Source organism: Verticillium dahliae, genomic scaffold (genome assembly GCF_000150675.1).
Source record: "Verticillium dahliae VdLs.17 supercont1.2 genomic scaffold, whole genome shotgun sequence".
In the NCBI taxonomy this organism is placed as follows: domain Eukaryota; kingdom Fungi; phylum Ascomycota; class Sordariomycetes; order Glomerellales; family Plectosphaerellaceae; genus Verticillium; species Verticillium dahliae.
The window spans coordinates 564,265-629,480 of record NW_009276916.1 but is presented as its reverse complement, the minus strand read 5'-3'; the positions used below and the strand labels follow the sequence as shown (position 1 = coordinate 629,480).

The window sequence follows — 65,216 nt, the reverse complement described above, 5'->3', positions numbered from 1 at the left end:
TTTAATCGTTTCTGTTGGCATTGCAGGATAGGTCAGGCCTTTAAGCCAGCGTACTTAATCAACAAGATCCATGGCGCTCGTGACAACGATCCCAAGTCGAACACCGTCACACAGCAAATGACATTCAAGATAGTTGATGAGTGATTTCGTCTAGCTAATCGTTATCACATGTGAAACAGCGAGAATGCATATGTCGCCGCAACTCCGCCGCTTTTCCCCTGAGACCCAGAGAAAATTGGACAATCCAACTCGTTTCCATCCTCCCCCGCGTTCATGCTGTGCCCAAACTGCCTTGTAGCAGTATGAATCTCTCCTCCTAGTCCTCCTTGAGATCCCCTGATGCAAAATCAAAGTAAACAAACTCCGGAGACGCGATATATAGGTTTGGGGTGTCGTGGGGTATTTCGAATATGCAGCATCAAAGATGTGTCATAATGAGCTTCCGATTCTGTAGTCGAAAGTGAGAGAACATGCCGAGACCAGCGAGGCCACGGTTGTGTGAGAGATGGTAAATGTACAGAAATGGTTCAAGATGAGCAGTTATACTGGTATGCCGGTTCTCGTGCAAGGCCTGTAACACTGCTCACCGCACCACTTCAGTGTTCGGCACAGGCGCTGCACGTGTACCAGCCTCCAGCTGCGACGGGGTCACAGCCTCGCCGGAAGCTGTCACCTCTTCAGCTTGGCTCGGCGCAGCATTATTGCTGTCACCGTTTCTGTTTCTCCTCCAGAACCTCAAGTTGGAGAACCCCTGCCGCGCACCTGAGGCGGCGGGAGCCGCAGCTGGTCGAGTCACCTCAGCGGTGACGGGAGGCTGAGTGGCGGTAGCAACTTCCGCAATCGGCGCAGCTGTAGCCTCCTGGCCCGTTTGGCGACGGTTGCGATTGCCGCGGGCATTGCGGCTTCGCGAATCATTGGGCATGAACCCTCCGATGCGGCCGCCGAAACCTCCCAGACGAGATCCACGCAGGTTATACCACGCAGCTGGGGGTGCGTTGGGCATGTTCATACGTGCGTTGGCATTGGCGTTGTTGGGATCAGCCTCACCAGGCGGAGGGCGCGGCTTTGGCGTGTAGTAGTCGGCCTTGCACAGAGGACAGCATGCACGTCGACTTGTCAACCAGGGATCAACGCAGACGGCATGGAATGCATGACCACACGTCAGGCCTCGGACATCATCGTCATCTTCTAGGCTGTCAATGCAAATGGCGCACGTATCACCGCTCGAGGCAAGCAGTTCAGGTGGCACAGCAGCATTGATATGCTCGTCGTCATCGTCGTCGTCCTCGCTGTGAACTCGTTGCAGTGGGGGTGCAGCGGCTGGTTGAGCAGTGGTGCCAGAAGTCTGACCGGCGTTCCCATCTACATCGTTCGTGACGGTAGCCTTCTTTTCATCGGGAGCGTTCGTGACCGCTGCAGCATTGGTAGCAGGCTGAACATCAGCCGGGTTGCGGTCCCTTGAAGGCTCCTCAGGAGCGACAACGGGAACAATACCCTCAACAGATCGAACACTTCCCGCACGACTTGGAGGAGCCGACACGCCTCCTGCGGTGGGCAAGCCTTCCTTAGCGCGCTCGAGTACCCAGCTCTTGTATTTCATCATGGGGAACTTCTCGTTCACCTCCTCCATCGTCATCAATTTCTTCTCGCGACGGCGGCGGTGCGGGCGAGGCATGTTTTCGAGGGTAATGGGCTCGCCGTCTTCGTTCAGGCGCATCTGTCGATTGCGAGCGTTGTACCGGAAACAATATTTCACACCAACAATGATCCTGAGCACTACCGCGTCAATAGTTGTTTCTCGAGGGAAACATGCATAACTGCGGCGCGACGTAGAGTTCACGCTTGAAGAGCAGATCACAAGGCTTAAACTGACCAGAGGTTGGTGAACACAACGCCAAAGCCCAGCGCCACGAAGAACAGCAGTGGGGAGCTGGCGCCGCCACCTCCACTGCCGCCTCCGTTCCCTTCAGACTGCGAAGGGCCAGCTGGGCCCTGCGAGGTTCGGTCGGGCGTCGGTGATGATGTCGACGAGGCTGAGGTCGCTGTAGATATCACCTCGTTAATGGCAGACGAGGCAGAAGTGGCAGCCTGGCGGGCAACGAGGCCGAGTATGTCGTTGGCAACGGCAGCCATTCTGATTCAACGAGGGGGTCTAAGGGGATCGGCCAGAGGGCGTCCTCGTCATCGACGGGCGGGAGGTTTCAGGCGGAAATGGCTGTCGGAGCCCGTGGAAGGCGTCCCAGCATTCGCACGTCCAGAAACCTTAGCTGTCGTTGCTGTTGAAGGGTAGAGGGCTTCAATCCTGCGCTCCACCACGTAGCCTCAGTCCTCCTCCGCTACAGTATATCGGGTGAAGGGATAATCGGCTTGTTGTCGCTACGTGCCTCGTTCGATTGATGGTATTGGGACGATGAATGAGGGAAAAATGAAGGGAGGGGGGGTTGGCGAGACCGGCAACGGCAATGTGGTGTGGAAATGGGTATAGCCGGTGGAGAGGGCGCTTGTTTCAACGTCCGGGGCGGACTGGCTGGATGTAGTGGGAAGGTCACGAAGGAGTGGAAGGCGATGCAGGGCGTGGCGAGTGTGGGCGAGCAACGGATAAAGAGGGAAAGTCGGGGGAAGACCAGCCCGGGCACGCCTACGTGAGACGTGAGAATGGCGACTCGCTCTTTCCCTGGTCCGGGGGGTCCTGCCGAGTTGCTTGGGCACTGTGCTGCTGGGATTTCTCAGACAGACTAGCTTCTTCTGGGCGGGCTTGGGGGGTGTGGCACCCTGTTCCTTGGCGGGCTTTAAAAGCTGCCCTGTCTTTTGCGCAGCATTACCAGTGGCAGTGGCAGGAGCACCTGTAGCAGCGTAGCTGTCTTGATAGGCGAGGTACTTGGCAGCCAGCAGCGGGTGACTGGCGAGGCTATGAGCAACTGGCGGCTTGGGTTTTGCGATGAAGTGGTGTGCAATTGATTTGAGTTGCTGGAACCAACGGTCTAGCCGCGCCCTCGTCTACACCACATAATGTACATTATGTACCTACATGCTCACATGTGCCTGGCCTTCCACCTAGCATCTTGTTGTCGCCCCAACAAATCACTTCGCCTGTCCTGACCAGCTGGAGATCTGCCATGAAGCGAGATTTAGCGATCAGGTCCTCCTTTCTTGTCTTTGTTGATGATTGACCCTTCAGTGCACCGCCGTAACGAGCAATCAAGGCGAGAGGGGCCGGGTCGTGTCTCTCTGCCCCTGTTTTGAGACACGGCCAGGTCAATCCAGGGGCTATGAGCAATCCACACGGAGACCCAGCTCTCTAACCTTCGTACTGTCAGAAATTCAATGGCTCAACTTTTCCTCATTCATCGCTTATTACGTGCCAACCTGTCGGGGCTTCCGTAATACTGACGAATGTCTAGCACCTGTCGACATTTTGTAGCATCTTTTCATGCATCATAGTACGGCACAGGTCCCCATGGCGCAGGGTCGGGCCCCTTTTAGGCGCTGACGGTCCCAGGTCAGAGCACTGACTTCTGAAGACCGGACCAGCGTTGGCGTGACACAACTCGCCTTGCGAGCCAAAAGACTAAAGGAACTGTTGTTGTCACTAGTCCGATTCTAAGCTCTGACGTCGCGGTTGAAAACAGAGAATATCGGTCTTTGCGATGCATCCACAATTACGGCGTTGCTGCTTTCCAATGGAGGTATGGCACATGCTGGCGGCGGCGCGATTCAGATCGCCCACACGAGTCGTCGGTGCGACCCTGCAGAATGCCGTCGAAGAAGAGATCGAGTTGGCGCCCTCAAGCCAAAGCAGGAACAGAAGGTCGGACAGGCCGGAATATGTACCATGTATCCCCCTCATTCAGGACGGCCCGAAGCTGTTGCTAATATGGCCTCCCCCAGTCCCCTCGTCCCGACACGCACCGAACAGGCAAGCGGCACAGACGCAGTCGCATCGAAACCCCTCACATCCACCTCCACATCGACCCTTTTCTACGCGCCATCCCCGTATTCTGGCTCGGGTCCAGACCTGCGGCTCGCGAGTGGTGTTCAAGCGGCTTCAGCTTCCTATGTGGCACAAGGGCTCGTACGCTGGAATGCTTAGGCGTCGAGGCCCCTAGGCGCCTCGGCTGGAGATCCCTGGATCCCGCAATTGACGCAGGCGTGGCCGGGTAAACTCTCTTTCTTACTGGGAGCGGCACAGAGCGTTTCTTACTTCCGTTCTATCGTTGGGCACGAGTTGGAGAAAGTCAAAAGCCTGCCTCAGCCGTCACCGCCGGGCTGAGGCTTTCCTGCGCACATGGTGTTGATTAAAGATGGTCGGCTTGTAGGGCTCGCTCGTAGCTGTACCGTTCGCAACCAAGTCTGGCCCTCAGCTGGGAGCCAACGTGCCGCCACACCAGGTCGTTCCATGGGTCGGCTGCTGCAGCTGCAGCTGTTTCAGTGCGACAAACAAAGGCGAGGCTCAGCCAATACATGGCGCCGTGCTACAATTTTCTGGTATTTCCTGTTGCGGTCGCCGCTAGCTGTGTCTTGGTGATTGGCAGACGACATTTTCTCCATGGGCGAGGTCAGCAGTGGCCTTACGGCCCCAATGCTAGCTAGGTAGCTAGGCAAGCTAGGTAACCTTGATGCGCGGCCCTCGGTGTCCTTAGCAGCCGTTACTTCCTCAGGGACCGGTTTGGTTGGCCTTGGACCTGCGTGTCAAAGTCATATCGTCCGGTTCTGGCATTTGACCGGCTCAGCCTCATTCCGACTGCGAGTATGAAAAGACTAAATGATGGATACAGTTGAAGCCGACGATTCCGCAAGGATGTGTGAATCAGGATCTGGGGGTGAGGGGGGAGCTCTGGAAGGGAACGGATGGGACAACAAGGGCCCTCCTTCTTCCCAGACGAACAACAGTGTGAAGCGCTAGACATTCCAACGGTGCTGCGGTGCAGTGGGTGCATCTTTCCCCGGAGATCCGCGTGGACTCGTCAGCATCGTGGCTGGCCAATGCCACAGGTCCTGCTTTGGACCACTCAGCGCCCATCGTTGTGCTGTGCTCGCGAGTTGTTGCATCAGCATCTCACAGATGACCTCAAGCCAAGCCTCGACAAGCTCTTTTTTTTCTGGGGCTCTGCTGTCCAAGAACCGGCCTCACTCGAGAGACACCATTTGGTCTTTGGCCAGGAGCTCGAGGAACCTCATGCAAGCCAGAGTATCACAATGTCAAAGAGGCTTGAAGAGACACTGCACCTACAATCAAACAACAGCATGAACGAGCCCCTTCTCGTGGCGATCCTCCACATTTAGACCCTCGTCATTAATGCGACATCCGCCCCTCCGTCCTGAGCGCCGCTCCCCGGTCCTCCCGGGTCAGAGCATGCGTGGATGTCAAGATCGCTCCGGCAATAACACCTTCGAGCTCCCATCTTCGTCTGTAGGGCGTCGCTTGCCGGTTGCTGCCGATGCACTAAGACCACCGCATCACCAGGCTGGTTCCGCACTGACAGCGCTCACATCCGCAGAGATAATCATGGTGTCTGAACGGACGATTCATGACACGAGCTAAAAGCCATGATGCGCTTGCACAGGCCGATCCTTCACCGAAGACTACGGCTCCATCGGCAAACGTCTGACGGCATCACTCTCCCACCCTTCCACTCCACTCCACCACCGATCTCGGCACACCATCAATTCCGCACCGCACCGCACCATCCGGGACGCCGTTACATCGTGGTGTACACCACCCAACATGTGATCTCGAGCATCAGGACATAACCAGTTGATGCTGTACGTATTGGTGGCTGCACGTCCGCCAATAACCTCCCTCGGCCTAGATCCAAGCTCTCTTCCCGCCTGGTGGTTCCTGTGCGGCGAGTCAGGTCCTTTGAGCTCACCCTCATGATGTCAAATTCGGAGTCCTGATCTTCCTCCTGCGAATGCGTGACTTCACTATTTGGAATGGCTTTGCTGTTGATAACTGATCAAGCCTGCAGCATCGACTAGCCGGCGCGAGGATGGGTGCTGGGTTCTGGATACAGTGAGGTGGCAAGCCTGGTTGGGCGAGTATGCGGCGTGAAGTGGCGATCCGTCCGCAGCATGCAAATGCAAATCTGCGTCCCACTGCCGGCCTATCGACTGACGTGATAGCGACCCCGCGATACGGCAGACTTGTCTCGGGGAGTTGGACCCTGGCCGAGAGATTCATATGTCGGACTTAATATCTGGAGATGATCAGCGATCAGTAACCAACCCAAAATTCCAGAGATATGTCCACTGTTCCTATGATCTCATAGAACAAACACACCTGTAACTCGTTTCTTGAGAATAATAAGTAAGGTCCGGGTGCGCGTGAGATTCAACTATCAGGCCCGGCGTAACACTGTACATTGGCGGGGCATCACAGCCTTCCATGCGGTATCATCATGGCTCGTCAAGGCGCAGGATGTAGCTCGGTATGGGCAACTAGCACGTCACCTATTGACCGATAACTACAGGGACATCATGCATTATGGACAGCAGCCCCTCCTGCACAGCAAGCTCTTGAGCCTGTTTGCAGTCGGGCTAATTTAATCTAATTTGCGAGTTGTCCATGGTAACGAAGCCCGAGAGACACCAGGACTCCCTTTCACTTCCAGCGAAAAGGGGCGCGTATGGGAGACTTTGGAGGTTAGATCAGCCGTACTCCCCAGCGGTATATTATTACACAGCCTCAACTTCGAGAAAGTGTGATTTTACAGCGAATCCGGGCTTGCTCTTGAGCTCATCCGAGCAGCAATCTTGAAAGCTACAAGGTCCACCCGAGAGGCCTGTACAGACCAACGCACTCTCACCAAGCATGGAACAGCACTTGCTGCTGTCCTTCTCCCAGGCAGTCATGATGAAATGGTTTCTATCAAGGCACTTTTGCACTGGGAAAGAATTTGGGGTAAAAGAAGTATTCCGCATCAGCCCCATGTCGGTGCAAGCGTACCGTGGTGTTGAGGCATATGCCATGCCTGCAGGCCAATTCGTTGAAAGGCGAGGACACTACCGACAGCTGATTGATTCCAGCATCTCATCCTTCCCAGCCGGCTCATCGTGTCTCTGGGTCTAGTGATCGACAGCCAAGGTAGAGCTGATAAACATGAAGCCACCCATCAGATGCGCAGAAGATGTCGTGCGTGCACGGGCCAACAAGTCACTGCCCCGCAGAACTTGTATTTGGGAAGACCTCAATTGAGATATGGGTCACGGAAGACTTCAAGTCGTCCCCTTCCACACTCACACATGATACCCAATCTCGCACGTCTGACTGTTCCACCTCAGTTCTGGTCATAAATCTCATCGCGACTCCTCCAGTCAGCCAGGACACGTCACCAACCGCGCAACTCCACATCATCCACATCCACCACAATGCCGCCAACTCAGCTCCCCGCCTCTGGAAATCCTCTGTAAGAAGCTATCACGACATCCCCCCCTCCCTGGTCCCCTTTCCCCCAGCAGAACCACCCCGCTTTCCCCTCCTGCCGAGCCTCTGTGGTGGCGGAGCTCCCACACCACGATCCAAGCGACAAGCATCCGCAGCATCTGCTGACTTGTCAGAGCTCCGAGCTAACACCCACTGCGCCGATAGGGTCTTCTTTGATATCACCCTTGGCGGTACGTCTTCCTCTTCCTCGGCTCCAAGATGCGATGGGTGTCCGTAGTCTTATCTCCATCGGCCGGGCATCCGACGATACCGTTCCCCGGCCCTCACCGCTCGCCTCCGGCCTTTCCGGTCCCCCCTCCCCCTGCTCTCCCTCCCGTCATGCGTCTGCAACTGCCTTCCCCAGACTCCACCCCCCCAAAGCTGACATGTACAACCCCTCGGTCCAGGCGAGCCCCTCGGCCGCGTCACGTTCGAGCTCTTCGCCGACACGACGCCCAAGACGGCCGAGAACTTCCGCCAGTTCTGCACGGGCGAGCACCGCCTCCACAACCGACCGCAGGGCTACAAGGGCTCCAAGTTCCACCGCATCATCCCGGGCTTCATGTGCCAGGGCGGCGACTTTCTCAACGGCGACGGCACGGGCTCGACCTGCATCTACGGCACCTCGTCCTTCGCCGACGAGAACTTCGCCATCAAGCACGACGTGCCCGGCCTGCTGAGCATGGCCAACGCCGGCAAGGACACCAACGGCAGCCAGTTCTTCATCACGACGGTGCCGACGCCGTTCCTCGACGGCAAGCACACCGTCTTTGGCAAGGTCGTCGACGGCATGGACGTTGTCAAGAAAATGGAGGCTACGAAGACGGGGTACCGCGGGAAGGACGTGCCGAATATGGATGTCGTTATCGCGCAGTGCGGTGAGATGTAGACCGGGTCGCGTGTGTGGGATCGCCCGAGCCAAATTACGTAGTAGGTGCGGGAGAATTCTCATGACACGGCGTGAGAAGGTTATTTAGGGCTAGCTGTTCGTTTTGGCAAGGGAAGGTATATCTGACGCGCCAAGTAGGACAACGTGTTGCTGAATGCTGTCATCGTGACCCAGAGTAGTCTTGTGACTAGATACCCCAACTAGAACGGTCACGACGGTGACTCCGTGGACGGGGGTGATGTGATTGCAACTAACGCCCAACAAGGAGTGGCAAGGGCGCCTATGCAGCTGGGCCTCGTTCCGCAAAGAACTGCTTGTCTCGTGAATCAAACATGGTCTCCGCTTGTTCATTCATCCACTTCCCTCAACCAAAGCCAACCACATGAATCAAATAAAGCACGACACCTTCACGTGACACCTCATGCATAAGTTCACAGACAAACCAGCAGATTGATGCAATGAATGCCAGCAACAAGTGAAGGGAGAGACTGGCATTGTTGATGGCGAAGAGCCAACACATTGCCCCCAAATATCAATACATCACCAGAAGTATCACGCGGAGAGCATCAAGTGGTTTATGTTCGTCATTCAACCATCTACGAACTGCACAACTTTTCTGTCCCAAATCCGCCTTGCATTGGAACCAGCCTTCGTCGATGCCGACTCAAATCCCTTCTACCGGGGACGCAAACGCAAGACGCAAAACACACCTTGTCGTGCCCTCTTCCGATCCAAGGCCAGAACCAAAAAGGGCCTGCACTTTCCTTCCGTCGAGACCATCTGCCAAAAGAGAGAGCTCTTGACCAAAGACAGGCAAAGCCAATCCTGCCACCAAGCCATTGACCAACCTCGGGCTGACGCCATGCGAACAAAGAAGAAATCGTCAAAAACAAAAGAAAGGCAAACAAAAAAAAGGCAAACCTTCGTCGTATCTCGGAGGAAATGGACCGAAAGACAAGCGAACGTGGGGGTATCTCTCCTCTAAAAGAAACCGGGGGCTCACCGGCCCCGAACGCCTTGACCTTTCTGTCTTGGGTCATACCCTGTCGATCATGCCGGATCGAAATGCTGTTGTACCCCCCTCCCCTCTATTGCATCATGACTGCCATGCTTGGTTCATCGCACTGAATGCCCGCATCCTTTTCCTTGGAGAAATGAAACCTTATAACGCCTGTCAAAGGAGACCCTTGGTATTTTGCACGAGAACGAGTTGACAAGCCAAGACAAGCAAATGAGATGTTGGCCCTTAGTTGTTGGCGCCAAACTCCCACGAGGCTCGGCCACGGAGGTTGCGACGCGGCATGAAGGGCGTGACAGTTGGGGGACCGCCAGCGTTGCCAGCACCAGCCGTGACAGTGGCAGTGGCATAGACTGTGGTCGGCTCCGCGGTGACGGTGACAGTACGAATGCCGCCGACAGGCGTGGTGGTCGGGATGTCAGTGCCAGCGCTGGGTGAAGCAGTAGGGACACCCTGCTCGGGGCCACCACCAATGCCGTCAATGGCGACAATGAAGGGGTTCTCCAGCTGGTCAGCAATAGCGATGCCGTTGTAGTCGGTGGGGTTGGTGATGAAGTCATCATCCTTGACACGGACGCCCTGGCCGAGACCACTGCTTGCAAAAGGGGCAGAACTGTTACTGTCGTATCCAGCCTGCTGGAAGATTGTCTCGCCTTCAATGTTGATTATGGCACACGAGCTGTAAATCTGGGCGACTTTGACATGATCACCTTCCAGATCCTTGCGGCCGGCAGGAGCTCCTCCCTTGGGGTAGACGGCGTGGATATCGCTAACGACGACCTCTTTCTCCTCGGTGTCGAGGCCGGGCCAGTTCCAAACCCAGTAGAGGGTGTACTGAGTACCCTGGGGGAGATCCTTGGCGAGACTGACATCGCTCTGGCACCAGTTGTTGGGACCAGTGAGCTCATTGGTTTGGACAGGGAACTCGTCCTGGCGCCTATCAGAGCGATCGAAGCCGTTGGCCTCGTAACAGCGACCATCGTCATACTTGCGAGTTGCGAGAAGCTTTCCGCGCCCGTCACCGCCCTTGCCGTCAGGGGTCCACTTGAGGTGAATGTCGGCCAGGGTATCATCAGGACGCGGGTCGGTCGTTCCGTAGATGTAAACGACACCGCCATGGTCAAGTCGACCGGGTTCGAGGTTGGTGACGTGGCCATTCTCAAGGTAGCGAATGGCAATCTGATCGCCAGGAGCAGCGGTCAGGACGGGGAAGTTGGGATCCTGAGGGGCAGTGACAGGCTGCTTGCAAAGAGGTAGGCCAGCTCCGGAGACCTCGTTGGTGACAGCGATATCTGAGAATCCAGCGCCACGGCCAGAAAAGCCGGCGGCAAAGCCGGCGGGCTCGACCATGGTGCCATTAGAGGCGATGCGGTTGAGACGCTCAACCCAGGAGTGAGAATTGGCAAGCTGGGGTCCGAAAAGGATGGCAGCCAGCAGAGCGCCAGTCTTTCCAAGAGCTTTGATGGCGACCATGGCAGCGATTCAAGTGTGTCTTGAAGTGCTGTACTTGTTGTCTGATGAGATAAAATTGTTAGCGTATGATTCTTGTTGAAATTGTTTTGCTTGTTCGGCTGGTCAACAGCAAGCGAGATGAGAACGGCGATATAAGTAGGGAAATGCAGGGAGTGAAGAAGTGACAGTGTCCTGGAAAACTGAGGCTGCTTTAAGATCAAGATGTGCAGACAGCATGATTGTCCAGTGTTGAGATGCCTCCCCCGATCACTCGACCAGTCAAGGAAGGAGCAGGGACTTCAAGTGCGTCCAACCCGATGGCACCAGCACAACCAAGCAGAACAGAGTTGTGAGTTGAGGGTGAGAAAGGCATGAATAAAAACAGGATATTGTGAGAACAGTGGCCTTGAATGACTGGCTCTGATGCAGAGACGGTCTGACTGTTGAAACAAGGAATGCGCGCCGAGCCAAAGCGAACAAAATTCACAGCAAGTTGCAAGACAAGAAGGACAAAGAACAAACCTTTTACGGACAGCTTTCGTGCTGTATTCCGTATCGTCTTCCGTGGCGTTTGATGGTTATGATGGGATGGCGATATAGAGTAGGCGTGCGTGTGTGTGTGCGGTCGTCTTGGTAGTTGTGGTGGTGGCGTGGATGGGTGAGAAAGGGTTGAAGATTGTTTAGTTTTGGTGGTTGCCCGCGACGATATGGGGAAAATAAAACTTGTGGGCGGCCGCAGGCGGCAATGAACCGGTCGAGTGGTGATTCAGAGCTGAGAGAGGGCGAGGGTGCGCGTCGGAATCACGGCAGACTAGGCATTCACCGTTGTCGAGGCAAATAACGTTGGTCCAGGGGGAAGGAGCGGACTTTTCGCGCAGTCGTTGAGATGCCAAAGAATCTGAGCAGCTTTTCTCGAGGAGAACCAGTCCCAGACAATGCTTGGAAGGCCAAAGGAAAGAGGCCTGACCAGCAGAAACCCTGGTATAGAAAGGAATGTAGCACAAAGCTGGAGTCTGCAGATGAGGACGAAAGGGAAGCAGGCAGATGGACCAAGTTGGCATCGGGCCATGTAGGTCTTATTAGCTGCATCGGATGGGCTACAGAACGGCTACATTCATGGCCTTTCGGATGGGCCATGGATGGGCCATGGAGTCGAGTTCACGTCATGTCGCCCAAGGCAAGGGGGTGACTGGCCACGGGATGTCGAGGAGCATAGAGACGAGACGACGCAAGACGGAGAAACGAAACGCCCAGAATCACCACCTCCTCTCCACGTCTCTCGCACCTCGAGGCGGCCATCTCCTACCAAGCGCAGGTCGGGTAGGCCACCCTGTTCGACCCAAGATCCATGGCCATCAAGGAAGAAGGGAGGGATGGGAGCGGGAGCGGAAACAAGCAGCAGCCAGGAGGCACGGTCTAGATTGAAGAGATTGATCGGCGCCGACAACGAGAACCAGTGGAAATGATCGAGAAGGCCGACTTGGGACGATGGACCAGGTTTCTGGGTGGGCTCTCGAGAACCAGTCATGGAACCATGTCGAGGTCTGTTCAGCCGAAGCGAAGCCCGGCGTAGGCAAATGGATATTTCGGTACGCCAAGGATGTTTGCAGTGTACGGCAGACCGAGCACCCACGACAAGTGCTAGGACACTGCATGCCGACTCGACGCTGTGCTCATCAGGAATAGAACGCTGGTGCCGTACCAAGGACGATGTGGACGTGAAGTTGAATCGTCTCGCGTGTGGCGTTGATGGACGCAAGGATCTGGCACAGACGGTGGGGTCGGCCCTGGAGTCTTGCCAGTCCTAAAATGGCACCTGCGCTAACCGCCCAAAGTAGCAGGGGGCCACATGAGATGGGAGACGTGTACCTTGCCACGGTCTGCGGGTGCGGAGATACCTCTGCTGGATCCCGTGCACCGATCCGGAACAGGGGCCTGCAACAGCTTGGACGGGCGCTACTTGTCGACACAGGGCAGCCAGTGCTTCCTGCCGCGGCGACGCCAGTCGGGACCAAGCGAGCCACAGCACCTGCACGTCCTCGCCATTTACTGGTCGCTGTTGACTGCCCGTGCCCCTTGTACCTGCCTGCCCGAAGCAGCCCCTGCTCCCGTGAAGCAGGTACCAGGCACAGGCAGTGGTGGGCAGCTTCCCGGTGGGCAGCTTCCCCCCTGGTGAGCCCCGGAGCACAGCAACCTCCCCACCACCCCAGGCGGCCACTCTCCCCCAATCCGACCCTCGCGACAGCTTCATCTCTCTTCATCTCCCTTGCCGCGCTGCAACGCGCTGCAACGCGCCAGACCCGACTGTCGGCCACCCTTCGACTGGTTTCGACACGCCCAACAGCCGCTGCACAGCCCCGGGCCCAGAACAAGCAAATAGGCGCGCCTCGAGATGATGCTTACACTACCTTACCCTACCTTGCCTTGCCTTGCTCTGCCTGGCCTGGTCGTGCCATCGCATGACCCGTCCATCCGCGTTGCCGCCCTACCCCGCCGACCAGCCGTCAAGACTCATGTTCTTCGCCTCAACGACATTCTGACTGCATCTCAACGCGTCGTGTGCCATACACCCTTCCAGCCCTTCCAGACGTGTGGTGTTTCGCCCTGCGCTCTCTTCCATGGATTCGGACCCGGACCTCCTGACGAACTTTGCCTTCTCTGTGTGAAACATCTTTCGACCCCCGGCACTGGCCCTGCTCCACGCCTTGTCCGATACTATCAATCTACCGCTTATCGGCAAAAAGGAATATACCTCTACTATTGCCTTCTTCAGCAGATGAAGTTCCCCGGTTTCATCCCAACTTTGCACGCGACACTCATCGACGGGCCACTGAAGGACCAAAGCACCAAAGGAATCGCCCGACACATCCTGGACGGCGCAGAGACGATGGTGACACCAGATCAAATCGTCCAGGGGCAACACCATGACTTGGAACCAAGCGTTTCGCTCTTGACATACGACAATCGTGAGCATGTATCTGCCATTACTACAAATGTGGTATCAATATCCAGAAGAGAAAGGTCGTCCCAGCAAACAAAAACCCCTGAAACCAAAAAACCCTACATCGAACATCCATCTCTTCCCTTTCCGTGTTTCGCCAATGTCCCCAAAGTGCTGTTGTCACCCCTCCCTCAACGCCGAATGCCTGTGCGCCGTTCCCAAATAATCCTTTTCAAAGACCAATAACCCCCGCACCCTGAATCACAAAGTCCAAGCAAACACGTCCATGTCGCCCACCCCTACTCCCAGCGGTGGTGGGCGTGACTGCCATCATCATACCCCGCTGGTCCCGTGCCGTGGTGTACAAGCTTCTGAATGGCCGTCGCGGGGAAGTTCTCGCGGTTCTCCATGTCGAGACTGTTTGACCGCGCTCGCTTGCGTCCTGCCATGCTCTTGAGAGGGCTGATCTGATCCAGGGAAGGCAGCACGCGTTGGTCGACGGATGACCATCCCGTACGGCCATCGGCACCCGTGACTGCAGCCGCCGCAGACACGGCTTGAGCCCAGCCCTGTTGATTCCAAAGTTGGCTGTTATCCTTGCTACCATTCGGGTCGAGCGACCAATTGGCGCGAGCGCTGCGTTGGTTCTCGCCCTGCCAGTGCTGTTGCTGAGGCTGCGGTGCCGGCGCGGACTTGTTGGCTTCCGCGTTGGAATCCCACCCGCTCCACTGGTCAAGGCCTTGGAAGGCCGTTGTGTCCCAAGCCTGCAGTGTCGCGCAGTCGGCCTCATCGTATCCGCTGACACCGATGTTGGTCGGGATGTTGATGCCCGCTGTGGGGGTAAGGTACGGGTCGGCGCCGGTAGGCCCCATGTCCGCGACGAGGGTGCTTTGACTGTCAATGGAAGATGAGCATGGCGCACTGAGGAAGTCAAGCTGCGAGGTCTGCTGGGATGACTGGTGGTCATGGTTGCTATCGAAGCTGGGAGCATATGAAGGTTGGAGGGATGCAGTAGGGGGAGGCGTCGCAAGACCAGTGAAGTTGCTGTCAAGGTAGCCCATGGAGCCGCTGGAAGACAGGCTGGGAAGCTGGCCGGGGAGATGGGTTGGGTCCCACGCCGCGTTGAGGTTCTCGCTCATGGTGGCCGTCAAGTGGTGCGCATATCCAGGGGTCGGTGCCATGATCATGTCACGGGTGGGAATGGCATTGTTGGCAGGGTTGACGCAGACATTTTGCTGGTGAGCCGGCGAGATGGGGTCCAGCGCCGTGAGGAAGCGCCATGTCGTTCCCGGGGGGTGATACACACGCTTGCCACGGTTGGAACGGCGACCCGATGACGAGGTCTCTTCGCCGTCAGTGTCAGTAGGCTTGCGGCCCTTGCTGGTGCTAGTCGGCTTCTCGTAGATGGGGTTCCACTTGTCGTCAAAGGCGTGGACGGTGCGGAACTTCCAGAGGATCACGCCGCGACGCGTCCACTTGCGGCGGTCGGCCGAGCCGTCAGGGGGTGCGGACCAAAGCTCCTGGAACATGGCGATCTGCTGGATGAGTTCCGATGTGGTGCGCTCCGACTCAAGTGCGGCCTGCTCGGCGGCCTTGACCTCTTCGCTGCTGAGACCCTCGCTCTTGATCTTGGCGTCGATGGGCTCCTGGAGGTAGCTGGCGCAGTTGCTAAGAATGCTCGCCCACTCGGCAGCCGGGAAGGGGACGCGGACGTCCTGACGAGGGCGTGTACGGCAGTCGCACTCGGCTCCGCGGGAGCTATCGGCGCCGTTGCAACCGGGGCGGTGCATGTATTGCACACCGACCTCGCTCGTCTGCTCGACGATCAGAGGCTCGCCGTCACCAGGGCGGCACAGCTCCTCTGGGCGCTGCAGCCTGGTGATGCACTTCCATCGGTGGTTCTGAAGCTGAGGCTGAGCAATGTTGAGTTCGACAAAGCCGTTGAGTTCGGAACCGGAGGGGAAGTTGCTGCGAGGGTGCAGCTCGAGAGTGACAGTCATCTCCAGCATGTCGAGCCATCGGTTCTCAGCAGTTGCAGCTTCGAGGCTACGGTGAAGAGACGGGAAACGCGTCTCCCATTCCTGGTCGATCTCAGTCGCCGCAGCGGCCTCCTTTTGTGCCAGTTCACGGTTGTACTCGTGAAGAAGAACGCTGCCGCTGTTGAGACCCCGGTTCAGGCTGCTGTCAGACTCCTTGTTGAGGTTCTTCTCGAGGTGGGGGTAGGCATCGGCGTTGAGGGCCTTGCCGTTACGATCAAAGGCTTCACCCGTGTTCTCATCCATGGTGACATCGCCAGAAGAGACAAAGATCCAGCACGTCTTGGGGCGCATGACGACCATGGAGTCCATGGCGAGGATCTGGGAGAAGTACTCATAGTTAGGGCGAACGTCAGGCAGACGACCCTCGGAGAGAGCAATGAGAACTGGGTTGTCCTTGAAGGAGGCAATCTCTGAGTTGCTGTCCTTGAGACGGGCCTCACTCTTATCAGCATCCTTGACGAAGAAGAAGTGGTCTATGGCCGTGTTAGTCATGATTCACGAACGCGGAAAGACGATCCTGAACACGTACAGCATCGATGCTTCTCAAACATCTTCTTCACAACCTGAATGTGGCTGGAGACCTGCTTGCGCTTGCGCTCCTCGGTCTTCTGGCCAGGCTGCAAGCTGCAGCAGTAGGCAATCCAGAGGTACTCGCTGATGAGCATGTTGCGCCCAAACTGCTTGCCTTGCATGCTGTACTTTTTCCTTCCCATGTGAGGGATGATGAGGAGTGCTGTTGTCGTGTTAGTGACATGAGCCTTCATACGGAGCACAAATGTGAAAAGCCAACTCACAGTCGAGGAACGCATCCTCGAGGACGCGAGGCCAGATCTGCTTCTCATTGGGGTCCTTCTGGTCCTGCTTGTCCCTGTAGGGACGGAACTCGGGCGTGAAGTAGATGGGGTTGATGTCCTGCCTCGACCGCCTCGCGAGGCGGAGGTGCTCGGCGCGCGTCTTCATGCCCATGCCGGCCATGCCTCCCATGCCCATGCCGCCATTGCGGAAGATGGAGCCGGCCTGCGAGGGCACGACGGGTGTGGGGATGGACGGCGGCAGCGACGGCGAGAAGAGGCCCAGCGTCGGCACGGGGCGGCAGGACGACGCGGCGGCTGCTTGTGAGAGGGAACCGAGGCCGTTGGGGATGTGCTGGGCGTTGCCCGTTGTGTCCCGCAAGGGCTGGCGGGACAGGCTGTGCTGTGGCCTCCTGCCATGGCTGCCGTGGGAGGATGTGTTGGTGTTGCTGCCCGGGTGCTCGTACCCGTAGACGGGGGAGGGCATCATGGGGCGAGGCTGCTCCATAGCTGCTGCTCGTGTGCCTCTTTTTTTGCCACCTCGAGAGGGTAGTGTATCGTGAGTTTCTCTGTCAGGATCCTCAGAGGAATCTCTGCTCTGCTGCTTACTGCCTGTGTGGCAAGAGGAGTGGGAGCAATGCAAACAGATTCCGAACAAGAGACGGAAGAATGAAGAGAGGACACAAGATGAATGCCTCTGAAATGGGGGTGCGGCTGCTGGAGAGGAATTCTGCCTTTAAGGATAGGGAAAGACCCAGATACTCAGGGGGTCACGGGACGGCGGGAGTGAAAGGGGTAGAAGGCTGGATGGGTACGGGTTGACAACAGAATGATAGTCTCGCCACCAAGATAATTAGGTATTAGGTACGGGATACTCGGGCCCGCAGGTGAAGGAGAGTGGGATGGTGGTATCGAGAGAGAGGCGAAGGGTGGAGAGTGTAGCCTGAGTGAGCCGATGAGGAACGAGAATCTTCAACTGGCATGAAAGGGAAGAGGATGTGTACGCAATATAAGTGCCAATCAGCTCGAGGTTGGAGGAATGAGGGCCGATGATCTAGAGTGTGGTCTCTCTACTCACACACAGACATACACTCTGACCTGCGAGACCGATATCCATCTCGTAACGTACAGGGGGGGGAGAGAGGCCAAGAGACGAGCATGACCACCGATCCCAAGCGGAGAAGTGCCGAGTCGATCACCAGGGTCAGATCTGGCAGCCCTGTATAGACTGATAGTCTGTAGAGTATATCAATCGCGGATGCCATGGTTCACCCCTCGCTGGCACCCTTTCACGCGGGGAAGACACGTCCAGGCGTGTGTCGAGCGAGGACCGCTACGGGTGCTTTGACGTGATGGCAGCAGATACAGTGAGCCCTGTCGACATATCGCGATCCATATCATCGGGCCCGGCGAGGGGGGCGTGTGTCCAAGGGAGGTCGAGCCAGCACCCCTCCAGCTCAATCTGGCAAACGGTCAGAGGAGCCTCGTCTTCCTGTGAAGGAGGGTGCAAGCTCAGGTCAGCTCGAATAGGAAGCCCATCCACAAAAATTCAGCCAAGTGGTATCCCAAAGAGGGGCCTGGGGCAAGGAAAGGAGAGCAGGGTGCCTGGCGTGGGCGAGGAGAGGTGTAGCTACTGAGCCCTACCGAGCGACTCATCTCGCACGCCACTAGTACGATGGATCAGTCGCGCAGCAGGACCTTGACGAACAGGTAGGGGACGATGACAGGGTGTAGCAAACGCGCATCGCCTACTCCGCAGCACATGGCTTTGCAGGATGTACGTTGGAACATGCAAGGGAGGGGTGGCTGCACGCACCATCTCATGATCCCACCATAACCTCGATGACAGCGCAATGGCCAGGTATGTACCTGAGATTAGCATCTGAGACAAAGAAGACGACGCGCTGCGCGCTTGCATTCCCCAATCCGGAGTGGGGGAGAGCGTTTTCCCTGCGATGCCGTCGAGGGACCGTCGCGTCTGAATAGATGGGCCACGATCCAATAGAGGGCGACCGCGACGACCTTACAAAGGGATGCACCACGCCCAATTCGCCTGGCCAGGAGCAAAGGCGCTGGCACACAACTGATGCTATCCAACAATAGCAGATGGGGTCAATGTCGATAAAGGGAAGAAAGGGCTCTCGCAAGGATTCAATTATCTGTTTCTTTCATGCCTTTTCATGCCTCTAGCTGTGGTGAAGGGTTGTGGCCCTCCGACCTGCGTCTGACTCGGACTCAGACTGCGAACTCGTCCTCATTGTCCTCCCCGATCGTGATCTTCTTCCTCGTCTTGCCCGTGAGTTGCGCCAATGCTACCTTGTTGACCTGCCCACCAACCTTCTTCTGCATCTTGGCAATCTCCTCCTCGGCGTCCAGGGCTTCGGCTTCGGCGTAGTCGAGCACCAATCTCCTGCCCAACAGGTGGGTGTGCTGTAGCGCATCAATTGCATTCTGCGCCTCCTTTGGCGTCGAGAACTCGGCAAACGCAAAGCCGCGAGTCGACTGACCCATTTTCTTGGGAAGCCGTACTGCCCGCAATGTCCCGTACGTGGCGAACAGCGCCCGCAACTCCTTCTTGCTGATTTCGAACGGCAGGTTCTTGACCACGATCTTGGTCCGTTGACCCGCCATCATCTTGGCCTTGTCTTCCCTTCGCCTCTCTTCCGCCGCGTCTTGACCCCTGTGCGACGCCCTAACGCTGAGCGTGTGTGCATCCAAGACCTGCCCGTCCATTGCCTTGATTGCAGCCTGCGCCGCTTCGCTGCTGCGGAAGGCAACAAAGCCGAAACCCATTGATAGAACCTGACCAGGTTTTTTCGCGTCCGTCTTTGTCTTGACCTTGGCTGACACAAAGCCCTCCAAGGACTTGAATGCGTTGGTGAGGCCCTCCGACGTTGTCGAGAAGTTAAGGTTCCGGACGAAAAGTGACTGCCCCACGACCTCTTCCTCTTGATCGTCACGCTCCAACAGCTGTGTCACATTGAGCTTCTGCACGCCGGCAGGCTGATCACCCTGTGCCGGCGTCACCTGCACAGCATCATCAGGTCCAAACAGATCCTTCGGCCCTTTCTCGAGAAACAAGACTGAGTCTTTGATCCGACGGTAGGCGAGCCTTCCGAAGGCTGCCTTGCCCTGTCCAGGGGCGTACTGGACAATGGCGATCGTCTTGCTCGGTGGCATAAGTACCCGGAGCACAGTTCCGTGCTCCGCGAACAGCGTCCGCAACTCTTCCAATGTGGTCCCGTGGGGAAAGTTTTTTACTAGGATGGTCGAGTCACCACGCTTTTGCGACTTGAGGGCGTTCAGGTCAACACCATTGGCCAGAAAGTACGCCTTGGTTTCTTGGATCACCGACGTCTCGGCCACAGCCTGTTTCACAGCCGCCGACGCATCGGTAGGGTCCAGAAGGTCCGACTTGGAGACTCCGAGACGGCTCGCCACCGAGGTGTTGATGGCGTCCTGGCTCATATACAGCGCATTCCAGTTGAAGGTGTTGGTGGAGGCTTCGGCCTTCTTGCGGACCCGCTGCTGAACCTTCAGGGGCAGTTTGGACAGCGAGTATTCGTCCATATCCTGGTCCCGCCGCGCAGCCGCGGGTAAAACATGGAGCAGTCGCCCTTGAAAAGTCTGCCCATCTGACGACTGGAATGCAGTGACAGCGGCATCAGCACTGGCAAACGAGACGTATGCGAATCCCTTGCTCGTCCCAGACTTTGCCACCGGGATGTGTACCTGAGACCAACTTGTCAGTATTCTGATTCATGGGTAGTTCAGAAGAAGCGTCATGAGGAGATGATCATGTCAGAAAGCCAAAGCATCTACTAAAATACTGGTCCAAGGTTCGCATCAACCACCAAAGGTGTAAGCTGTCCCTATCTGGATTCATCATATGATCGGTGGGGCTGTCGTATGTCATGGGAGTGTGAAAAAAAGGGGGGTGCCTACCTCCTCGACTTCTCCGTACTGTTCAAAGTGGTCACGGAGATCGTCCTCGCTGACACTGAAAGCCAGGTTTCGCGCAAATAATCGCGCGGTCTGGCGAATGGTGTTGATGGCCACCTCCTTGTCAGACGGTGCCGGCGCAGCCTTCGGCAACTCCTCTGCGGGTGCCTCACTGTCTTGACTTTTAGATGGCTCAGCAAGTGGCTTCTGACCAACATCCTCTACGGCCGCAACGTCCTCCATGACTTCGTCCGCAGACTCTTCGCGGGTCTCCTTTTGGACTGGGGGCGGCAGCGGAATATCTTCATCGTCTGCCACGAGGTCCAACATTCTGTTGGTTCGCGAACGCAGCCAGTCATCGTCTGTAGCTACGGGGTCCACTACCTTGGAAGAGTCAAGCTGTGTCTTCGGAACAGGCTCGGCTTCCTGTGGTGATGCAACAGTGTCTTCGGTGTCTTCAACAGGTGTCATGTGTGGGGGCTGTTGAGGCGACTTAGGTTGCTGATTGCTTGGCGCTTCCCTCATCTGCTTCTTTTCTGGCCTCGTTGGGATGGTCTCATATTCATCATCGCTCTCGCCATCTTGAAGAAGCTTCTTCTTCTCAGCGATCGCCTTGCTGTCGATGACTTCGGTCATCTCATCCGCAGCATTGGTCTTTCCTGGCTGGAAAGTCTGCAAGTACTCCCGCAACCTGGGGTCAGATTCATCGACCTCGTCCCTCTTCCGCTTTTTGGCCGCTGCATCGCCGTTGGCATCCCGAACCGCGTTAGCCGGCGGGAGCGCTGTCGACGACGCTGCAGGGATCGATTGCTCGCTCTTCCAGTTCCTCTTCAGAGCAGGGTCTGCAATCTGAATCAAACTGTTAGCATGCCTGTCACTCTTCTTGGGGGCGGGGCAGGGTAAAACATACAGGTCTTGCAAGCTGCACTTCGATCCTCGACATGCGGATGTACGACTTGTTGAAGTACCTCACGGCCTTCTTCGCATCCTCGGATGTCTTGAAGCCGACATAGCCAATTCGCCGAGGCAATATGACCTTGACATCGGTGACTTCTCGTCCGCCAGCCGAGAAGTGCTTCTTGAAGTCGGCATCGCTGATCGTCGGGGGGATGCCCTTGACGAAGATTCTTGACGTCTCGAACTCTGCGTCCGAAGGCTGTGCCGACATTTTTCTGAGGGGGTTTGTGAATAAGCCTTGAGGGCGGTAGGGTCCGGTACTATGAAGGCTGTAGCATTGTGGTGTGGTGAAGTGATGGCAGAAGCCGCTTGAACCGTATGGCAGAATCCATGGAGTACTTTTTTTTTCGCGACTTTTTCTCCTCTGGCAGCTCCTTATCGCTATCAACATGTGACCGTTCGCCTGTTGGGCGCCCCGCCATTAGCACGCGGCAGTCACGACCACACGACCCACAGCAGCATCATGTCCACTCTAACTGGGCACCTAGGACCGCAGGTAGGTATGGGAGAGTCCGTGAGTGGCCCGTGCTGCATGACAACCCAATCCCAGTCGCGCAGGGACCTCTCTACAAGTGCTAGCTGGAGTGGAAGGAGATCGCGAAACACCAAAGCAAACAAACCCGGCCAACCCACCAGCTTCCTAGGACGTGAGGCGAACACATCTGGGAACCAGTCTTCCACCTCAGGCTCTGTCTTCAGTAACTATCGTTGCCTTAACAAACACGGTAAGTGCGAGATCTACGACACCGCAGCATTTGCGCAACGAGCGCGGCTTGTCGCCCAACCCTCGAAAAGGGGCAGTTGGCAGCTTGTGCCCAAAGCATGACCGCCTGTACTGAGAGACCATCTTAGCTCAGCCGCTGACAGCAACTTGACAGCTCAACCACCGGACGAAGCAAATCATGGCCGACAAGGGAAGTGCTGAGGCTCCACGGGAGGCGAAGCTTGAAGGTTTGTCGCCCGCCTACCGCACCTGCCAAGACGACAGTCCGTACTGACGCGCATTGCGACAGCCCAGATCAAATCCGCAGACATGGTATGGTGATTGCGATTGTCATCGAAACATGCCAAGGCTGACACCTGCCAGACCGACGATATGCAACAGGAGGTCATCGAAGTTGGTGGGTAGCTGCTAGGTCAATCACTGGTGGTAAGAGGATTCTAATACGCCGTGGCACAGCTCAGGAAGCGATGGGTCGATTTACGATTGAGAAGGTATTGATCGCCGGCTCCTATGAACCCGATATGCGAAGCTTACAAGATATCTTAGGACATTGCCCAACAGATCAAGAAGACGGTACGAACTTCCCCGCCATCCGCCGCACGAACGAGGTACTGACGTTTCGGGATCAGTTCGATGAGCGCAAGGGTCCGACGTGGCACTGCATTGTCGGCCGCAACTTTGGAAGCTTTGTGACGCACGGTACGAGTTGATGGCGTCGATGCCTCATTATTTCCATCGAAAACTGAACATTGCTGACACAAATAAATCCCACTGAGTAGAGACGAAGCATTTCATCTACTTCTACCTTGGCCACTGCGCCATCCTCCTCTTCAAGACCCAATAATGGGCGGGGCAACCGACCATACGATGACCGACCTTAAAATCAGCCCGGAGTTCCCCTTTTATTTTTGCCTTTTTGCTTCGAGGGACGCAGCAGCGTACGAAAGAAACGAGACTCTGAACTGTGGACGAGGATCAAACGAGTACGGCATGATGCGAATATGGAATCGCCTGTGTTCGGAAACGGATTGGTCTGGGTAGCTTCGTCTAAGCGAGCCATCGGGTCGACCTCGTCGATGGATATAGTTCGCAGCGGGGCTGTTCTTGAGCAACTCGTTCTAGACAATACCCAGTATCAGGCCTGAATCATTTTAAGGTCATATCCAGTGCAGTATGCGATCAAACCTTGAGGGACCTGGCGATAGCGCAATAGATGTTGCTCGAAGAATCGATCGAGCAAGCTAGGTGCGAGGTCCATACCTACAATGAAGGCCAAAACTGTACCGAACCCAGATCAGCAGACGAGGGGACCTTGAACACCAGATATCGTGGTCAACCAATATCATTCTGTCAAGACTGTCGAGCACTTGGCCGCGCGGTCTATTACCCCCCCCATCATAAGCCACGGGTAAGCTCCAGCTCTAACGTGCATTCAATGCCACGCGAAAATCCCGTCCATTGTCTCCGGAAGCCGCCCCGATGTCGCCAGCAACGGTACCCCTCCCCCGCCCCACTCACTATGTCTGCCCGCAGTGTCAAATTGCCCCCAAGGTAGGATCGACACCCGCCTTCTGCGGGTGCTTGAGGAAAAGCACACCCCTCTCACCCGGGAACGCTATTGCGAAGAAGGCCGGGTCCTCCAACTCTCTCTTTACCGGTCCACAAAATTCCGCTTCGGGGGACGCGGGAAGGGGAGCCCGCAGGAGGGTCAATGGGAGCACGACGGTTATGGGGGTGAGGGGCACACGCTGGTTCTGGTGCGTGCGTGCCGTCCTCCTCTACCCTCCTGCTCGGCCACATCTCTGGGACAAGCTGGTGCGTGCTGGCAAAACATGATAAATATTCTTGTGACGGCAAACCAGAACGCGCGGTGTTGTTCTTAATAATCGCTGCGATCTCCGGTCTAGAATGCTTGCCGGGGCTCAATATGGACAAGCAGATTTGATTTAATTCCTGCATGGCAGTCGAAACAACCCTCAGCTAATAAACTGTACGTTTAGGTTAGACTACCAAATTAGACGATGGTCTGATGGCCTCGCATCAAAAAGTCCCTGCTGCAGTAGGCAAGCGCTGTTGCCGCTTTAAGATGCATGTTGGAGGAGAACAAATTGGGATTCCTGCTGCTACTGCCTCTCACTTGCATGAGACATCAGTACGTGAGGTAGGTACTCTGGGTCAGTTCTTTACGGGTTGTTTACCAAGACGACTTGTATGCAACAGCGTACTGTACTTTTAGCTTTGAGTGTAATACATCGTCTTGATGGTTGCCACTATGTGCCTCCCCTACCGCCAGCGGTTCTTCCATGCCTCTTTTGTATGGCTTCCATTCTTGCTCTCAATGCCAATGGCTCGACTTGAACTGGCGTCTGAAATGATGCTGTAGAATGAAGTGTCTGCGTCCGCAACTCGTATCGAGGAGACTCGTTACTTCTGCTTTCATTCTACCTACAGAACCGTAACTGCAAGCTGTGGAGAGTCCTGCAATCCCATAACAGTTCAACTGCGGAGCTCAGGTGTAGAGCTATGAGACAGAGCACGTCCTGGGCTTTGAGGGGCGAACCGCTTCATCATGGCGCGGTTGCCGTGATTGCATCTTCTTGTAGAAGGCGCCTACCAAGTTGTGGATGCCCATGATGGTTCAATATCCCCAAGAGGACGTTGAGGCAGAGAAAGAGAGGCCAGCCAACGTTCTCTACTCCCTCATTCAACCTGGCTCGAAAGTGTCGGGCTCGAATCAAGGTTGGAGGCCGGGTGACATGGCATATCTTCTGGCTGACGAACAAAGCTTACCTTGCGTGAAAGTACATGGTATGGTGGCCTTCCTACGCTACATTCGACAGAGGTAGCTGCATATTAACGTATAGAACACAGAACTTTGGCTTGTTGTAGTCTTGGCTGGAAGGTCACGGCACTGGCCAGAGCATTGGTTTCTTTCCATAACATGGTTTTCAAGCTATTTACCCTAGCAGCCTACTTGATGGGCGTAATCTTGTCAAGGCATAGTCGCACTCTCCCTGTATCTCTGGTTCAGAGACAGCTTGATCAATCCCAGGCCATAGGCCAAGGACCTTTTTAGGCAAGTAGCAATGAATAGACGACAGGTACACTGGAGTGTCGGATTCAGATGTAGCCTCGAACTTATTCCTGCCGGGTCGTGTTATTGCCTGAGGAGATTTGAGACGAACACCCTCGAAATCATATTTCCGCAGTCACTTACTTAGTAGCCATACCTGAACTATGACTCCAAAACGAACATGGGGCAAGAAGGGGCAATTGCGCCATAATATCTGAGCGTTGGAAACTAGCTATGATCCAGGACAGGACACCTTGACAAAATGAACCCCAGATTCGTCGTTGATGTCGTTGGTCCAATAGCAATAAGGCTTTGTCGCAGGCCAAATATCTGCCCTCGGACGTTCCCATTGAAGAACACTTTGCTCCATGGTGGTTCCGGCTCGAACATCTACCAGGACTGCGTGGCCCATGCAAACCTAATTGCTCTCGATGACCCGACTAAACAGTCACATCAAATCATGCCCGCAGCTTCCCGACACCTGATGTAGTAATATACGGCAGCTCGCTACCGTGTGTTCCAATCCTCGGGTGACAAGAGACGGAGACGGATCGACTCTGAATTAGCCAATTAAAGCAGCGAGCGATTGGAACATATCTGATTCATGAAATGGTTACCAAGCAAGGTTCCTGAACATTCGTCACCAAGCTTCTGACGCACATAGACTGTGCAGGAAATCCATCAGACGTCAATCAGAGGATCCCAGGTGGGCCGATCCTTCTTGGTACGTGCTTGATCAAGACGGATTACAATTCACCACCGCTTCTTGCTCAATGCCGCATCAGCCACGTAAGGTCTGGCGCTCCGAGGTTGCAGCTTGGAGTGGGCTATGCAACGCTTTACGGAACAACTATGGACTGCATTGTTCTCCGGACGAACGCAATCAAGGTACCATGTATTTGGCCGCACCCATGTCATTCATGGCTTGCCTCGGTGCATATCCAAGCGGTAAATGCGGGGGCCATCAGTTCCCGTGATATTGGGCGGCGGGAAGGGTGTCGGAGCGACGGCAGCGAGACTCTTTCACCTTAGCGCTCGCTGGTCGACGTTGTCCCGCCCCGACCGACTGAGAACATGCTGACAACCTTTTCTCATTGTGTGCGACCCTACCCTGCGAGCGGCAGCTCCGAACCGAGCAGGTCGAGTCACTGCCCCGCAGTTTTCAGTGGTGATGGGAGACCTCGACTTCCTCTCACCGGGGAGAGCAAAAGGCGCACAAACGGTGCCACTTCCATAAAGTCAGTGATTCTTGAGTCGTAACATGCACTTCAGGTGGTCGGCAAAATATGGGCAGCAGCGGGACTAAGGTAGGCACGGGGGCGTACGAATCTATCGACACGATACATCGACTACTTCCCAAGTAGGAAAGAGAGGGGTTCAAGTGGCCCGGAACAATGTTGAAGTCACACGAGGTACACACCATCTTCTGGTGGGATTCTTGAGTTCGGGCCAGTCCGGTCCTCGTGGAGCAATTGCCTAGTGCAGAGCATGGCAAATGGGGCAAGCCTGTGGGGGGATGGGTGTTAGACCCAGATCATGACCGCCGGCACACTCGCCTTGCGTGAGGCAATATTGGATGGAGGGTGGGGGGCCCATCTGTCCCATCTCTTGTGCTGGGGATCAGGTTGTCTTGTGCTGTAGTCTCGGACCTGCAGGAGTGTGAGGAGAGAACATGCGAGATGCTGGCCTGTTTGTCCGTGAACGATGTCGGGCATCAATCGAATCATTGAGGAAGGGTCGCACCAAGTCTACACGGCCTGCTGGAAACGACCTGCTGGCTTCAGCACATACAATGCAACATGCCAACGGAGCTGACGGGAAGTACGGCCATGGCGAAAATGACAATCGGGCCTATCTGGGTGTAAGCTGATGGGTTGCTGTACAACTCAAAAGAGCACCCTTCACTTCGATTGGCCTGGATCGGCCAAGCATTCGCCGCCAGGCGTTTGAGTGCTGCGTAATAGGCTGCTTCGTCAAGCGTTTGGCACCTAAATTTGGCGACTGATCCAGAGTGTAATGGTACAGGCACCAGCCATCACCCTTTTTTAAAGGCGGGCAGCGCAAGGCTTCGAGACCAGCATCAGAATGTATTCAATCTGATGCCGTCTGTGCCACTCACTGAGAAGATGCTCGGAATCCCAAACCAAGTCCGCCGCTGGACACGGCAAATCAGCTAAGGCGGCTTGTGGCGCATCGTACACCCTCGTTCATATCTTCGTGTCCGCACCCATAAATTCAATGGATATGACCAGTAATCACGGGGAAGATTCGACATGCTTCTTGTCAGCCACCACACCCCCAAGAAAAACCCTGAGACGAAGTAGGGGGATAACGTTAGCCCCCAAACTCAGGGCCAGCGACGGCAAGACCGCACAGAAGCAAGGCGGCGCAGCGGGTTTGGTTTCATCATGGCTCAGACCAGCACTTCAGCACAGCCCTACCAGCGTGGAGCAGCGAATAATCTAGACGCCTGACTTTATTTGGCGCAGCGTCGTGTGGCCGTGGGGCGGGATCAACAGGAGCGATGCGCGCTGCGACGGGTGTATGCGTCCCTAGAGAATAGGTCGTTCGCCCGCCCGGTTCGGCACATGGATCAACGATGTGCGATTGTATATGGAATCCTCGCTCACGGAGTGTGATGAAGACAGGCCCCAGGCCAAAAATACGTTCGCCCAGGTGTAGCCAGCGATATAGGTTGTTGAGCCCAGCTCGCCACACGTGCCAAGGTAGCGCACATTCTCGCCCCAAGCAGGCCTTTTGGTTGTTTCAGTTGGTGCAGCACATTGACGAACTTGATTCGGGTTGAGGCGAGACGAGGCAAGACGAGGCGTGAGCAAGGCGTCCACCTGGCTGGCCTGACCGAAAAGAAAAAGACGCCTCGTTCTTTGAGCGACAAATGGCATTCGGTGACCGGTATGTGCCACGGATGGCTTGGAGACGAGACACAGAAGCATGCCGGACACAACCTGCCAGATCAATGCCGTGGCATGAGCAGCAACGCTGTCTCCAAAGCACTCATTGCCTCTGTACTGCCCTGCGTCGGTTCAGTGCATCCGAGATCGAAAGGCGATGCCCGATGAACCTGATCCAGGTGGAAGGCACGTTGAGGAAGTAGTTTCACTCTTTCCTGCCGGGAACTTTACTCAGCTCCTGCCCGCCTGGCACGAGAATGATGACAGACACCCAGTCCAAGGCAGTCGGTCGGGGAGGCGTCCGCAAGGTTCGACACGGGCGGGCGATAAGCCAGGTGACTGACCCAAGTGCTAGCAACCACTCCTACGATCGGCCTCGCCCTCAAGAACGGTTTCCTTGCTCGTCTGTTGGGCGATCTAGTCGTTCGTCATCAAGGTCACCAGACCTGCCCAGCACCTCGGTTTCATGACGCCCAACGCTGCTCGGCCTCCAGCGGTGAAGCAGGCCAAGTGAAAGACTGCCTACCTCGAAAGTCACGCCAGCAGAACACCGGGCCAGTGAGGCCATTCCACTGTAACAAGCCCACCTGTCGGCCATGACGGCGACGGCGACCGCGTCCAGCCCGTGAGGAAACAGCGGCGATGCGCTACTGCCACCCCTTCCTGCGGGTCTTGGTCGCTCATGCACGGGCCAGGTACCCGCCAGGTACCTCCCTGGCTCCTGGGTAAGTTACCCTTCCAACCGCTGTCGTCTTGCCGCAGCAGACTGCCAGGGACTGTCAGCAGGGTTGTCCAGACTCGACTCGGACTGGCCCGGATTGGATTGTTTGGCGAGGTGAGCGGGTGTCGGCGGGCTGAAGTGATGTGAGCTGGGCTAGATCGGGCTGTTATGTGAGGTGATCAACGTTCTTCTAGTAGACCCCCTCTTTACAAGAACTCATAGCCCAGAAGCATCATGACATTCTTCGTTTTGGCGAGGCTCATGCCAGATCTGGGAGGGAAAGATTCGGGCCCGGCAACGTGGGTATAGCATGGTTGCTTGCCATAGACTTGCCTCGCACAGATTAAATCATCAGGGGGATACGCAACCAAATTAGTGACAGCTCGAGCCCCCCGTCCCATCCACTCGTCGCTCCATTTCCTCATCGACCCTGGCTGTTCTCGGGGTCCTCACCCTCGCTCGGGAGTGACGAGTGCAGGTTCATTTTGTGATGTCAGCGACAACGGTATGGTCAAAGTCAGCCGCAAAAGCCTCTCATCGTACATGTATGCGCGACGGGCGAGAAACTCGAGCCGGCCATCAATTCCGAACCACCGACCCAAGTTCTCCAATCATCATCCTCTGTAGCGGCTGTCCGAGACGACCAAACTTTGGACACTCGCTCGCCATTATTCAACCAAGATGGACGATGAGGTCCGACCATGGGTGCTGTTACCGTGAAAGCTCCACTGGACATGGGCAATCATACGAAGTCGATGAGCACCTCCGTTCTCGCTTCTATCGCCGCAGCTGTATTCGTTTGCTCGGCTCAAAAGTCTCAACTGGATGGACTCATCGGCCCAAATCCGCATCCCATGAGGTGCGATTCCGGGAGGGTGGGGCACTAGTAGTTCGCTAGTCGGGTGAGCCATCACCGCTTCGAACGACCATGGGGGCCCTTCCAATCTGTGATTGCGGGAGCAGCGGTAGCCAGTCTGCCCAGCCCTGTCCTGTCCGTGGTCTCCCTGACTAAGGGACTAACCCGGTTGAGGAGCGATGGCCCCTCAGCCACAGCTCTAGTAGGTTGTCAGTAGGCCACAACTGTGGCCTATCGTCCACACGAAGTTTGGCTGCGACTGCCTCAGCAATGATGCTGAAGAAGTCACAGGAGCTGGAGGCAAAAGTAACATTTGCGCCAGATTGAGTGTGTTACTTCCGTCGGCGGATGGCTGACATGAGCTGCAAGGCAAGGTTGGTCTGGCCCAGTCAGTTAGCCGGAAGCGAGAAAACCACTTTTCGTGACTGAGCGTTAAAGTGTCGAATCGCTGCAGCGTCCACAAACGGAACAGCCGTCAAAAGTAACCCAAGAGAGTGGGCCGTCCACGTCCGGATCTTGAAGTCAACCTCATTGATGTGCGGTTTGTTTTCCTTGGCCTCGTCTTCGGCTGCAACGATGGGGAAGCCAAGATCAGATGATGTGCACCACTGGACAGCGAAATGCTACTTTGCCCGGCTCAGACGAACCGTCATTGTCGATCCATCTGTGTATGATTGAGACATGTTGAGCTCAGACACGCAAGCCGCGTCCAAGGATGGGAATTGGCTGAGGGCGGGTGAGCTCGTCCGTGCTGCCTGACGGGCTCTGCGGCGTGCCCTTTGCTTGTCAGGTGTGAAACTGCAGCGGAACCGCCCCGGATGAGTTCCAGTCGGCGAGGTTTCATGCGGACATCTCTGTTGTCTTCTCCTTCATGTCGAGAAGTCGAGCAGACGCCCTACAGTGGCTGAGATGATGCCTCTAGCGGACACAGAAGAATGTCAAGATGCCGCAACACACGGAGAGTTAAGACGATCCAGAGATCCCCACTAACGCCTCTTCAGGCCCAGCTGCAGCTCCAAACACAAGCAAACATTGTCGCGACCAAGTGGGCAGCCCGATGGCCACGTGCACTACGTCTGCAAAGCAATTCATGATGAGGAGACGACTTTTCGTCCGGCAGCCAGGGGAGGAGAAATGATGGGGGTCTTGCGCCCCATCGGACAAGTCGTCTGGCCTCCCACCTGCAAAGCTAAAGTCCAGCCAGTGGAGACGAACACTCTTCGGGGGTCTGGGGTCCAGTTTCGGGCCTGGCTGACAAAACTACCTAGGTACCAGCAAGCTCCTCTGGAGTGGCACAGGAAATGACAAAGAAAGGCAGGTTGGACAACAAAGTGAAGCAAGGACCATGGACCATGAAACGCACAAGATGCCCTTCAATCACTTTGCTGTCTACTTGGTTGGGTTGCCGATTGGCACACCATCGAATGCTCTTGAACGCCATGCAAAGTGAGGCGTTGACTAGACATCTATGTTGCCCGTGAGACATCGCCTGCGGAGGGTACCCGAAGTACATGTAGAGGCAGGTACTCTGCACCCCCTCCCTCCTGCCGTTTTACGAAGGAAAGCTGGGCCCCGCGGCCAGCACACCCACCAGGCCCCAACCTGAGAAGGGAAGCCCCCAAAGGTGGCCAAGTACTGTGCTTGTATCTTCTGCAGAAACCCTCCCTGGCTAGCCTCCAGCTGGCGGCCCATCCTGCACCAGTCACAGACCGCCGAGGCCAGCTGCGAGGCACGGTACGGCGGCCGGCACCCTCCCTGTCGCAGCGCACTAACAGCCTGAGTACCCACAGCTGGTGACGGTGGGAGGTGCTGCCAGCAGTGAGTCCAGCCCAGACGAGGGTGGGTGAGTGTGGAAATAGTGACTGTATCCACTCCCCTCACCACACCTCTTGCTCCCCGTCTGGTACGACGTGACTTCCAGGCCCATGTCCCCCGTGCCTCGTTCCCACTCAATTGTCAGGTACCTCCAACCTGACCCGCCCTGCCTGCCTGCGTGCCAGTTCCCTCGGATCCTCCTGACCTCACCTCACCACTTCACCTCCTCCTCCTCTATCATCCTCTTTCCGGTCTCCTCACACGACCTGGCCCTTCACTCGAACAGCCTGTTTGTTCGGTGATTCACCTGGACCTTTTGTCAGGCTGTTTGTATTGTTCAGCCAGGTGGCCAACCTACAAGCCCGACAATCCACTCCATTGGCCTCTTTGTACCAATACCTAGACACCCCTTCGACTCGTACCGACAATGTGACGGCCGAACCTTCAGAGAACCTTCTCTTTCGACCAACCTCTTAAGAGTCTGAGCCTCACACGAGCCACCGATTTCTACCATACCCATCCTCCGAGCTACAACATATCCACTCGTATTTACGGGATCACTCGCGACCTCCCTCTGAATATCTCCACACAACCTCACAATGGCCTCGCTGAAGGTCCCAGATGCGGGCCTCCAGTTGGAGGGCTCCCCTGACGCTTCGGTCGGCGTACCTACACAGGCTTTTGCCCTCAGTCTGTCTGACAGCGTTATTGAGGACATGATCAGGTGTGTCCAGAATGGCGAAGACATCCAGCTGTCTTTGGGAAACAGCCCGGTAAGTCCCCCCCTGCTGGAGTCGACACGTCTATACCCTTTCCCTTTGCATAATTGCATTGTCGTGCGGACGACCATGACCACATCGGTCGTTTGCTCGAATGACAAACAACAGGCTACGCAATTGGAGCTTGTGCTGCCGTTCTCTCCTCCTTGCCTCCATATCTTTCCTGAGGCGACGAGTCCTGTGGGGTACCAAACTGACCGCAAGACTGTTATAGACCTTCCTGTACGGTTCAGATTCCTTCACGCCTTCGCCGATATCCGATCCCGCCTCCGTCGACATTTTCCTCACAAAGCCCTTCGAATCCACCAAGATCGCCTCTCGAATTCCAATCACAACCTCACTCTGGCAGAAACCAAGCTCTCCACGATCTGATACCAGTGAACACAATGCTTCTGCCAGATCCAAAAACCTTGCTTCGTCCTCAGCATCTTCTGCTCTGGACTCAGATGCAGAAAACCTACAGAATTCCATGGCAGCAGCGGAGGCATCGAAGAAGCAGTACGTTTTGGGCGGTTTGTGGCAAGAAAACCTAGTTGGATGGTCACTAACAGGAACAATAGCTCACGCATTCTTGAGAAGTCGATGCCTACACAAAAAAAGCCATCAGCCAAGGCGAAATCCAAGTATCTTTCGAGCATGGCGTCGTATGGTACAGGCGGCTCTCTACCGTCTTCCCCAGCGTTGACAGCGGTGGGGTCTCCATCTCTTAACCAAGGCTACGGTGCTTCTCAACAATCGAGGGACAAGGCCAAGGGTCAGAGGACCATGATTGTCCACGAATTAGCCGCAGCAGATCAGTCTTATGACTTCCTGGAATCAAAATGGGATGGCAAGGCGGACGACTTCAAGCTTACTCTTGAAAAGGTTGCCGACTTCGACAACAGTGCACAAAAGTGGATGCTAAAGAGACTTTACTGGAAAGAACTGGACGTTTGGAGATATGATTACGACAGTCCTGACGATAGGCAAAAGGCTATCGACAATGCTATTCGGGCCTTCGACAAGATGCGGTTGGGAATCGAGGAACCCGAATGGCAAAAGCTGCTCCCCAAAGATGAGCGTGGCAAGGGGAAAATCCTGAGCAAACTGCAAGCCAACATCGCCAAAGGCCCGGCTGTGCCAACACCGAAGATCAAGGTTCAAAAGGCCGACGATGGGACAAGCGATGCGGGCGGCGAAGACGCACTCAAGATCGATGATGGGAGGAGCTCGGTGCGATCCAACTCATCATTGCCGGGGAAAAAGAAGGTCAGCAGCGCCGATGCACAAGTCAAGAGGCTCTTGTCGAACAAGCCCAGCAAACCCAAAGCAGCCCCAGCAAAAGCGCCGGCCTCCAAGTACGCGAAGGACAGGGTTTCATCGTCTGCACCGGCAAAGGGCGGCAAGGTACTCTCAGCGGAGTTCATCTCAGACTCCGATTCAGAGTCTTCAAGCAATAAGCCGATGGCTAGTGTCTCGTCATCGAAGACCAAGAGGCCATCGCCAGCCCCGGCTCCTAGGCCGAAGGAAAAGCCAGCCCCAGCCTCGGCCCCGGCCCCGCGACCTAAGTACCCTCCTAGACCGAAGCCTGTCGAACGGCCAGCCGAGCAGTCAAATGAGCGACTGGTGGATCGTGAGCCCACAAGGCAAGCCAAAACACAAGCGCCGGTCAAGCGGCGCAGAGATGAGGAGCCGGAGGAGAGCAGCTCAAGTTCGGGCGCGCCGCTCGCCAAGCGTATGAAGCCGAAAATGTCAACAACTGGTGAGAAGGCACCGATCAGGCCTCCAACGAAGCTCAAGCAGCGACCCATCCCTGCGGACACGACACGAAACTCCTTGGCTTCAAACGGTAGTCTCCCCTATAAAGCCACCAAGAACACTTCGCCGACCAAATCTTCGCCACTGGCCTCCTCGCCGCCGACGAACGCTTCAGATCTTGAGCAGCGACGCCAGCTCCCTCCGGACCTGGCCCCCATCAACCGCAAGCGCAAGGTCACTGCTGACACTTCTGATGATGGCTTGTCAAGCAAGGGCAGCACCACAAGTGCCGACAGCAATAAGCGATACAAACCCATTGGCCAGGATCTTGTTCGCAAAGCACACAAGTTCAAGATGTTCTATGAGAAGTACGCATCGCTACACCGAGAGATTGCGAACATGGACCATCCGCCAAAGGATCGACTGGCCGATCTGATCGATATGCGACAGCGGTTACAGAACATGAAGACGGACATCTACAGAGAGTGCCCGCCTGCCATCGCGGCAGTCTAGAAGTGATTCCGGTAGGTACAATGAGTGTACGATGAACGGCCGAGGGGTGTGCGGACAGCATCATGAAAGGACCTTTCAAGAGCGCCTCAGCTCAAACGAACCAAAGCATCAGCAACAGCGTTTTGTTTTCTTTCATTATTTCTTTCAGTTTAATGGGGCATTTGCATCAGACCAGGATCAGGTCAGGATATCGACGACACCGGCTAAGGCCCAGGTCATTCTGCTTTTTGATATTGCATGGACAAAATGGCAAGATGGAGCCAGCAGCTGCGCCTGGGGACAGGCTACCGCAAATCCACGTTCTTTCTTCCTCTTGATACCACAAGCTGTTACAGTTGAACAGACACAATATGCCTGATTGAATTTAACGGAAATGCTGATACATTGGGTTGTGATTTCGAAGTCGTATCTCTTAGTAGCACTAAAAGTACTCTTTCAAACCCCTCAGTGAACGACGAAATGTCATGCTTCTGGTTCATCGCTCTAACCTAAGACAACTTTCCTCGTGACGACGTGACCGCAACTTTTCTCCCTGCATCCACCACACGCGGGAACGCGCACCGTTTAGTGTTAGCCCAATCTTCAATTTTCTGCTCCTTCTGCTTGCTTTTGCTTTTCTTCTTTCGCTCCGGTTTTTTTTCCTCCCTCCCCAAAAAAGCGCCTTCAAGCTGGCACGAGACATGGTTGCGGGAGGGGGAATCATCTGGCATGCGGGTGGGAAAGTGACCAATCGGCAGGGTGACGCGGATCGGCGTAGAGGTCGTCGATCAGGGAAGGGGGGGTGGAGGACTGCCTGCCGGGCGATCAGGGCATGGTGCGGGATCGTTGGGGGGTTCTCGAAGGGGCCCCAGCCAGGGTGGAAAGGGGGGGGGGGGGGGGGGGGGCGGGTTCCCCAATGGCGGTGGCATCAGCTTACTTGGGCCCCCTTGGGTTTGGTCCTGTTTCGTCTGAATTGTTTGAGCTTGGTGGGTTTGCGTCTGATGGTAAATTTGATGTTGAGGAAGTCTTCATGCATAACTAACTACGATGGCTCCCTGCGCTGGGCTTTGATTGCACTGGCCCCTTGGAGGTGAAGATCCTTGTCAACTGCACGAAACCACTTGAGAGTAAAACTGAGGATTGACCCAACAACACAAACGTGATTGAGTGTGAATGATGGCCACCTACGTTGGGGAAAAGTGCGATCAAGCACATACCAGTATGATTGATGGTGTCTGATTGACAATCGCGCCACTCGCGATGCAAATGTCAAATCGCCATCAAAAAAGTTACTATGCTAAACGGCTACGGAGGGCCAAAGGCAAAGCACCATCGATTCGACCATATTACCGTCATGGTATCGCCATTTGGCTTCTTCCCTCATCCGCCATGGTCAGCAGCCGATCGCCCATCTCACCACAGCGACGACACATCGGTTGAGACCGGTTCTTTACGCACTGCAGGTGCCAGGTCTGACCATCTGCGTGCCTGTGGTCCAGCGGCTCTTGTAGACGACTTTACGATAGCCACAGAATTAACATCCGCCTCAAGTCCATAATCTCTTTCAGTGTCGACTATGTTCCGGGCGCCCTTCGACTCAGAAAACCTTCGAATGCATTCCGGGACCCATTCTCGTGCTCCATCGTGGGCTCGCACAAGACCCTCCTTCCCTCCCGACTATGTCCTGCCCCGCGATCGAGGCGTACGTGAAGGTGACGATGGCGACCTTATCCTCAAACGCGCACGCAACGACGCCTCCGAGTTAGATCGTCAGGCAAAGGTAGTTTCGTTGCAGATCGGGCTTCGCCATCTGAGAAACGCTTATGTGGAGGCCAAAAACCAATGTCAGGTAGCCCTCGACGGCTTCGACACAGCAACTCAAAAGGTTGCGTCGTTCGCCGGGCCAAAGGCAATCTGCCAGTTGTGGCAAGATTATCTACGACATCGGCAAAGTACTAGGGTAAGGATGTACGCTGCATTGGATGGTGTCAACTATTGTCTGCTCAACTTGGGACAGCAGCGTAATCGAATCACACTGCCCAAGTCGTTCGGCAAGCACCTCTGTAGAATAGTCAAGAGGGGACAACATATCATAAGGGAGTCTGCCGAAGCCAAGACCGAACACAGGGCGGCACATCGGCTCGTCATCACTATCACAGCTGCTGCTGCTGACGTCGATCCTGACTCCGAAGCCAACTATCGCCTGTTGCACGCTGTGGATCCGTCACTTGTTAGACAGAACCATGACGAACCGAAAACAAACAAGTCCACCGAGGACGAGAATACAGATGCCAATGATGGCAACCCGGTTTGATGAGACGAGTTGCGGAAGAGCCACAGTTAAGTGGAACGAATCAAATACGCTTGTAGAGACAATTTCGACAAGAGCCACTGTTCGTAGGTTTCGAGAAAGTGCTAGAGGTCAGCGAAAAGGAAGCGCGAGTCACATCCGTAGTGTCAAAAGGATGGGCAGAGAGTCGGACGCTATGATGTCGGGGCAATGGCTATCTAGATCTAGGAAGACTGCGCCGCACTCATCATGCGGTCAAGACAATTAGTAGTATTCCAGATTCGAGAGGGAAGAGTGGCGTCGTGATTTGGAGGAACTAACCTTGAAAAAATGACCAAGCATCGCCCTCTAGACAGAATGATCGGAATCGAGTTTTGGACGACACCAGCTGGGCAAAGCCCAGCCAGTGACCCCCAAGTCGCGCATCGCACTCAAGTACTTTGTACAATCTCCGCAACGGCTTCCCATAGGGATCACCAGGACGCGCCTCGCCGTCCCCCCGAGAGGGTATACACGAAGCGGCCTGGGCCCTGAGATTTCTGATGCCTGTTGCTGACGCCAATGGCGTCGAACCCTCACGGGCGGCTCGCGTCAGCCCGCGCGTGGCAGGTGACAACGGTATGTTCTTCGTAGAGATTTGCTCCGAATTTCCCGCATGCAAATGAGTGTCCCTTGAAAGGTCGACTCGAGATTCTGCTTGCACAGAATCTCTGTTCGTCAGCATGGAAGCGCAACTGTGTCTAGAGGGCGATGCTTGGTGAGGAAGGAAAGAAGGTTGAGGGCATGGCATTTTCGTAGCTCCAAACTTTTATTGCGGTCCAGTGTGGGGTCTCGCCTGGGCGGTGACTCAAGGTGCCTCATCTACCTTGGTAACTTATGATGGCAGCCTTGCAGGTCAGGCAGCCAATCGGGAGCTGAATTGCTGTCAGGCCAAGAGGGTAGGAAAGGCCGAAGGGTTCCTGCCTTCACGATGCCCCCACCTTCCCTTTCCCCTCAGGGAACCCCGCATGTGGATCATAGCACGAAAAAAGGGGTGTCGATATCGTGGGTTTTTGGTGCGATCCCGTCAACGGCGACAAATTCTTGGTCCCCCGTTGAAAATCCCCGCCGTCCTCATGATGCTGCATTGAGGGTCCATCTCAGTGTCGCATTTGATTTCATGTCATCGCCCTTTCTTTCCTTATCTCGATGCCATAATCATATCATTTCCAAACGCCTTCGTCATTGAGTTGTCGGTACCCAGGGCAATCACGATGCTTGAACCCAAGGACTTTCCTCAGATGTGGCAAAAGCCTTCAAGCCAAGATCTGCGTTCCTGTCTACAGAGCCTGGAAATGAGCCCAACTATATGGAGCCATATGAGCCGTCAGCCACAGATTGAGGAGGACCAAGAGGCTACAGCATATGTGCGACGCGAGATGTCGATGTATCTTTCCTCCATTGTCAAGAGTGGATTGACCTGGATTGATGACGAAGAGGAGAAGGAATTCATCTGGTCAGAGGCGAGCCGGAGATTATCAGAGCGTTGTGGCAGAACAGGTAAGTGACTTTCCCTTCTGCATTGCAACCATTTTTGACAATTCTAGCCATGGGCGAAATCACACGTCGTTGGCCTTGCAGGGGAAGCGAACAACCAAATGAGTTCGAGTTGATAATCCGAGAGCCGCCGCTGACCGGAGATTCGCTCGGACACAAGACGTGGGGCTCATCCTATGTACTCGCAAGGCACCTTCCACAGCTAACGTCAACTTCGCTGGCTCGACTGTTTGCCGAAAGTCAGAAAGAGTCTCGGCTTACCGTTCTTGAGCTCGGATCAGGAACAGGGCTTCTCGGTATCGCTGCAGCAGCTTTGTGGAAGGTCGACATTGTTATGAGCGACCTACCTGAAATCATGGCCAACTTGCATCACAATGCTGATGCGAACCGATCCGTTGTTGAGTCTCTCGGGGGCTCGCTGAATGATGGTGCCTTGACATGGGGTAGCACATCCAAGGGTGAAGTCGATCAAGCGCTGTTCGGTGAGAAGAATCAATTCAAAGTGAGTTCACACAGTCTTGTCGCAATCATCAGCTGACAACGAGCGAAGATTGTTCTGGCCGCGGACCCAATGTACGACGATATTCACCCTGTTCTTCTCGCTGGTGCGTTCTCAGAGCACCTGTCATTCGACAGCGACTCGCGAGCCGTCGTTATGGTTCCCTTACGTGACGAAACGACCAGGAACCTCCTAAAGACCTTCAGAGCCTCTATGGAAGCAGGCCCGGACGTATTGCAATGCATAGAGGAGGGCACGCTCGACGGCCAGGATGATTGGGGCGAGGGCGACGACAGCTCTTTGATTAGTTGTTGGTGGGGTGTGTTTGCTCGCACCCAGGCAAACGCATAAGGACGACTGAAAACAAGTCAACAATCTACCTGAAATGGTTGAGTTTGCTGGTGGAGAGCATTCCTATATCCCACCGCCCCATGGCGGAATATTTACACCACAGCACGAGGGCTCTCAATGACGTACGCCTCTCTTCGTAACCCAACACTGAGCACCTGCCAGCACTGAAAGGTATCTTTCTGCTTTAACCTGGCAACCGCGGTCTGGAGAAACAAAGAGAATGGAGCCACATAGTCAGACCTGCCCTGAGCCGACCACCACCCCGTCCTATCTACCCCTTTTAGTCACGACCAACCTGACCACGCCCTGTGCGACCTTCTCACAGTGCAGAATACCATATCAAGCCCAGCCCATCGGTGATTCACAATACTGGACTCTCGGGTATAAAGTCGAGCAGGTCATGGATCAGATACGACTTCACAATCCTGCAATCGTACATACCATGCGCATGACTGAAACTCTACATCAAGTCTGTGCGTCCCAAACAATTACGGCTTCTTCAATAATAAATCCCCAAGAGATTCAAACGAAAACTGACCAGCATGGCTGGCAAGCCAAGCTATACAAGGAAACAAATTGAATTTGTTCTCATTCATATTCTCGACAAAGTAGCCCTGCATAGGATCATCGAGGCCTTTAAGGAGACATTTAGCCAGGATGTGACTATTGGGCAGATTAAATATTTAAAGAGCAAGTACGGCAAAGATCCAGACTATGGGTAAGAAGCCGATACTTCTATCATCAAAGATCAAATACTCACACGGAATATAGGTCGCCTCTTCTTGAAGGACGTGTGAGGATAGTGGAAGAAATGGCTACCTTGTAAGTTTGTCGCCTTGCATTATCCTTAATAACCAGCGCTGTCATTCGCATACTCAAGATCAGGGACCACAAGCTGACAATTTTTCAAGGCGCACCCCAGCAGATGCAATTTTTCCTTATCAACCATGCCAACATTCGGGGTTGTCTCAGACGGCAAGCGAAGAGCAGAAGCAGACAGGAAATGTACCATGGAATCCCTGTAATGGTCTTCCAACCCCTCGTGCACCTGCTGAAAACTTCTTCCTCACGAATCACCAAAATACCATCACGGAGCAAACAGGCAGAATGGCGTGTGCTGATGGTTATTACCCTGCTCGGCAGCCATCACACCCTCTTCATGCTAACTCAGCTATGGGACATGGCCCGTATTGGACCAACAACTTGCCACAAGAACCTTCCGAGCCTTACAAAATCCTAAGACAGTTTCCACCAAGGATCAGAGATACAGAAGATACCAACTCTTCTGACTATCATCTTTGGGCGTCGAGAGATGACCAACTGCAGCAAGTTGGGGTCACTTCGCCAGTGTCTCCGCCTTCAAATGCCTCTGATGTACCTGACGGGCTCATGTCAAATGTCGAGCATTGGAACGCCCAACAGAGCCCCTATCAATCGTCGCAACACGGATATGGCGACCAATTTGTACAAGGGCACAGTTGCTTATTATCCGACAACTCGCTGTCGTACGCCTCACGCTCTATGGCCGGACCGGAAATCTCGTGGGATCCCGTCGGAAGACCTCAGCAGGGACAGACTACGACTAACGGTCAGCTCAACAAAACCCAAGACAGCTATCAACCAGTCGCCTCTGAGCAGCCACCTTCGAACAACCCACGACTGGACGGTCTGCAAGATGATCCATGGCCTGGTCTTCCGTCAGGGGCTCAATCTCAATATTCAATGTGGCCCGCACCGCAGGGCTCTGAGAATCTACCACCTCCACCTTACTCTGAAGTTCATCCAGGGCTGGGAAACACAAATACAGCTTCGCACCTCAGTACTACGGGATAGACTCCCGATGGTATAGACGACAGTCTGTTCAATAGTTCCTCCAACTCGAACTTAACACCGCATGAGACCCAGGCCTTACAGGTAATCGATATGCCTCTAACAATGCCCGACGAAACCAGCAATGGCATTGACCAGGGTGACAATACCTTTGAAGAAACCACCGGATACAGGAGCCACGAAGCGTCAACCACGGACACGGATGTCGACCAGCAGCCAAGCTACAACAGCGATGCTCTAGAGCTGGTTCACCCCACTCACGACCACGCAGAGGCACGGGGTGTCGGGGAGGGCTGGAGTTTCTTTGACGAGGCGGTGGCGTTCACCAATTCGCGGACGGGGAGCATGGGTGAGCATGGCAACCTCGACGAGGCCGATACGCTTCTCGCGGCGGCTTTTACAGAATCTGAAATGGCTGGCACATACATGAATTGAGCTGGTGGGCGCCTGTGGTGGGAGGTGGTGGGTGGCGAGTGGAGGAGAGCGCACAGGTTCACGGCTGAGGTATCTCTAACTCTCAAAGCACAAGGTAATGGTCTCAAATACTTTACTCTTCATTCAGGAAACCTCGTAGTAAAAAGACGGTCCCAGGGATGCAAAGTTACGACCCTTTGACTCACCATTGAGCAGCGCCATCTCTTAGTCACTACGATGTCACAAATTCACGTGAGTTGAAAGGGGTGAAGCACCGAATTTCTCAAGCCTGATCATGTTCATGTAATATGTTCGACTCCGACTCATCTACCAAGTCATAAATGGAAGAACGCTCGCTGAGAAAGTTGTCAATGTAAGTTCGTATGGACAGTCCTTGTCCCGCATGAAACGAATGATGGCAATATAGAGGGCCTTCCTCCGAATTTCAACAGGCCGCCAGAGCCTTTCAGAATGGGTATCTAGTGCATAAGGTAGAGAAAATGGAGGTGATTCGCGAAGAAAGGAACATTAGCGTCCTTTGGAAGGTGATAATTCCAGATGGTCTGTGATCTGGAGCGAAGGGGGTGGCTCGTCGAGGGCAGAGTAGCTGAGAGACAGCAAGTAGTACGTTCCCATCAGATCGCGATGCTTACGCTCTTTCTTGTGTCCGCCTCTTCAATAGGGAAACCAAAGACAAGTCGGAACAAATCTTTCAGGAAGATGTACTGTGAGGACCGGTGTGCCATGAGATTGACACTCTTGGCCACATCAGGGGCTGAGGCCCGTTTGCCCCTGGCGGGTAGAATAGCTGCTGGACCTCTGAAAGCAGCATCGCCAAGGACGGAGTTTCGGTAATTTTGGAGCAGTGTTGCTTGTGAGGGAATGTTTCCGAACGATCCGTTGGGCAGTTGCTTCACGAAGGACTGTAGCGCTGCAGTCCCAGTCTTGCCGTCATTGGTGGGGTCGCGAACATAACCGACATTCATGGCTGCTTTCAGCATCAGCGCTTTGATGCGCGTGACGTTTATATCTTCCCCCGCTGTCGCCGTTGTTGCGGTACTCGAAGTCTTGGCACTGGACTGGGAGTATGACGATAGGTTTGATGCACTGCTAGACCACCTGCCGCCGCGGCCTGATTCGGATGTGGTGCCGAGTACAAGGATATTGGGCACTCTGGGTGACTGGCTTTCAGGCGAGATGGGGGTGTCTTCGAATTCTGTAACTGGAGTCTCCGGAACTGGAGGTGGTTTGCGGGGCCGTTCATCAACTAGACTCTTGTGGCTCTTCTGCGTCGAATGCAGGGAGGAACGATTCGAGGTGCGACTCTCACGCCCTGAGGGCTGTTCGTTGACAAAGAAACTTGTCTGGCTCGGACGAGGGGTATTGCGGTCCGGTCGAACTTGAGTCCATCCGTCTCGGAAAATATCGCACAGATCCCAGCAAGCCTGTACAGCCGACCCCAAGAGTTCCTCATCGGGAGCTTTGCCGTCGCGTCTGTTTTGTCTCAGGCTGAATAGCATCTCTGCCAAAGTCCAGCAAGCCTTGAGTAGGGAGTCTGTCTCCTGTGCCAACTCGCTCCGTTGCTTCATCAGCCGATGGCACAAAGTTATGTAAAAGTCCAGAGTCCTCTCTCGGAATTCCTCTGGAAGGTTTCGGCTGTCTTGGGCGCTGTATAAGCTGTTGTCAAGTCAGTAGCCACTTTCGTAACAAGCAGCCCGGTGGAGGTACGTACTGGTTGTTGAGTTCGAAGCTTACGCGAAGAACCGAGTCGGCAATCTCTTCTTTCTTCTGCCGAACATCAAACAGCGACTGGCAGAAATCGCGGCACAGGTCCAGACTCTCGCGCACATTAAAAGACACAATATCTTCGTCCCTGTTGTCGTACAGTCGTTGGCACAGCCTCCAACAAGCCATCCATGCCTTCTCGTGGGCATCGGGAAGGCCTGAGCTGTTAAAGACACGAGCTCTATGAATTGAGCTCAGGTTTGCCAGCGTGTTGCAAAGCGTCCAGCATTCTCTGAGTGCCGTCCGGAGCGCCTTGATCTCCGACTCTTCTCTTGGTAAGCCGGGTGTTGCAAAAGTCTCATCGTCATACGGCTCAGCCTCAGTATCTGTCTCCCTGATCTCATCGATTTCTGTGCGTTGTCAGATGATAGGTCGCTACTACGAAGATGGATACATACTTTCAAGGCTGCTAGTACTGCTTGACCTTAGTCTTGAAGACTCGCTCAACATGTCCTGCAGGTCTTGAGCTCGAGGCGTGGCACTGTCCAAACTGTACCTTACAGCGCTGATATTGGTCGTCAGGGGAGGTGGGTGAGGGAACGAGGGCGACTGCCGAAGGGGGTTAGTATGAGCTGAGTAAAATACAGGAGCTCCTCAAAAACCGACCCTGAGCTGCTCCTGCGCATGTGTTGGCAGAGCGGTGGTATCTGTCTTGGGCGATGATTTGGTGCTGGTGTGCTCTGACTTTGTTGTCGGCTCAGAGGAAGTCTGCCTCCGTTAGTAACTGTGGCGAACACAGAATGGTGTTTGATGTAGCCCACCCATGCCTGAAAGCTCTCAGGAGCCGTGTATCACGGAGACTGCTTCTTCGGTTGTCGGCTGCCCGCCAGGTGATCGGGCAAATTCGTCGCCAGCATTCGAAGCTACTAAGAGTGTTACTAAGGAGCTCAGACAAGGGAAGCGGAAAGAGCCGACCTGTGGAGGAGACGATGCATGAGCCACGACGTGGGCATCGCTCTCTTCCGCTTCTTCATCCTCGATCTCGGTTGTTTCAGTTCCGTTCGAGGTGACAGGCGAGGGGCCGACGATGTCACTGGGGCTCATGAGATTCATATTGCTGACGGGAAGCCTTTGGATGGAGCTCGGTCGCAGGGAGTTGGAATATGGGGCCGAGCGATCTGAGCTTGCCGAAGACCTGTAATCAGGTGTTGTCAGTCTTGTAGGCCATATCATGACATGGCCAGGGCGTTACGAACATGCTGATGAAGGGCGACTGAAGAGCCTCCGAGTCTGGCGACGAAACAGACATGTCTTTGTGATGGTGGGAGAACCCGGAGAGCTGGCTACCGATGGACGATCGCAGTGGCCCTTCGAGTGCCATGACTGAATCAACCGGTGCAATAATGAGACAGCGTGTCGATCGCGAGCGGTTCTTTTGGCTGTGGTCGCTGACAGTTCGCGATGGGAGGATCGCCTCCCTTAAAGACTACAACAGACTTCGACAGCAATGTTTGCTGAGCGCCTTGGCCGATCAAGTGGTTGCGAATGGAGAAGGAGGGCGCGGTAGAAGGTTGATCTCGTTGGCGGAGCCAAGTAAAGCGGTGCCGAGCTGCGCGACAGGTCTCGTCAGGCCGGCCTGGTGGTCTTTTGCGCTGTGCCACGGACGAAAGGCTAGCTCGTGGGAAATGGCGAGGCTTGGAGGAAAGGACGGCAGGCGCTCTTAAGGCAGATGACCCAGATGATGGTGGTGGGTTGAGGAGGGATTGGGGGATGGGGGTAATGGTGGTGGCCAAGGGTCTAGTCTGCGGCCGTCTGTGCCTCCCACCAAGGTGACCGGGGCCAGGTAGCTCGGTACGGAAGTGCGCCTGTCGACAATTTCCAGAACCTCCAACGTCCAGGGGACCCAGGTTCGCCCAGGGGAGCGTGGAATTTATGGAGACGGAGGTTGGGGTCAGCTTGACGGTGCCCGTTTAGTGGATTAGAAAGGCTAGGATAGTGCCTCTACTTTGACTGCTAGATGTGTCGTGATGCTAGCTGTCAGAGCTACTGCTGGTGCTGCTGTCTGTGACTGATGAACAATCAATTCAGCTGCGACCTGGGTAGGCGGCCAGGCACTAGTTGCGAGAAAGTGATGGGTGCAGCTCACAGCGGGATTGCTAGGCTGGCTCAGATGTCCAACTGGAGTCGCTGGCTTGCTTGCCGTTGCTTCATGTCGACGAGCCTGAATCCATGTTGTACTTGGTGTATAACTCGGAACGCGCATCAGAGAAGAGCTGGCGACTCACTCACGACGAGCCAAGTTGGACAGGGATTCTCCGACGGATCAAAGGCAGAGCGCGGTGGACGCAAACGGACAAGCAAGCACCTGCAGCAGATGTGGTGAGTTCTGAGTAGTGTGCTTCAATCAACGCGACTGCCACGGAGACGAGTTCACCAGTAGAATTGGGAAACGACCCAATGACTCTGCCCTACGAGCATGTACCTGGATCAAGGGCACGAGAAACAAGCTATGGCAGCCCAAGGCCATGCGGATGTGGTGTCAGGCAGGTACCGTCCTCATCGCCCGAGGTAGCTCGATGATGCCAGGGTACTTTGTACATGTAGCATGTAAGCCTGGTGTGGAGGAGGGGACGGGAAAGATGGTACAGAGTAGCACCACTTGGGTTTGCAGCTGCGCGTCTTTTTCCTCGAGCAGCTTCAAGACAACCCTCTGGGGAAAGGCGGCCAGTGGGAGCGTGCGCAGACAGCGTGATGTTGCGAGACGGGGCATCCAAGTGGAGTGGTGGGCTGCAGGGAAAGCGACAGGCGTCGGCGCTTAACAGCCTGCACCCACATGGTCTGTCGTCGAGTCACAGGCGTTCCCTGCCTGATATGCCTCCACCGAGGTGCTTCCAAGAGCTCCGCTGGTGGGCAGCTCCTTTGAAGCTAGACCGGAGCCAGCCTAGAACGACAGCGTTGGTGATCGTGAACCTTGTGAGGGTGGGCACCGCGCGATTCTCGATATCCCAGGCAGGGCCACGTTCTGATGCGAGGGCAACAATCGGATTGTTATGCGGTCTAGGTCTCAATGAGGACACGCGTGGCTCCTCACTGGCTTTGCGACCCAAGACGCTTGAGCGCTAACGGGAGGGAGGAAGTTCTGCTCGCTCGGCTATCGCTGCAATTTCATGGCGAAGAAAGGGAGACTTTGCATGCTACACAAGCCCGTCGAATCCGTGCTGGTGAAGAGCTGTCCCACTGCCTGTCCAGGTAAGGCGGGAGTGTTTCGGATGTGATGTGCTGCTATTGAGGTTGGTCGATGGCCAGCCAGAGGGAACGCATACCGGGCACAAGCTCCGGGCAGAAACTGCAGGCATTACATGTATACCCATGTTGGTCATGGAGGACATGAACTGTCCATGGTCTTGGCACCCCAATTGAAACACGTCTTACCGTTCGCCAATCCCATTGTCACTTGGCCTCTCGCTCATCGTAGGCTTCGGTTTCGGCAGTTGAGCTCAGTCCGCCAGTATCGTCTCTGTAAGGCACGTTGGATGGCACCTTCAACAGGTCCTGAGGCTGCGTATTTCTGATGAAGCCGCCACAGTTGTAGCATCCTCCTAGGCAGAACCAGCCTTGTGATCGTTTGATGTCCATAGAGAGAAAGAGGGAGAGAGAGAGAGAGGTGGGAGATGCCAGAAACGGTGGCCAGATCATGTTGGCCCGACGGTGCAGGATGGAGATGGAACCATGGCGGACCACGGAAGAGGGCTGAATGTCAAGTCCAGCAGATGTGTATCGCTCCCAAGGATCTGGTCCGGCGGCTGTCTGTTAGTGTGGGAAGGCAGGCCAGGTGTGCTTGTGGGGCCTTCCAGCGACAGAGGGAAAGCGCCTACATGTGGTGGAAGGTGCATTGCATCCCTGTAGGCCTTCTAGGTTGAGACAGGCAGACGCGGGGTCACTGACGATCAGCTATGTGCTACTAGGTACGCAACTTGCTTTGGGCACACTTTGTGAGAAAGTCCAATAAATCCGGCCACGGTAGAGAGAGCAAAGCAATTGTTTTCAGACGTTGCATCCACTGCAATTGATGGTGGGAAACACAGGTCGAATTGAGTACTCGACACCTTTAGGCGGGATAAGACCTTTGAAGAACAAACAGCATCGTGTCTGGATGCCCTGGCCCTCCACTGTCCCAGCCAGCTGTTTTGGTGATGTGGTAATGCCTCCCCTATCACGGCGCTAGGAGGTCTTACGGCCGGTAAATCAGCCCGTCCCAAATATCGGGTCACGACCACAGCCTAGACCCGGCCCTGTTGCCGTATGATTCTCTCCTCCATGGTCCAGCATTCTGTTGCTCACCGCCGATGATTGACATGACACCTTTTCCCATTCGAGTCCACTATAGGCTTCCTTCTTCCAATGCCTTGACATTCGGTATTTCTCTTCGACCCGTCGACCAATGCACTACCGTTTGAACACGAAGATGCGCCAAGGCCATCGAGACAGACAGCTTGCCTGTCATGCCGACCTCTTCATCACCCTACGCGAACCACATTACCTTGCATAGGCGCCGGCATCCTTGACACAGTGTCGAGAAACACTGCCACAAGCGATTTTCCCTGGTCACAGATCCGGTACAAATTCTCATCGCCTGGCCAAGCGAATCCTTCCGCGGCTACCGGGCCCATTGCGTTCATCCCGTTCCTCCAAATCGTGTGAACATCTCGTCGTCAAAGCTGCGTGTCGCTTCGTGTACTCTAAATCCCCCAAGAGATGCTATGACAAGATAAGAAAGGCCCATGCCCCGTCTCGGCTCAAAACAATGCATCGTGCCCACGAGAGGCAAGCCGGCATGGCGGTGGACCTCTGCTTTGTTGGGCCAATCCCCTCGCCTTGTTGGTGGCTTTGTTTTACGTCTTGTTGGTGTTGGATGTGCCATCTCGGCGCCTGATTGCCCTCGCCGACAACAACGCAGGCATCGACAGCCCGCGGATGTTGCTCTTCTTCCGGCAAGTCAGTTGGCGATGCTTGCGGCAAAAGCTGTGCCTCGTGCAGGTTGGAGGGCCGACATGCCGCAGTAAATGCACTCCCCCCAACGTGGTCGCCAGCTCAATCTTGCAGTGGTGCCTTTAGTCAAAGGGAATTTTTGTGCTGGTCAGGCTCTCGTTAGTCCTCGCTGCTACCTGGTATGACGTGCCAAACTTGGCCCGATACGCATTTGGACACCGAGCTTCAGCTCTCTTCCTGGATGTGGTATGCCCAAATATCGTAGCCGACAGGAAACATGAGTAACCTATGATGTGCCAACGAGGCTCAAAACAGCCCGTAGAACCCTATGCCCCGTCACTACTACCAGCGCGGTGGCCGACAATGGCCAGACGCGGCCCATTATCTCAACGGCGGAACCCCATCTGACCGCCATATCAAGACTCGACTTGGCGTCATATCGTAGACGAAAGAGGTGTACCGGGGTCGAAAGTAAACCCTGCTGGGCTACTGCAAGTCCCCTTGCCGAAGAAGGTATGCTCCGCAGAGCTGGCCGTCTGGTGTTGGCCCAAGCACAGCCGCCGGCAATAAACCTCAAGCGCAGCGGCGCTTGGGGCATACAAGTTGGACAGTGAAGCAACATTAAACCAGAAAAACAGGCAGGGGTTTCATGCTCGAAGGATCGATGTGGCTTTGCGATGCTATGTTGCTGTCATTCACATGACGAGCAGGGCACCGAGTGAACGGTAACACTTGGCCTTCGCCAACAAGGAATGCCCCGTTGACGCCCCTTTTATTTTAGACAGGTCTGTTGGGACAAGAGCCGTGGAATGGAAACCAGGCCCGAAAATGAGCTCATTTGTATTCTGTACTCTGAGGCAGACTTCCAGGGCTGTGCTTGACGGATGATACCTATACTGGTATCATCGGCAACTTACTGACCATGACATGGCTGGTGCCAGAGTGATGCACTGGTGACATTGCCAACGCCACCTGCGGTTTGCTAGCCCCGGCTTTCTACTGATCTCACTACCTCTGGCACGGCACATTACTCGATCTCCTCTGGTTTGGCCCAGTGGAGCAGGATGCCTGACTGCATTACTTCCGTTGTGAAAATGCAAACGGGGTGTTTGTACAGGCAGTAGTGACAGCGCTGAGAATCCAAATTCGCGCGTCGAGGCTTACGAGCTGAACCAGACGCCGACTTCAGTCAACGGAGCAAAAGATCTGGCGTTCGTACAAGCTTATCAGACATGCTTGCCGTGTCCTAGCCTTGGCGCATAGTCTCAGTGCCTGCTCTGCTCCGTGACTCGAAAACCTCCTTCCAGTGTACCCTTAAACGCCTTGCAATGCTTTGTTCGTGTTTGTGAAGACCCTAGGTCATTCGAATGGCCGTCTGGATGCGCCTACTTATGCGGGCAGGTTGTTCTTCTTCTCGTTACGACCATCGGGAGTGTATCTGACAAAGTTAGCAGAGCGACTCTTAAGCTCTGGCATGGCCACCGCACATACTTCAGCAGCTTCTCGATCAGATCGACGTGGGTCATGATCATGCGACGGCAGCAGTATCGCTTGAGGCCGAGCTCGTCCATAGCGTCTCTGTCGCATCCGTTAGTAACGATACATCCGTGGGATAATGACCCTCATCGTACCCATCAGCGATACCGTCGTCAATAAGCTTCAAGTAGCGCTCCCACAAGTCGCCAGTCACCTGTGATATCGTCAATGGTGTGCCTTGCGACAAAGGCACAGGGGCTAACCAACCTTGCCGCAAGAGAAGCAGCGAACCGGGATAATCATTTTGGCAGCGTCGTTCGGGCGCTATCGATACTATGGAGATCGAGGCTTCCACCGTGTATAAGAGTCACCGAGAGTCGGCTTTCTCGTAGCTGCGATGGTCGGCGGAGATGATCGTCGTCGCTGATTGAAGACTGTCGTCGCGAGAAAGGCGTGAGAGCCGTGGTATGGAGAAATTTCCTGGTGTAACGGGCTTTCACCGGGTAATTCTTATCTTATCGAATATCGAAGGTGGGGTGAGCTAACCAATCATGTGGTGCGTCTCTCTTGCGGGCCCCGAATTTTCAAGCGGGACTCGGCCTGGCAGCAACTTTTTTTTCTGAAGGCCTGCATCTGGAACTGCTTGTGAGCACTTCTGTGGTGATAAACGGTTGCCTCTGTATCACACATTGCCCTGAACGACAGAACCAGCGCAAAAGGACAACGCGATGGTCGGAAAAACAGATCAGAAGCCGCGCGCGGCAGACGTGGACCCGAATAAAAAGAGGAAGCGTGACGCCAGCGACAAGCAACGAAACTCTGACATCAAGCGCAACCGCAAGGACGAGAAGCAGTCCACGCCCAAATCTGACAAACGAACCTCGGATGCCAACAAGCTCAAGGGCAACGCCCTCAAGGTTCTTTCCGAGCTGCAGAACGGCGACACTGCGAATATCACCACAAAAACTAAAGATCAGAGCGAACTGCAGTCTGCGGGCGAGTCCAATGGCTGGAAGATCTCGTCGCCATTGGGTGGCAGAATCGCTGATATTGACCCCGTGTTCAGCAGTGATGCGAAGTATGTTACATCCAAACTGCTACAACACTCGTCTAACATGAAATAGGCACCTCATTCTCACATACCACACTTCCCTACAAGTCTACTCTGTAGCAGACTCTCTCCTCGTACGACGAATCCCCCTACCGATAGCGAAAGACAACAAAGATAGCCCTACTGCCTCAGTTCTCACCACTCATCTCTCGCCTGTGGAACCAGATTTTGTCTGGGTTGGATGCTCTGATGGAAGGATATGGAAGTTCAACTGGAGACAGGGTATCAAGCCCGAAGATACCCTGATGACAAAGTCTCAAACGGCACTGGACTTCTGCATTACCGCGATCAAGGTTAACGAGGATCTTCACGACGTTGTCTTTGTGTCGGAGAAAAAGCAGAATGATGAGGGCACCATTGTTGCATACTGCCGCATGGGCGCTTCCCACCTCGCGTCCCAGATTCTCTTCAAGACCGTCCGACCAGACCAAGCGATACATGTGCTGCGCGCCACGGCTGATGGAAGATATGTGGTCGGTGCCCACTCCGAGGGTCTAGTGGTCGGCACGATCGCTGGGCAGGACTTGGAACTAGAAGGCGACTTCTTCAACTTTGACACAAGCGACATCGTCTGCACTTTGGATCTAAGGGTCACTAGCCGTCAGCAAGGCCTCTCGACACCCAAAAAGCAAACTGTCAAACCCAGCTCAGAGGTCCTTGATGTCATCATCGGATGTGGCCGAGGCGCTATGTTCTTGTACAACGACATCTTAACGAAGCTGCAGAGCATGCGCGGCCCCAAGCCCAAGCAAAAAGAGGTTCAGGCTAGGAAGTTTCACTGGCACAGGCGGGCTGTTCGCAGCGTCAAGTGGTCAAGAGATGGTGAGCGCTCCATTAGGTTCCTTTGAGGGCCCGTCACTAATTTCCTCTCAGGTCACTATCTAGTCTCCGGTGGCTCCGAAAACACACTCGTCCTATGGCAAGTCGATACTGCCATCACCACATATCTTCCCCATCTTCCCGGCGCTATTGAGAACATCGTCGTGTCACCGAGCGGTGCACAGTACGCAATCCACCTTGACGATAACTCGGCAATGGTCATCTCGACCTCTGAAATGAAGCCGGTCACGTACGTGTCAGGAATCCAATCGGCAGCCCGGTACTTCGCACAGCCTAAGGATACCTTGGTGAAGAGGGTGGGAGAGGTCTCGAAAGAAGTCCGCCACCCTATTCCGGCAGCTCTCAGCCCTCTGGACGCAACGAAGCTGCATGTTTGTGTGGGCACTGGTCAGCAGGCGATGATGTCTGGGTCACAACAGTCAGCGCCCATTCTTCAGTCTTTCGACCTTGATTCCTTTACCAGTGTTTCCAAGCAAGCATTAGCAAGGACACAGCCCACGGATGTAAACATCACGGCGCAGGGAAACCCCATTTCCGAACCGGCTATCACACACATTGCCTTTTCTTCGGATGCGCGATGGCTGGCAACAGTGGACGACTGGTCGCCGCCTACGGGAGACATCGACAACATGTCGCCTGACGCGAAGGAGCACCTTTTGCAAGAGCGTCGTGAAATCTACCTTAAGTTCTGGTCGGTCTCCGCCGAGGACGAATCCCTCGCTCTCACTTCGCGCATCAATTCGCCTCATTCCACCAGCAGACCCGAGACGGTCCTTGCGCTGGCTGCGGATCCTGCGGCGCCAAGATTTGCGACCCTGGGAGATGACGGCCTGGTCCGTATCTGGCATTTCAAGACGAGGCAGACTGATGGCCTGACTTCGAAGGATACCAAGGGTCAATCTCTACAGTCTTGGTCTTGCGGCCTTACGGTAGGCATGGGCAGCCATGTCGGGGCAGACGTGATCCCTGCTTCCGAGGGCCACAAGGCAGCCAAACGAAGCGGCAGCATGAGCTTTTCAGAAGATGGCTCGTCGCTGTTTGTTGCCTTTGGAAGCCAGGATGATGGGACTGTATACATCGTTGACACGCACACTGGCGAGACACGTACGATGCTGGAGAACATGTGGAAGGGCGAAGTTCGTTCACTGCAGGTTCTCTCCCCGTACATTGTCACCCTGTCCAACGACCTTCGGGTCTATGATGTGGTGGCCGACGAACTGCAGTACGGCGTAAAGCTGCCCAAGAGGGATGCTTCCTCGGTGCCTGCAGCTTTTGCTCACCTACAAGTCGACAAGAAGTCCCGAACTTTCGCCATGGTCGTTCCATATACACACTCTTCGCAGATTGCGGTCTTCAAGCCGGAGGACCCTCAGCCTCTCTGCATCGAGACGGTCCCTCACCGCATCACGAGCTTGGTGTCATCTGCAAGCTCCTCGGGCTTTGTAGCTCTAGACGATGCTGCTCAGCTCTGGAGCGTCACTGAGGTTTCGGACCAGTCTGCGATCTCCCTCTCCAAGCCTCTGGAAGATCTGCGCCTCGACACGACGATTGCTGATGATGCGATTAACGGCGACGCCGATGAGGATGATCAGGCCAGCGAGATTGATTTCGCTACGGGCGGAGACAACATGGAGCTGGATGATGACGAGACGCACACCGCGATCGTGAGCAGGCAGAAGCTCGCCGAGTTGTTTGACGCTGCGCCAGCCTTCGCCATGCCGTCAATCGAGGACATGTTTTACAAGGTCACCGGGCTACTCACCACAAAGCCGCTGGCAAGCACTGCGGCTTAGAATTGTATGCAAGGCGTTCTTGAATCTATGCTAGGCATTTTGATGCGCGTGTCGTTTTTTTGCATGACCAGGGAAGAACAAGAAGAACAACGGCGGGAGATGAGGGCCGTTCCCTGCCGACGGAGGTCGGATCGGCTAGCCAAGACATGCGGGGTTGACTGCCAAAAGGCGCTGGCGAAGGGCGCCGTAGACCGATAGCCGGCCGGAATAATTACGCCATCCGTCCTCTTGATGAGATGACTGGACAGTGAAGGGCATATACCATATTCTTAGGTTCAATCCTCAACATCATTCGATTCTGTGCATACCTACCATATCATTTATCAGTCCACCAAAACACCCCCTTGACAAAACATCTCAGCACGCACGCACGTCTATTATCTGCAGAGGGGGGTTGTGACACCTGCGTCAAGTCAGCTCGCCACCAACTTTCACCATGTCCTTCACATCTATTCCGATTCTCGACCTCGCGCTCGCCCGTGATCCCAAAACGAAACCCAAGTTTCTTGAGGATCTCCGCCATGCACTCCTGGAGGTCGGCTTCCTGTATCTCAAGAATGTCGGCATTTCGGATGAGTTCTTCAACAAAGTCATTGCGGAAGGGAAGGGCTTCTTTGAGATTCCTCAGGAAGAGAAGTGAGTCGCAGCTCGGTCCCAAGGCTGCTCCCCACCTCACTATCATGACTGACGCGGATTCAGACTAAAGATCGAGATGAAGAACGCAAAATCGTTCCTCGGGTACTCCCAGCTCTCAGCAGAGATCACAGCCGGTGCCATCGACCACAGAGAGCAGATTGATCTCTCAACAGAGCATCCCGTGCCGGGTCCCCTGGACCCCCTCTACTACAATCTGCACGCCCCCAACCAGTGGCCGTCGCCTTCGGTGCTGCCGAATTTCCGCCAGACGTTCACAGACTACATGGACCGCATGGGCGCCATCTCCGTGACGTTCACGTCCCTCATCGCCGAGGCAATCCAGCTCCCAGCGGACGCGTTCAACAAGTACTTTGACGCGCACCAGCAGCACAAGCTCAAGGTGGTCAAGTATCCGGACCTGCAGGAGCTCGGCCTCGGCGACGCCCAGGGCCAGGGCGTCGGCCCGCACAAGGACAGCATGCTGACGAGCTACCTCCTGCAGGCGAGCGCGCACCGCGGCCTGCAGGTGCAGAACGTGCGTGGCGAGTGGATCGACTGCCCGCCCATCGACGGCACGCTCGTCGTGGCCATCGGGCAGGGGCTCGAGGCGCTGACGCAGGGCGTCTGCGTGTCGACGACCCACCGGGTGCTGTCGCCCGAGGCGGGCCAGGGCGCGCGGTTCTCCATCCCGTTCTTCCAGGGCGTGCGCGGGGATGCCGAGTTTGAGGACCTCGAGACCGTCGGCGTCGGGCGCGTGCCGGACGAGGTGCGGAGGCAGCGCCAGCTGGTCATCGAGAGAAATGGCGGGGAGCGGCTGGATGACGTCGAGTTTACATTTCGCAGGGGCGGCGTCTCCAAGACGCTGGGGGAGGCAACGCTGAGGAACAGGGTCAAGAGCCATCCTGACGTCGGGGAGAGGTGGTATCCTGATATCCTGGCTCACATTCGTGAACAAGAGGCACAGCTCAAGAAGGCTGAAAAGGGGCTGAGTGTAACGCTGCCCGCTGCTGGAGCTCCGCCTGTCACGGCACACTGATTGATGCTATCATGACCTTAAGAACCAAGACTGCAGTCATGTCTGAAATCCCGTGTAGGTAGTCTTCTCTTTTTGGTTGCTTCGTCTGCCTCGTTTAAATCAAAGGTTCCCATGCGCCATCGCTGTATGCCACCGCCCACCGCCCGCACACCACGTGAATCTTCAACCACCGGTACGCCGCTTTCACCCCTGTCGAACGTCTCTCTCGCCCCAGTGTGGCCGATTATGCCTCGACGCCAAAGGTCGGGAAGCAGTCGGGGAGGGTCTTCTTGTGCTTGTTGTCGGCATGCTCGGTGAGACTGCGTCATGTCAGTCAGGGGCCATTGTCATACTTTCGGAGGCGATTGTACTCACGCGGGCGCCTTGGTGGTCTTCAAGAAGGTAGCCTTGCAGATCTGGCACTGAATATCCTTGGCGGCAGCGTTCTGAAGCATCGCAATCAGCATAAGGTTTTCCCGGCGACGTCACGGCGCAACATACCACTTTCAGCTGCGACTTGGCAGGCTTGCCGGCCTTCTCGGCGTTGCGTTCACGCTTCTGCTGAGCCCTATTGCCCTGCAGCACGCATATCGGTCAGCCCCTCAATCGACGTCCTGCCCCGCCAAACAGCGAAATTGGTGGAGGGGTTTCAGGCAGGACTTACGTTGCCCATGTTTGCGGTTGAACAATAGTGTCGAAGGAGCTGTTGATTGGATAAGTTGCGAGGATTTCGGGTGAGGTAGCAAGTCAGTCGAAGATAATTCGCGGCAAGTAAGGCGGGAAGCAGAAGTTGCGGTGTTCTGGTCTGACGACGGCGGACTTTTTTTCTCTTCGGGAAGTAAAGGACGAGGGGGGAATCGCCTGCAGCCTACTTTTGCGCTGGCCAATGCGGGTCGAGGCGGGATCGACGGGGCCCAGGGTCTAGAAGCGTGCGCAGGGATCCACTCTGACTTGCACTTACTCGCTGCCTCGCTCGTTCACTGTTACCGGGGCGGATGTTGACTATCGGGGAAGCCAAATCCCATTACCCGTTCCTGATGAACTCATCTCGACTTCGTTTTCCACGCGCTGCTGTACAAGACAAACTGTGAACTTTGGCTCGAGTCATCGCGAGTGTTTTGAAGCCCCGGTACACATCTTTGGTGCCTGCCCTTCTCGTCGTCAAGGACTGCACTCCGAAGGCCACTGTGGCAGCTATCTGAGCTAGGGAGACGCCGCCGCCGCATGCTGTCTGCGTGATCTACATCCCCGCGGTCCCAAAACCTCCAAAACGATGCTGGCCAACGCGATAGGAAGAGCAGAGTTTGATGAGCTGCTTGCTAGTTACGAGAGCGTACTGGAGTCCATCTCAGCAGCAAAGGGTAAGTGCTTCAATCGCGTCTCTCACAGCATAACTCACAGCATAATTCAAACTTGGATCGCTGAGACAGGCCGTGACAGAAAAACCAGGCCAGAAGACTTTAAAGGAACTCGATGAGTTTCGGTATGTCGAGGCCCCTCGGCTATTCTCACAACATGGTACGCCCGAGAGACCGATGAACCACGACGATGTCAAGGTTCTGGTCGACTGGAAGCTGTAAGCGCTGTGTCTTTGTGCGGCTCGTTTTATATTCCGGAAACGGTCTGACGTATTGACAGACGGCACGGCAAGTTTCGGCCAACTCTCATGAAATTGGTCACATCGAACGACTCGTCAGCCGTTTCACAGGCTATTCAAGACGGAATCTCGACTTTTGAAAAGACGTCGGATGTGGCCAAGGCGCTCGCAACTCTTGCAAAGCTCAAGGGCATCGGACCTGCTACCGCTTCGCTTCTTCTTGCCGTTCACCGGCCTGACGATGTTCCCTTCTTCTCCGACGAGGCTTATTACTGGCTATGCAATGGCGGGAAAAAGGAGTCATTAAAGTACAACATGAAGGAGTACGATGAACTCATCCTTGAAGCCAGAGCGCTGATGAAGAGGCTGGAAGTATCCGCAATGGACGTTGAGAAAGTGTCGTACGTTGTCATGAGGCGAGGAGATGCTGGCGTCAAGCCCTTGACAGCCAACACAAGGGACTCGAAAGCCTCGAAGGAGGAGGCTGGAAATTCGGTATCTGAAAAGGACAAGTCGAAGCCGTCCACCGCGACCAAGAGGAAGTCGGCAGTCCAAAACGAAGCGGCGAATCAAACTTCTCTCAGGCGATCGAAACGCGGCAAGCCATCCTCCTGAATTCTGGCTCTGCCAGAGGTCAGCTGGCACAACGCCCCCCTCCTGCTAACCGTGCTACGGCAGGTGCTGAACCAAGCACAGCTCCGCAAATCGCAGGATTGGAATTACGCAATGGATATATCACAATGACAGAGCACTTGGAGTACGATGCGCTTGACTCTCTGTCGTCAAAAAGACTACAAAAAAACGGCAATCGTCATGCAGTGAAGCGGCAGCGCGGGCCGGGTGCAGGCGTCCAACATACTGGTCGCTACAAGAGTCTAGGCCCCCAAAGGGCCCCTGTCAGGGAGCTGGACTCTGGTGCAGTCCAGGCAGCTCAGCTCGCTGCGACCGATTTTCCGGTGGGGACTTGGTCACCTTCTGGGCTTGGGAACACACCGCGCGAACGCGGGGGAATGGCAGAATGTGGGGTCATTGCCACGCCTGGGGTCCTCCCAGCTGCTGCTCATCAGCGCGTGTAATACTTACTGACTCTTCAACCGTTCGGTTCGATCGCCTCATTCAACACACCTTCACGCGACCAGAGGCAGGGTCGTACTTGTATCCTGCTGAAGGCGCGCCGAACCGTCATGATGGATCAAGACCAATCCGAACACGACGGCCACGACCAGTCCAGTCAGCAGCAACATGATTTCTCATCGTATGCCAATGTCCCTTTCACAGATGATTTGTTCAACGTGCCCATGCCGTCTTATGGCTCCCCGGGCATGGCGTGGCCGGACTCCTTACCATACGACATGGACCAGTTTAACCAGTTCCAACAAAACTGGCCGGACATGGACTATGGCATGTCGTCGCCGCCACCTCCGCCGGTGCCGCAAATGCCTCGAGCACCAGAAGCACCGCCACAGCTGCCTCGGCGCTTTGCACAAATCAAACAAGGACTTGTCGCTGGAAAGGAGAATGCCATCGCCAAGTCCTGGGACCGGCTGCTTGTCTCCCTCCGAGCGGAGATTGCTCTCATCGAAGTTACAAAATCTGACGTTATTCCCACCATCGACTTTGCGGACCTCGAGGACCGTGATAAAGTCACAGAGTTTTCGGCCAAGTTGAAGAAGAGAGGCGCTGCAGTCATTCGCAAGGTTGTTCCATCGGAGGATGTCATGGAGTGGAAGGAGGAGACCGACGGCTACCTGGCCAGCAACCCCGGCACCAAGGCCTGGCCAACTCGAGACCCTCACCTCATGGGCATATATTGGACGCCCGCTCAAATCAAAGGACGCGGACATCCCAACGTCCTGGCGGCACAGAAGTTCCTCATGAGCCTCTGGCACTCAACCGATGCGGAAGCACAGGTCAGCAATAATTTCCCGGTATCATATGCAGATCGTCTGCGCATCAACACGCCTGGCGAGTCCAACTGGCATCTCAACGCCCACGTCGACGGCGGCAGCGTCGAACGCTGGGAGCCCGACGGCTACGGCCGCGCCGGCACTTACCGCGCCATCTGGGATGGTCGCTGGGAAGACTACGATCCCTGGGAGAGCAGTTCGCGTCTCAAGGTCACATCCGACCTCTACAACGGCGCCGGCTCATGCAGCATGTTCCGCATGTTCCAGGGGTGGCTGTCCATGGCCTCCATCGACCCATCAGAGGGCACCCTGCTGCTCTGTCCCATGCTCCAGCTTGCGACCGCCTACTTTCTCCTCCGCCCCTTCTTCTCGCCCCGCGTCCCCGCCTCCGCGTCGCCTTCGACCGCCGCCTTCCTAGCATCCGATAACTGGGCTCTCGACTTCTCACAGACCTCCATCCTCCAGGGTGCCGTCCCTTCCTACACCCAGGAGCTCAACAATGTCCTCCACCCCCACCTCCACCTCGACAAGTCCCTCGTTCGCGTCCCGCGCGTCGAGCCCGGCGACTACATCGCCTGGCATCCCGACATGGTCTACGGCGGCGACAAGGTCTCCCCGGTGACGGCCCCGGCCACCATCATGTACATCCCCGCCTGTCCCCTGACGCAGACGAACGCCCTGTACCTCGCGCGGCAGCGCAAGACGTTCCTCCTGGGCCGCCCGAGTCCGGACTTTGGCGGCGGCATCGGCGAGGCCACGCATGTCGGCCGGCCCGGCACGCAGGAGGTCAACGACGCCGGCGGCGACGAGGCCCTGCGCGCCATGGGACTGCTTCCCTGGGAGGAAGATGATGCGTCGGGCCAGCACGAGGTGCAGCTGCTGCGCATGGCGAACGGGATCCTGTTCCCGGACCGCTACGACATGATGGTTTGACGTGTCGAGACTTGGAGTGTGGGCACAACTGAGATATGACTGATTGATCGCTAGCTGGGCGTTGGGGCTCTTCACTCGTTTGGACGATACCTTTTGCGTAGGGATTCTTTTGTTTCTTTCCACATTTAACGTTATCTTTTGCGCGGGACCGGGTGAATAGGTATCACGGCGGGACGGGCACCGAAAAAGCATAGTAGTGAGATCGGTCGAGCGCTTATGGAACATCGAGTACATGGGACAAGATCGAACGAGACTAGTAAACAGTGGTCATAATAATTCAAAAGCGAGTCTCCCTCCAGAGGCTCGCTCGCTGCTTTCGCCACCGGCTAGCCCGCAGAGCACCGGAGAACAGCTATAACCCCCAAGGTCCGACGCCTACGCTTTCGTTTCCCGAGTCCGTTGTGTGTGCGTGCGCTTTCAAGTCCCGTTTTCTTTTTCTCTTTCCCGATCGGTAGTACCCGTACATTGAGTTTTTTTTTTCGTCCCCTTAGTCAAACTTCTTGTCGACGGGCTCGCCAGTGGCGGCAGCGTACTTGTCGCTGAGCTCGTCGTACGCCTTGTGCAGCTGGGTAGACTGCTTCTTGAGGTTCTCGAGGTCCTGGGTCTTGACGTCGAGCTCCTTGCGCAGCTTGGCAATCTCGCCGGGCTTGCCGCTGACGGCGAGCTTCTCCGACTCCTTCGTGTTGGAGTTGGTGCCCTCGTAGCTCTTGACGCGGTCCTCGAGACGCATGACTTCCAGGATCATAACATAGGTGCGGTTGAGGATGAGGGACAGGAAGAGGGTGAAGCCGCAGAGGTACATGTTGCGCTGCGAGTAGAACTTGCGGGCCTGGACCTCGAGGCGCTCGTGGCCCATGACGGCGGCGCTGTGGGGCGGGACGGTCAGTGGATCGGTGCAGGTGCAAACATGGGGCTTGGGCTTATGGAAGCACGGAGAGAGAGTAAGCTACGTACCCGTTGTTCTGCTTCTCGGTGGCCATGGCCAGTTCGACCTGGACCCTGTAGACGCGGTTGACGCTGTCGATGAACAGGATGAGGATGAAGACGAATGTAATCTTCATCCAGTATTGTATTTTTGCTACAATGGGACTCTCAGAGATGAAGCTGCGCAGGACAAAATCAGCTCGTGTGCTCAAGCAGACAGCTGGATAGCTCGAGGACCGGACATGGGCCGCCCAGGACGAAGGACTGGCAGAAACCTACGTGAAGAGCTTCCTCTTGATGGTGAAAGGAAGAGGGATGATGAGGAGCATGAACAAGGTCATCTCCAGCATCAACAGCACGAATACCTATGAAGTTCGCGGTCAGCCGCGTGTTCTTGACATGGGCTCAGAGTTTTGCCATGCGACATGTGACAAGCTTCGAGGCAACGTACGAGAGTGTAGTAGAGCGTCATCTTGGCTGTTGGTTGTGATTGTGTTTACTGTGTAGTTGGTATGGGCTGCGTCCTGATAGACTGATGTGTTGTCTAAGATCTGAATTGCGGTAGGTGGCTGCAGGAGAGAAGAAGGGACGAGATGGGCAGGGCGGGCTTTTGTAGGAGACGTGACGATGATGTGGTTTCAATCCCGGCAGAGGTGGCAGGAGCTGAAGACGGACAAGGGTGGGGTGAACAGACGTAAGTCAACAACGTCATTGTGGCTGGTGCGAGCTTGCTTGGTGTGGCTAACGCCCGGATTGGGGTCGTGCTGAGGTCTGCATCAGAAGGACGCTCTGTCCAGGTGGGATTGAGCATAACATCCCAGTCGACCGTGCTGCACACGCTGCACATGTCTGAGAATTGTGTACATGTACATGTAGTGCAGGGACCCTGACGACAGAGTGAGAGCACCCCTAGTGCGGGGGACAACCGCCGCTTGGTGGAATACGAGAGCGCGAGGCAATGCACTACATTTTCCCATGTCCGATTCGAAGCTTCGTAACCGAAGAAGACACTGAATCAAGTCGAAGGGTTTCACATCCAGGCGGTTCTCGAGAAATCATACTACATTGGTATTCTTCAAAGGACCATGCCCCCAATCCCGCAACGCCCAGCTTTTCGGTCCAAGTGGACCAGCAGTAAGGAATCCAAGCCCAGCATACACGGAGTCTGATGAAATACACATGAAAAGGCCACTACGTGCCGAGTTTCCGTCTCCGTACACATTCATGACACACACAGCCCTCCTAAGAGTAGAATTGGCTCTTCTGGAAGCTCTCCGCGCTGACATCGCCGACCTTGCTCTTCACTGGCTCAGGCACGCTCTCCACGGTGCTGGTCATGGTGCTCGTCCTACTGGTCTCGCTCGCCGCTGCTTTGATAGCTGCAACCGGCTGCCCGGGCCTCTTGATGACCTCGAGGTACGTAGCCGGGAGGTAGCCGGTGCGGCCATCACGAGCCCGGCAGCGCCACCACTCGCTGGGGTTGCCAATGGGGTCACTCTTGCTGAGCACAGCGACGAGCTCGCCCCGGCGCACCTCCATATCAACTCCCTGTCCGGCATTGCCGGGCTGGGGAGTGAAGTCGTAAAGGGCTCGGCAGTAGTCAAGCTTGGACGGGTCAAGCTGTTGCTGTACAGCTTGCTCGCCCGCTGCAGCGAGACGCTTACGCTCCTCCTCCTCGGCCGTGGCAGCGAGGGAGTTGATCATCTTCCTCATGAGATAAGGCAGGCCGAAGGCAGCGAGGACGAAGAAGAAGAGGGGCTTCCGACTGGCCTTCGGGGGTCCCAGAGGCGTGCCGTCCGGTCCAATCGGCTGGCGGCCCTCAAAGCGTGCGAAGGCGGCAGGCGTCAAGGACGTTGCGTCGGCCGGGGGTGGTCGGCCGGTAAGCTTTGCTAGAAGTGTGCGGATCCAACGCATGAGGGTGAAGATGCCGAGAATGGAGCCGAGAGTATCCTTAAGATTACCGAACTGCTCAGCGACCGACACCATAGCTGCAGGCGGATTAGCAATCGATCATGAGACCCCTCGAAAGAGCAGAAGCGACATACCGAAGAAGCTCGAGTGAGTCGCCATGTAAGTGCTTTCCAGCATTTGCGCAAAGCCTCCAAAGGCCTGCACGATACCTTGCAGCATCTGGAAAGTTGCCTGAGTGCTGTTGTTGAACTGGTTCGTCAGGCTGTTGGGGTCATTCGGATTTTGGCCCATGCCAGGCATGCCGCCGTACATGCCACCTCCATACATGGAGCCGCCGTAGCCACCGTATCCTCCGTACATGCTGCTGCCGTACATCCCTCCCATGGTTCCCGCATAGCCGCCGTAGCCACCCATTCTCGAGTACGAGTTGTAGCCGGCGGCGCCGCCGTATGTACCGTAAGGATTCGCCATGCCAGAACTGTATGCCGCAGCGTTCTGGTTGACCGATGCTGCGAGAGAGGCCGGTCGCTGGGGGACAGCAGGCGCGTCTGCTGATGCTGTGGCGACCGCTGAGGAGCCTTGCGCCGGCGGGGTCGAGATGGAAGCGGCGGTCGTGGTGGGAAGTGTTGTCGGTCGCGCTGCTGTGATTGCGACGGTTAGCACACACCAGGCTTCAAGAAGATGACATTCACGGGCGGACATACCCGATGCAACGGTTGCGGCAGCGCCAGGTCGTTCCCAAGGCTTGGGTGGAGATGCCATAGTACGCTGAAGATGCTGGGGAATAAAAGTCGACTGGCGTCAGAAAGGCCTGCCCGCCTCGAAGACGAGTGACGAAGCCGAGGTGGCAAACGCTGGGGGTATGCCGAACTGCCGGCCACCGGCCAAAGGCGTAACGCGACGGGAAACCGGTTGCCTAACGGTTCAGTGTCTGCCGCTATATGTACAAGGACAGTCGCGCAATGTCGTCCGGTCGGCCGTCGAGGGTTGATACGTAGTGATGGATGGTGAGGGGATGTTGGAAGAAATGAAACATGCGTGAGGAAGCCAGCCGACGGCGAGCGACTCGAGTCGTGGGCGGCCGATTCGGGGGTGGAGCACTGGGGAAAACAGGCTCCTCTAGTCTCTGTTGGCTCATTCGAGCCAGTCTTGGCCTCTCAAGCCTCTGCATGGGCGCGCATCTGATCACGCCGGGGTGGCACTTGCCTCGGCAAGACCGGTCACCCCGTACTTTCTCCGCCTCCCGTGCCGCCTGCCCTCGGCTCGCTGACTCATCCTCCTCTACACTTGCAATGTGCAGCCGTCTGTGTACATGGTACTCCAACCACAGTCTTCCCCGCGCTGAGACTCGGAGGGCATTCATGTCCTTGATGGCTACCACAACTCACTTGGGCGAAGCCTGTGCGCTGGCGGGCTCTTTTTCAGTTGCAAAAGGAGCCGACGTGGGTGGTTCAGTCGTATCAAAGACAAGGCATGTGACTCGGTTACAGAGGGTCCAAGAGAAGTGTGCAACGTGCACGCTCCCATTACATGCTGAGGAAGTCAATCTCAGAGACCTCGCGAGAAGGCGCAATGGCTTCGCAAAAGCCCACGAGTCTGGCACCCTAAGATGGGGTTGTAGAAAGCCAATGCTCAGACACAGCCATGCAGTAGATGTGCCAGCACCAGACAGAGAAAACTGGACGGCACGTCATTCTCGAATCAGACTTTCATTTACCACGAGCTGCCATCTTCTCTCCTCCAAGCATCCAACAAAGTCCAGTCTTTTCACCAGACATGGCGCGAACCTGTAAGTATGTACGAATGTCAAATATAGAATTGCAAACACCCTGCCCTCTACAATTGTCGCAGCCCTAGCTAGCAAGCGAGAACAGGCTGAAAAGACCATTGTCCTTCCCAGTTTGGATCCAGCTCTGGACCAGGTCCTCGCTGAGGCTGGTAGCAAAGTCAACGTCGTCATTCAGGATCTTGACGGAGACTTGGCCGCTGGCGGCGTCAAAGACAGTAGCGACGTTGATGAAGCCGTCCGTGGGACGCTTGAAGTAGTCGGACGATCCACCGTTGACGTTGGTGTGGAAGGTGCTCTTGCACTTGGTGTCGCCCGGGGCGAGGACTTCGAGGATGTCGAACTCGCCGCAGTCGGTCTGCCAGCAGGAGCAGTCGCCATACTGCTGGGTGCGGGGAACCTTGGCGTTGAGAAGCCAGGTGGCGGGCATGTCAGCGTTGAAACCGCTGCTGCCGTCGAGGGGCATGCTGAACCGCATCAGGAAGACCTTGGACTCGCCTCCGAAACCATCTGGCAGCAGTTAGGACTCGAATCTGCACAGGATACAATGAGAGACGTACGGTAGGCAACGGAGCCAGGACGGACGTAGCCGCAGCTGCCATCGGTACAGGGCTTGTCCGAGTATATGGCGAATTCCTTGTTGGAGGGGATCAAGACCTTCTCGAGAACCTGAGGGGTTGGGGAGCCACCGGTGGCTTTGGAGTTGATGTAGGAGAGCGAGTTGCCCCAGACGCTATCATCTCTTGTCAGAAGGGCACCTTGCTGATTCGGGGCATCGCAGTACTCACGTGTCGAAAACTCCAGAGCCGTCACCGCCGTAGTTGCCAAGGAAGACCAGTCCATCGGCAATACCCTTTTCAGCGTCGTAGTGGGCAATACGGGTATAGTCACCAGTGGCAACATTTTCCGGAGTGGACTTGGTAGGCGCGGGCCTGGGGGCCACGGAAGTGGCGGTAGGCTCCGGATACTCCTTCAGGGCCTGCGCCTGGACCTCAGGCGCTGCTGGTTTGTCCTCAGGGGCGGGCTTCTCCCCAGGGGCGGGCTCGTTGGACTGAAGAGAATTAGCCACGACCTATCGGCGGTCTTGTGTGT

General features: G+C 55.5%; 20 protein-coding genes across 20 annotated transcripts in view; 11 read left to right on the top strand and 9 right to left on the bottom strand.

The window, feature by feature from the left end:
* The window catches only part of VDAG_01006 (uncharacterized protein), a gene marked incomplete at both ends in the record, with an annotated part of 1,118 nt that extends 1,113 nt beyond the window's left edge, over positions 1-5 (top strand). Inside the window, one exon of the mRNA XM_009649892.1 lies at positions 1-5. This exon is cut by the window's left edge and continues 618 nt beyond it. Coding sequence (XP_009648187.1) covers positions 1-5 — 5 coding nt within the window.
* A 578-nt stretch (positions 6-583) lies between these two features.
* VDAG_01005 (RING-8 protein) lies at positions 584-2,133 on the bottom strand (the record flags this gene model as incomplete). The annotated part of the gene is made up of 3 exons (XM_009649891.1): positions 584-1,084; positions 1,175-1,769; positions 1,874-2,133. The coding sequence occupies 3 exons, from the start codon at positions 2,131-2,133 to the stop codon at positions 584-586; spliced, it is 1,356 nt and encodes a 451-aa protein (XP_009648186.1).
* Positions 2,134-7,368: 5,235 nt separating this feature from the next.
* On the top strand, positions 7,369-8,312 carry VDAG_01004 (peptidyl-prolyl cis-trans isomerase H; the record flags this gene model as incomplete). Its single annotated transcript, XM_009649890.1, has 3 exons — positions 7,369-7,406; positions 7,589-7,614; positions 7,831-8,312. The coding sequence occupies 3 exons, from the start codon at positions 7,369-7,371 to the stop codon at positions 8,310-8,312; spliced, it is 546 nt and encodes a 181-aa protein (XP_009648185.1).
* A 1,246-nt stretch (positions 8,313-9,558) lies between these two features.
* On the bottom strand, positions 9,559-10,803 carry VDAG_01003 (uncharacterized protein; the record flags this gene model as incomplete). The annotated part of the gene is made up of 1 exon (XM_009649889.1): positions 9,559-10,803. The coding sequence occupies one exon, from the start codon at positions 10,801-10,803 to the stop codon at positions 9,559-9,561; it is 1,245 nt and encodes a 414-aa protein (XP_009648184.1).
* A 2,464-nt stretch (positions 10,804-13,267) lies between these two features.
* VDAG_01002 (uncharacterized protein) lies at positions 13,268-17,061 on the bottom strand (the record flags this gene model as incomplete). The annotated part of the gene is made up of 4 exons (XM_009649888.1): positions 13,268-13,769; positions 14,063-16,235; positions 16,292-16,495; positions 16,557-17,061. 4 exons carry the CDS (start codon positions 17,059-17,061, stop codon positions 13,268-13,270), a joined length of 3,384 nt encoding a protein of 1,127 aa, XP_009648183.1.
* Positions 17,062-18,788: 1,727 nt separating this feature from the next.
* VDAG_01001 (multiple RNA-binding domain-containing protein) lies at positions 18,789-21,756 on the bottom strand (the record flags this gene model as incomplete). Its single annotated transcript, XM_009649887.1, has 3 exons — positions 21,406-21,756; positions 20,499-21,344; positions 18,789-20,285 (listed from the first exon to the last, which is right to left on the bottom strand). Exons 1-3 carry the CDS (start codon positions 21,661-21,663, stop codon positions 18,789-18,791), a joined length of 2,601 nt encoding a protein of 866 aa, XP_009648182.1. The 5' UTR covers positions 21,664-21,756.
* Positions 21,757-22,049: 293 nt separating this feature from the next.
* VDAG_01000 (dynein light chain) lies at positions 22,050-23,462 on the top strand. The gene is made up of 8 exons (XM_009649886.1): positions 22,050-22,177; positions 22,331-22,403; positions 22,466-22,488; positions 22,540-22,573; positions 22,633-22,667; positions 22,723-22,749; positions 22,806-22,875; positions 22,956-23,462. The coding sequence occupies exons 2-8, from the start codon at positions 22,355-22,357 to the stop codon at positions 23,018-23,020; spliced, it is 303 nt and encodes a 100-aa protein (XP_009648181.1). The 5' UTR covers positions 22,050-22,177; positions 22,331-22,354; the 3' UTR covers positions 23,021-23,462.
* Positions 23,463-31,812: 8,350 nt separating this feature from the next.
* Positions 31,813-34,983, top strand: VDAG_00999 (COM1 protein). Its single transcript, XM_009649885.1, has 3 exons — positions 31,813-32,326; positions 32,547-32,830; positions 32,893-34,983. Exons 1-3 carry the CDS (start codon positions 32,153-32,155, stop codon positions 34,580-34,582), a joined length of 2,148 nt encoding a protein of 715 aa, XP_009648180.1. The 5' UTR covers positions 31,813-32,152; the 3' UTR covers positions 34,583-34,983.
* Positions 34,984-36,137: 1,154 nt separating this feature from the next.
* Positions 36,138-36,875, top strand: VDAG_00998 (uncharacterized protein; the record flags this gene model as incomplete). The annotated part of the gene is made up of 1 exon (XM_009649884.1): positions 36,138-36,875. One exon carries the CDS (start codon positions 36,138-36,140, stop codon positions 36,873-36,875), a length of 738 nt encoding a protein of 245 aa, XP_009648179.1.
* Positions 36,876-37,944: 1,069 nt separating this feature from the next.
* Positions 37,945-39,766, top strand: VDAG_00997 (uncharacterized protein). The gene is made up of 3 exons (XM_009649883.1): positions 37,945-38,390; positions 38,438-38,889; positions 38,938-39,766. Exons 1-3 carry the CDS (start codon positions 38,270-38,272, stop codon positions 39,235-39,237), a joined length of 873 nt encoding a protein of 290 aa, XP_009648178.1. The 5' UTR covers positions 37,945-38,269; the 3' UTR covers positions 39,238-39,766.
* Positions 39,767-39,779: 13 nt separating this feature from the next.
* On the top strand, positions 39,780-41,502 carry VDAG_00996 (uncharacterized protein; the record flags this gene model as incomplete). The annotated part of the gene is made up of 4 exons (XM_009649882.1): positions 39,780-39,955; positions 40,009-40,059; positions 40,149-41,013; positions 41,152-41,502. The coding sequence occupies 4 exons, from the start codon at positions 39,780-39,782 to the stop codon at positions 41,500-41,502; spliced, it is 1,443 nt and encodes a 480-aa protein (XP_009648177.1).
* Positions 41,503-41,763: 261 nt separating this feature from the next.
* VDAG_00995 (uncharacterized protein) lies at positions 41,764-44,515 on the bottom strand (the record flags this gene model as incomplete). Its single annotated transcript, XM_009649881.1, has 6 exons — positions 41,764-43,158; positions 43,214-43,616; positions 43,665-43,815; positions 43,873-43,974; positions 44,182-44,401; positions 44,463-44,515. 6 exons carry the CDS (start codon positions 44,513-44,515, stop codon positions 42,117-42,119), a joined length of 1,971 nt encoding a protein of 656 aa, XP_009648176.1. The 3' UTR covers positions 41,764-42,116.
* Positions 44,516-48,985: 4,470 nt separating this feature from the next.
* VDAG_00994 (DNA-directed RNA polymerases I/II/III subunit 10) lies at positions 48,986-50,140 on the bottom strand. The gene is made up of 4 exons (XM_009649880.1): positions 49,939-50,140; positions 49,827-49,885; positions 49,687-49,773; positions 48,986-49,633 (listed from the first exon to the last, which is right to left on the bottom strand). The coding sequence occupies exons 1-4, from the start codon at positions 49,972-49,974 to the stop codon at positions 49,585-49,587; spliced, it is 231 nt and encodes a 76-aa protein (XP_009648175.1). The 5' UTR covers positions 49,975-50,140; the 3' UTR covers positions 48,986-49,584.
* Positions 50,141-50,399: 259 nt separating this feature from the next.
* VDAG_00993 (sporulation protein) lies at positions 50,400-53,415 on the top strand (the record flags this gene model as incomplete). Its single annotated transcript, XM_009649879.1, has 3 exons — positions 50,400-50,749; positions 50,796-51,604; positions 51,668-53,415. The coding sequence occupies 3 exons, from the start codon at positions 50,400-50,402 to the stop codon at positions 53,413-53,415; spliced, it is 2,907 nt and encodes a 968-aa protein (XP_009648174.1).
* A 436-nt stretch (positions 53,416-53,851) lies between these two features.
* Positions 53,852-55,087, top strand: VDAG_00992 (naringenin 3-dioxygenase; the record flags this gene model as incomplete). Its single annotated transcript, XM_009649878.1, has 2 exons — positions 53,852-54,051; positions 54,115-55,087. 2 exons carry the CDS (start codon positions 53,852-53,854, stop codon positions 55,085-55,087), a joined length of 1,173 nt encoding a protein of 390 aa, XP_009648173.1.
* Positions 55,088-56,339: 1,252 nt separating this feature from the next.
* On the top strand, positions 56,340-57,278 carry VDAG_00991 (uncharacterized protein; the record flags this gene model as incomplete). Its single annotated transcript, XM_009649877.1, has 3 exons — positions 56,340-56,427; positions 56,507-56,642; positions 56,705-57,278. 3 exons carry the CDS (start codon positions 56,340-56,342, stop codon positions 57,276-57,278), a joined length of 798 nt encoding a protein of 265 aa, XP_009648172.1.
* Positions 57,279-57,850: 572 nt separating this feature from the next.
* VDAG_00990 (uncharacterized protein) lies at positions 57,851-59,503 on the top strand (the record flags this gene model as incomplete). The annotated part of the gene is made up of 1 exon (XM_009649876.1): positions 57,851-59,503. The coding sequence occupies one exon, from the start codon at positions 57,851-57,853 to the stop codon at positions 59,501-59,503; it is 1,653 nt and encodes a 550-aa protein (XP_009648171.1).
* A 232-nt stretch (positions 59,504-59,735) lies between these two features.
* Positions 59,736-60,924, bottom strand: VDAG_00989 (endoplasmic reticulum transmembrane protein). Its single transcript, XM_009649875.1, has 4 exons — positions 60,879-60,924; positions 60,707-60,792; positions 60,458-60,607; positions 59,736-60,369 (listed from the first exon to the last, which is right to left on the bottom strand). Exons 1-4 carry the CDS (start codon positions 60,897-60,899, stop codon positions 59,991-59,993), a joined length of 636 nt encoding a protein of 211 aa, XP_009648170.1. The 5' UTR covers positions 60,900-60,924; the 3' UTR covers positions 59,736-59,990.
* Positions 60,925-61,669: 745 nt separating this feature from the next.
* Positions 61,670-63,100, bottom strand: VDAG_00988 (peroxisomal membrane protein PAS20; the record flags this gene model as incomplete). The annotated part of the gene is made up of 3 exons (XM_009649874.1): positions 61,670-62,415; positions 62,473-62,979; positions 63,043-63,100. The coding sequence occupies 3 exons, from the start codon at positions 63,098-63,100 to the stop codon at positions 61,670-61,672; spliced, it is 1,311 nt and encodes a 436-aa protein (XP_009648169.1).
* A 1,091-nt stretch (positions 63,101-64,191) lies between these two features.
* The window catches only part of VDAG_00987 (TOS1 protein), a gene marked incomplete at both ends in the record, with an annotated part of 1,601 nt that continues 576 nt past the window's right edge, over positions 64,192-65,216 (bottom strand). Inside the window, 3 exons of the mRNA XM_009649873.1 lie at positions 64,192-64,634; positions 64,685-64,857; positions 64,913-65,175. Coding sequence (XP_009648168.1) covers positions 64,192-64,634; positions 64,685-64,857; positions 64,913-65,175 — 879 coding nt within the window. The remainder of the gene's footprint in view (positions 64,635-64,684; positions 64,858-64,912; positions 65,176-65,216) is intronic.

Bases quoted from the DNA above. Each gene is read 5' to 3' on its own strand.
- VDAG_01000 (XM_009649886.1), top strand. From the start codon at position 22,355: ATGGCCGACAAGGGAAGTGCTGAGGCTCCACGGGAGGCGAAGCTTGAA. The intron at 22,668-22,722 runs GTATTGATCGCC...AAGATATCTTAG, and splicing joins GTCGATTTACGATTGAGAAG to GACATTGCCCAACAGATCAA. The intron at 22,750-22,805 runs GTACGAACTTCC...TTTCGGGATCAG, and splicing joins CCCAACAGATCAAGAAGACG to TTCGATGAGCGCAAGGGTCC.
- VDAG_00999 (XM_009649885.1), top strand. From the start codon at position 32,153: ATGGCCTCGCTGAAGGTCCCAGATGCGGGCCTCCAGTTGGAGGGCTCC. The intron at 32,327-32,546 runs GTAAGTCCCCCC...AGACTGTTATAG, and splicing joins TGTCTTTGGGAAACAGCCCG to ACCTTCCTGTACGGTTCAGA. The intron at 32,831-32,892 runs GTACGTTTTGGG...CAGGAACAATAG, and splicing joins GCGGAGGCATCGAAGAAGCA to CTCACGCATTCTTGAGAAGT.
- VDAG_00997 (XM_009649883.1), top strand. From the start codon at position 38,270: ATGTCGATGTATCTTTCCTCCATTGTCAAGAGTGGATTGACCTGGATT. The intron at 38,391-38,437 runs GTAAGTGACTTT...TGACAATTCTAG, and splicing joins AGAGCGTTGTGGCAGAACAG to CCATGGGCGAAATCACACGT. The intron at 38,890-38,937 runs GTGAGTTCACAC...CAACGAGCGAAG, and splicing joins GTGAGAAGAATCAATTCAAA to ATTGTTCTGGCCGCGGACCC.
- VDAG_00994 (XM_009649880.1), bottom strand. From the start codon at position 49,974: ATGATTATCCCGGTTCGCTGCTTCTCTTGCGGCAAG. The intron at 49,886-49,938 runs GTTGGTTAGCCC...ACGATATCACAG, and splicing joins GCTGCTTCTCTTGCGGCAAG to GTGACTGGCGACTTGTGGGA. The intron at 49,774-49,826 runs GTACGATGAGGG...CGGATGCGACAG, and splicing joins GACGACGGTATCGCTGATGG to AGACGCTATGGACGAGCTCG.
- VDAG_00989 (XM_009649875.1), bottom strand. From the start codon at position 60,899: ATGACGCTCTACTACACTCTC. The intron at 60,608-60,706 runs GTAGGTTTCTGC...TGTCCTGCGCAG, and splicing joins ATCAAGAGGAAGCTCTTCAC to CTTCATCTCTGAGAGTCCCA. The intron at 60,370-60,457 runs GTACGTAGCTTA...CCCGCCCCACAG, and splicing joins ACCGAGAAGCAGAACAACGG to CGCCGCCGTCATGGGCCACG.